This window comes from Cupressus sempervirens, chromosome 8 (assembly GCF_028749045.1).
Source record: "Cupressus sempervirens isolate cs-2001-9-10 chromosome 8, ASM2874904v1, whole genome shotgun sequence".
NCBI lineage: Eukaryota > Viridiplantae > Streptophyta > Pinopsida > Cupressales > Cupressaceae > Cupressus > Cupressus sempervirens.
The window spans coordinates 80,685,322-80,757,410 of NC_143125.1; the positions used below are offsets into that span (position 1 = coordinate 80,685,322).

At 33.4% G+C, this 72,089-nt stretch overlaps 1 protein-coding gene across 2 annotated transcripts; it reads left to right on the top strand.

The window, feature by feature from the left end:
* The first annotated feature begins 29,720 nt into the window (after nt 1-29,720).
* LOC149541722 (small ribosomal subunit protein eS17-like) lies at nt 29,721-41,891 on the top strand. 2 transcript variants are annotated; one of them, XM_089796844.1, is made up of 7 exons: nt 29,721-29,761; nt 35,104-35,132; nt 35,275-35,353; nt 35,458-35,619; nt 35,753-35,878; nt 41,374-41,442; nt 41,590-41,891. In XM_089796844.1, exons 3-7 carry the CDS (start codon nt 35,351-35,353, stop codon nt 41,665-41,667), a joined length of 438 nt encoding a protein of 145 aa, XP_089652970.1. In that variant the 5' UTR covers nt 29,721-29,761; nt 35,104-35,132; nt 35,275-35,350; the 3' UTR covers nt 41,668-41,891. The 2 variants fall into 2 exon arrangements, with proteins under 2 accessions (XP_089652970.1, XP_089652969.1); XM_089796843.1 differs by lacking the exon at nt 35,104-35,132.
* The last annotated feature ends 30,198 nt before the right edge of the window (nt 41,892-72,089 follow it).

Sequence of the window (72,089 nt, forward strand, 5' to 3'; positions counted from 1 at the left end):
TTTCAATTTTGTTCCTGTTGATGCATCACTAAAACTATATTTTAGTGAGCTTCAGATAGGGGAATGACCCCTAACTTACCTCTTAGATATGTACAAGAATGCATCCTTAGGTAAAGGCTTTGTGAATGTGTCAGCAATTTGTTCCTTTGTATGCACATATTCCAATCTTATTTCTTTTTCTTGCACCAATTCTCTAATAAAGTGATATTTTATGGCAATATGCTTGGTTTTTGAATGTATCACTGGATTCTTGGAGATGTTAATTGCACTTGTGTTATCACAAAACATAACAACTGGTTCTGTGATTTCTTGCTTCATACCTTTCAATAATTGTTTAAACCACACAATGTTTGAGCAATTTATTGCTGCTACAACATATTCAACCTCTGCTGTGGATTGGATGTACAATTCTACTTTTTGCTTGTCCAAGAAACCAACCTTTTTCTGAGAAACTCCTCCACTTGTGCTCTTTCTGTTATTAATATTTCCTGCCCAATCTGCATCAGTGAACACCTTTAAATCCAGTTTTTCTCCAAGTTTATACCATAATCCATAATCTTTGGTTCCTTTTAAGTATTTCATGATCTTTTTTATTGCCACCGTGTGATTTTCTTTTGGTTTTGCTAAGAATCTTGCTACAATTCCTACTGCAAGGGCAATGTTTGGTCTTGTGTGCACTACATATTGCAACTTTCCAATCATAGATCTATATAATGTCTGATCCAGTTCCTTTGATTCATCATCCTTGGTCAGTTTTAATCCAGCACACATAAGAGTCCCAATTGGTTTGCAATCTTCCATACCAAAAATTTTTAGTATCTCCTTGATGTATTTAGATTGAGTGATGTAGATGCCATTCTTATTCTGTTGAATTTGAAGACCAACAAAGGATTTGATTTCACCAAACATTGACATTTCAAATTTTTTGTTCATTTGTTCTAAAAATTCTTTGCAAAGATCATCATTTCCTGTGAACAAAGTATCATCTACAAATATTTCTGCCAAAATAATCTTATTATCTGGTCCTTCCTTTATGTACAAACTGTTGTTGTCATTAGTTCTTTGAAAACCAATCTGAATAAGATAGTTATGCAATCTTTCATACCATGCTCTAGGGGCTTGTTTCAGACCATATAATGCTTTATGCAATTTGCAGACCATGTCCTTCTTGTCTAGATCAAAAAAACCTTCAGGCTACTCAATGTAAACCCCTTCCTCCAATATGCCATTGAGAAATGTTGACTTGACATCCATCTGATAAACTTTGTATCCTTTGAATGCAGCATATGTAAGTAAGGTTTTGACACCTTCCAATCTTGCAACAAGAGAAAAAGTTTCTCCATAGTCTACACCTTCTTCTTGAGAGTATCCCTTGCATACTAGTCTAGCTTTGTTCCTTGATACCTTACCATCTTCATTTAGTTTGTTTCTGAATACCCACTTTGTTCTAATCACATTCTTGTTTTTGGGTCTAGGTACAAGAGTCCATGTTTTGTTTTTCTCTATCTGTTCTATTTCTTCATTCATAGCTTCAATCCAACTTTCATTGTCTAGTGCATCTTTGACATTTCTAGGTTCAAAATCAGCAAGCAAACAAGTGCCTTTCAACTTACTTCTTGTCATTGTTCCTTCTGATTTATCACCAATGATATGATCTGGTGCATGATGCTTTTTGACATACTTGGCTAACATAGGCTCCTTGCCTTTTGAATGACTTGCATTGTTATCCTTCTGTGTCTCAACTTCTAGTTCTAATTCTGGTTGCTCAGGTTTGGTAGATGCTAACTCGGTAGCTTATGTTTGTAACTCAGGTTCTTGCAGCTTGGGAGGCATTAGCTCGGTTTGAACTTCCTGTGACTCAGTAACTGAAGACTCTAGAGTTGAGGATTCCTAAATAATAGGTATACTTGGCACTGTATTAAGTTCAATGTAAACAAATCTTCTGTAGTCTTCAGGTTCCTTTTTGCTTTATTCTTCTGTTCTTTCTGCAAACTCATCAACTTTCACATGTGCACTTTCTATAACTTTGTGAGTAGATAAGTTCAAACATCTATATGCTTTTCTTTTGCAAGAGTATCCCAAAAATATTCCTTCATCACTTTTTACATCAAATTTACTTTTTATAGATTCTTTCAAAATGCAACATTTGCTTCCAAATACTTTTAGATAACTTACATTGGGTTTGTAGCCATACCACAACTCATAGGGTGTTTTGAATGAGTCATTTTTCAACTGTACTCGGTTCAAGGTATGAATTGCAATGTGAATAGCTTCCTTCCAGTATTTGATAGCAATGCCTTTCTCAATCATTAAGGTTCTTGCACAATCCATTATAGATCTATTCCTTCTTTCTACTATTCCATTTTGTTCAGGTTTTCCAAGTGTTGAAACATGTCTTTTGATTCCCCTTTCAATGCAAAAGTTATTGAACTCATGTGAAATGAATTCACCACCTTTGTCAGACCTTAAGCATTTCAGTCTTTTGCCTGTTTCCTTTTCTACTCTGGCCAAATACCATTTGAACTTTTCAAATGCTTCTGATTTCTCTCTTAGGTACATGACAGTCATCATTCTTGAATAATCATCAACAAACAAAATGAAAAATTTTTCACTAGTATAACTTTCAATGCCAATAGGTCCACACAAATTAGTATGCACAATTTCTACAACTTCTTCAGTTTGATAGTTCTCGCTTTTAAAACTAGTCTTTCCCATTTTACCAATTTGACGATTCTTGCATAGACCAACCTCAGGTTTCTTTATGTATGGAATACTTCTTACTTTTCTGAATTTACTAATTTTTATTAAGTTGTCAAAGTTTACATGACACAACCTCCTATGCCATAACCAACTTTCTTCAATTTGAGCAATGAAACATGAACATTCACCAAGTTCAAGATAAAATAAGTTACCTTTTGTTTGAGTGCCTGATCCAATCAGCTTTCCTTTGCCATCCAGCAATCTTTCTTTTTCATGCATAAATTCTATTTTGAATCCATTATTGAGTAGTTGTGCCACACTCAACAAATTATGCTTTAGTCCTTCTACCCAATATGCATTATCACATACAAGTTCCTTGGTTAGTGAGATTCTTCATTTTCCTCTTATACAACAAGGTTCATTGTTACCAAATCTTACACTGCCACCATCATAGTCTTCAAAATGTTCGAACTTAATTTTATCACCAGCCATATAATGAGAACAACCACTATCTATGATCCATGTATCATTTGTGCTCATATGTGAAATGAGTGCCATTTCCTCATCATTATCAGACTCATCTTTTACAGCAATGTAGACAATTTCATCTTCTTCTTCATAATCAGAATCATTAGAATCTTTTGCCATAAAACATGTTTTCTTACCTTTATCTTTGAATGATTTGAAGTCTTTATTGCCATTGTACTTGTGACCTTTCTTCTCATCTTTGTTTTGTTTATTTGGGCACCTAGCAGCAATATGTCCAATTTCTTCACAAGAGAAACAGATTAGAGGAACCTTACCTTTGTATTTCCTTTTGCCTCTTGAATATTTTCTTGCTAGTAGAGCTTCAACCACTTCAAGATCACTGTCTGAACTTTGTTCTGATTCTTCATCATTGTCTGATTGTGGATCCTTGATCTTTTTCCCTTTTTCTTTGAGTGAAAGCTTGGCTTCAAATGCTGATTCAATGTTCTTAGCAGCTGGAACATAATTGTCATAGTTGTCTAGCTCAAATGCAGCCAATCTTCCAACTATGGCCTCTAAATTTATTTTATGATTTGCGTCACATCTCCTTTCTTGAATTGCAGAGACTCTAATTGCATAAGTGGGAAGTAGAGTTCTAAGAACTTTACTTAAACTATCTCCTCATTGATATCTCCTCCAGATGCTTTGATTGCACTAACACATGCTTTAACTCTTTCAACATACTTTGCAGTGTTTTCATCCTCTCTCATCCTCATTTGATCAAATTGTCCTCTCAAACTTTCTGCTTTGGCTCTTCTCACATTATCATCTCCTCCATAGATTTCTTTCAGCTTGTTCCACATTTCAAAGGTAGTTTTGCAATCCTTGATGTCATCAAATTCTTCATAACTCAGAGCAGATGCTATATCTATCATCATGTTATTGTGAGTCTTCTTTTCAGCAATATCATTGACAAATAATGTACCAGAAGGTTCTTCATATTTTTCATCAAGGTACTTCAACCCTGTATCACCAATAGAAGTCAGATGAAGCTTCATCAATCCTTGCCATGCTGAGAAGTTGTCCCTGTTAAGTCTTGGAATTTCCCTTTTGTAAGACATCCTGATCTTTAGCTTAGATCCTTGAAATCTTTTCTTGTAAGCACCATATGCTCTAATACCAATTGTTGGAATTAAAGATAGAGTAATTGAGAGAGGGGGGGGGGGGGGGGGGGGGGGGGGGGGGGGGGGTGAATCAGTTACTAACAAAAATTTAATTCCAACAGATCCCTTAGATGTCTTAAAGATCTAGTTACTACTTGTACTCGGTAAACAAATGTTGTAACTTGGTAAATTAAACTATTACTATCTTTTCAAGCATTCATGCATGTAACTAAAAATAAAGTGAACACAAGAGACACTAGATTTAACATGGAAACCCAATATGGGAAAAACCACCAAGTAACTAATCACCAATTTTTCACTCTTCTGAAGTGAGCCCTGATAGGAGCCAACTCTGTTAAAGGTTACAATACACACTGTTAGGTGTGACCCTATTAGAGGATTTAATCACCCTGTTAGGAGTGGCCTTCCTAGAGGTCTTTAGAAAAATTCAACTGAACTGTCACCTTGTTAGAGGATTTACAAAATGGTTGTTAAACTAACTCTGTTAAGAGATTTGAAATCACTGCTACAATGGTTAGAAAGCAACAATGAATTGACCTGAACAAGATGCAACTGAATTTGTTGGTTACAGGTCTCTGTTCAGCATCATTAGATCCTCCTTGATCAAATATGGCTCTGCTGCTCCTCAATGATCTCTGATCATCCTTCAAATCTGCTTCCACAATAATCAATCTTCATATCACATTAATTCCACATTCTTTTGTACATTCATTTTAGAATTCGCAACTTGACCTCTTACTTATACCATTCAGATTGTTAAGTAAGCTCATTTACATTTTACATGTATCAATAAAACATACATCAGTCGGCTATAGATATTACTCTGAACAAATAATGTTATCTCATAAAACAATGAAACCCTTTACTAGCCAACCCTGCTCAGTAAAATACTGCTTCTAGAAATTTCCTAAGTTAACCATCTTGACTCGGTTAACATTGCAATATCCTTAAAATCCTTTGGCTGCCAAGTTTGCTCGCTAAGAACTAAATCCCTCTGTAAGAACTGCTTCTTCCAAATTACCTTTGATGACTGAGTGAGCTCGGTAAGAACTGCTTCTTCCAAATTACCATTGATAATTGAGTGAACTCGGTAAGAACTGTTTCTTCCAAATTACCTTTGATGACCGAGTGAACTCGGTAAGAACTAAATTTTTTTTGATTACCTTGAAAGCTTAGTAAACATTGTTCTTTGTCTAGCTAACCTTCTGAGCTCGGTAGACACTATCCTTTGCCTTGCTGACCTTCTGAGCTCGGTAGACACTATCCTTTGCTTTGCTGACCTTCTGAGCTCGGTAGACACTATTATTTGCCTTGCTGACCTTCTGAGCTCGGTAGACACTATCCGATGACTAATATGACATTTTTGTGACATCAAAGACAACACACAATTGAACAATTGTATCCAACAACTTGCAGATTACAAATCCCACATTCAGTCATCCATTCTACTTGGCATTATTCCTCTTCGTCTTTGATAGCTTGTTCAAACTTCAAGCATTCATCCTCTTAAACCTTCTTGCTTTGTATGCCAATTGCAGACTCTTCTATTTGGCCACCATATGAAGCAACACCCTAGACTTCTTGTCTTATTTAGGTTCTCACACATAACAACTATTTCTTCTAGCCTTCTATCTCCATAAATAGAGAATTTAGGTCTTTTACAACTTAACCACAATCATCCATTCTAGGGTTAGGTAAGATTCAATGAATCAACCCACTTTTCCATTTTAGTCCTTCTAGAATATTCCTCTACAATCCTCTTTGAATTCACCTCAAAATAATTTATTCTGAATTTTGTGCCACAAGCTCATCATAGTAATCTTTCACACACTTCACACAATTCAATAAATCAACTTTGATAGCTCATATTCATTAAATCTTTGATCTAACACATTTTCCTGGCACTCAATAATAACACTCCATTTGCTCAACAAACATTGTGTTCTAATGCTTGGCCAACACTAGGTTGTACAACATCCTTTAGGTCTTTACTGGTGCTTGACACATACTAATTGTCTTCACTTGGCACCAACTAGATTCCTCTTGCTTGGCTCATAATAACTTTCTTCACTCGGCACATACTGAACTTTACTGCTCAGCTTCAACTATTTTCTGCTCGACTTGCACTAACTTTGCTCAGCTTGCACTATTTACTCGGTCAAGCTTGACAAACACTTTTATTTACTTAGCCTTCTTCTAGTCTTTTCTCAAGTGACCTTTCATTATAGCCTCAAGTAGATAAATAATACACTATATCGTCAATTTCTTGCTTGGTCTTAGTATTCCTTTTATGCACCAAATAACTCAACCTTTCTCTAGGCTCTCTTGTTATCCTTTCTTTTCAAATCCTCTTCATCAATCAAACAAATGATAGCATTCATACCAAAGTAAGCAATTGTCTCACCAAGAAGTAGTAGGTTTAACATCAATGACAAAATAATGATTGTTCCATGATAGGTTTCATCAATCTTCTTCACTTCAACAATCTCATTTCAACGGAAAAATATTATTAAAATCTAGAAGTGCTAAAATAAGTTGTTCTATAACTTTATATTTCAACAATTGAAAACTCTTATCTTCTCTTGCAATACACTTAAACTCCTTCCTATCCCATCTCATTATTTCATTCGTGGGTCTATAGACACTGGTAAAACTCTTAATAAACTTTCTATAAAACCATGAAAGATCTTACCTCACTTAGACTTTTTGGAGTAGGCCATTTGAGGATAGTCTTCACCTTCTCTGGATCCATTTTTAGACCTTTTATTGAAACCAAAAATCCATATTCTACAAACTCCTTCAAAAAATGCACCTCTTTAGATTAATCAATAATTTCTCTTCCCCAAGCCTCTTCAAGACCATATAGATATGCAATATATGCTCTTCCAATGTCTTACTAAAGATCAAAATATCATTTAGGAAAACAACGATAAACTCACCCAAAATTTATTTCAATACTTTATTCATGAGTTGCATGAATGTGCACTGGTTAGGCAAAAAGGAATGACTAACCACTCATACAATCCCTCCTTTTTCTTGAAGCTTGTCTTCCATTCACCTGCTTCCTTGATCTAGATTTTATGATATTTTCTCTTTAAATCTATCTTTGTGAAATACATAGATCCAATCAAATAGTCCATATTATCATCCATCCTTGGCAAGGGAAATCTGTACTTGATATTGATCTTGTTGATGGATTCAAAATCTATACACATCCTCCATTATTCATTTTTCTTTGGTGTTAATGCCTATGGTACAACACGTGGACTCAAAATCTCTCAAATAAACCCCTTATACAATAATTCTTGTACTTATGTATTCGATTCTTCATTTTATCTTAGAGTCCTTCTATGATCTGCCTTATTTGACAATCTGGCTTGTGGAATCAAACCCATCTAATGACTAATCTTTCTCATAGATGGAAACCCATTAGGTATAATATTAGATATGATATCCTTAAACTCATTCAAAAAATCTGTAACTTCTATATTTCCTACTTTCTCTTTACCGTGTTTTGGAATTAAAGCAAAACACATGTGCTCATGTCTCATACCTTCTAGATTTTTTTTCCATCAACTAAACAAATTCTGACATTACTACATATCTTTTCTTTGGTCACCCTTAAACATCATGCACTAAGGTGAAAATTAACCTTGGAAAAAATAAGTCAACTTTGACTATTTAACACTTTTAGTGTTACAATGAAGCTTAGTGTGTGGCGTTTAAGCTGTCCACTTTTCTTCTATTTCCTTTTATGGATTCACTTATGTCAAACTCCATCCTTTTTAGGGAATAATTATTTGTACAACCATCATGTATATCATGCTAATCGAACTACCATGACCTCCCCTATAACATATGACATGCATCTATGGATATGAGGTCATGTAGTACCTCATTACAGTAGCTCCCAATCTTGAACTTTACCAAGCACTGTTTGTTGGCCATGACCATATGGTCATCCTATACCTAGGAAATCTAGTATGGATGTGGCTCTCTCTCTCTCTCTCTCTCTCTCTCTCTCTCTCTCTCTCTCTCTCTCTCTCTCTCTCTCTCTCTCTCTCTCTCTCTCTCACACACACACACACACACACACACACACACACACACACACACACACACACACATTTTGCTACCATCTCTTCTAACACCAAATTGTTAGTGCTCCTACTATTGATAATAACATCACAACACTTATCCTCACTCTTGCACCTAATGAAAAACAAACTCTTCCTCTTATCCAACTCCTTCTATTCATTTTTTAGGGTTCTCCTAATAATGAGGGTTTCTCCCCTCTAAGCATTATTTGATTACTCAAACTAGGATTCTTCTTTTGCATGCAAAACTCTTGCTTGCCCTTCAACTCTCCTATTTGTCCTTCCCTAGAATTAGGTGTAATCTTAGACTCAATGCCCTTCTTCACCACAATGGAAAAAAGTTCCATGAAAACCTCCTCTTCTTGGTCCTTACCCTTTTCCTCTTCCTCTTTGATCCTAATTATTTTAATTACATAAATGATTGAAATTATTTCTCCTTTAATTATAATTGTTGCTTGCCTCAACATTCTTTTTCTAGTCAGCCTCCATAAGATCATCCACTGGATCTTCCACGATAACCTCTTCCACCTTGCTTACTTTCAAACTTCTTGTTCATTTTTTCTTGCACCCTTAGGGAAAACTAGTATGTCTCTTTAATATTGGTGATTATAGCTAGACTAAACTCATCCAAATTACTTAGCCTTGATCCATTAAGGTAATAGACAATTTTCTCCTTTTCTGCTTTCACGTGACCTATTCTAACGAGAACTCTTTTATATACTCCTCAACTAATCTCCTTGTTTACTTCAACCCTTGAATTTTCTTTTGTAGATCAAGCTCATAATTGATAGGAATAAAATGTCACTTCAATTTCTCCAACATTTGATCCCACCTTGTGATTTTCTCCTTTCCTTGCCACCAAATTTTTGTATGCCTTTTAGTTTGGGCTTCACAAATCTAACCCTCTTAGGATCTTTGATTTCTACGTACTCCTCTAGGTTAAAATTTCTAAAAAATGTAGAGACTTCAATCTTGGGTCATTTTCCAGTCTTGGAAATGGCTCTAAAAAATATATCCTCCTTACAATCCCTAGCTAATTCTACTCCTTCATGTTCAACAAGCTCTTATTCTTTGAATTCATCCTCACTTTCATCTCTTGTTACTATATGTGTCCCTCTATGAATATCCTCTCACAATGCTTGCACTTGTTTATGGAGGGCTTTAAAACCCTCTTATATCACACCTCCAACTCTTCTACCATGGTTCCTTCATGGAGGCATTTTCTCACTTATCGCTCAAACTCACAACTATGATCCTAGTGCAAAATGCCTTACAACCAACGATCTATCTTCACACTTAGGAAAACTTTCTCTCATACCACTTTGTAGTGCCTGCCCTAGTTTGCATTTTGCTATTGTTGCCAAACTCTTTTAGGAAAATTTTATGTTGATGATTATTAGTGACATTATTTTGAGATTATCAAATATTGTTTCAAATTCGTACTCTATATTTCATGTATGCGTGATGATTATTCAATGATTTCAATTATTGATGATGATTAGTTAGATGGTTTATTATCATATGTGTTTTCTTGTGGATACTTACCCCATACTACATGTGTATTGTGTGCGCATTTGTTTTCTTTATGTATGGCATTTCTGATGTGGTTAAGGGAGTCATAGTCACCTACTAGTCGGGATCTACACAATGTACCACTTCCTCCCATTGCCTATTTAGTTTAGTATATATTGTGTATGTACATGCATAAATTTTATGCAGGTTATAGGTACCAGGTATCGACTTCCCTGAATTTCCAAGATGAGCATACCCTATCACATTATCTCAATGGTAAGAGAGGGGAGATAAATTCTTGAGTCCAAATCATAAACCTTTAAGCCATTTGTCTTGATTGAAAATGAGGACAAGCATCTGAGTAGAGTATCCTCTGGATTCATTGAATGATGTTGATTCCTGATTATAACCCTTTAGTTTGATTTTGTATGTGGTTTTCTATCATGGGTTTTCGTATTTTATTTTATGAGTCTTTGGTTTATTTTCTATTAATTAAGTCTAATTAAAAATATTTAATTAATGATTTAAATTAATGAAAAATTATTATGATATTTTAATATTTAATTTTATTTAATTAATTGAGAAATTAATTAAATAAAAAGAATTAAATTTGAAGATAAAAGTTATAAATTTAAATTTGGAATGTGATAATATTTATTTAATTTAATAATAATATATTTAGATTTTATTTTATTAAAAGATGCTAAATAATATTATTATTTAAGTTAATAAATATTCTATCAATTAATGTTTGGAAATAAATTAGAAGTGGAAAAGAAATTAATTTATTAAAAATTTCATGATCTAAGATTTAAAATTAATAAATTAATTAAAGGGGTCAAGTGAATATTAGATAAAGTAATGTGCATTATTTTAATACTTATTCACATAGGAGTATGTGAACTCTTGTGAGTTGTCATGTTGACAACATAGGAGTTTGCACTCTAATTATGCACATGTTGTCTACACTTAGGAGTTAGCACATTATTTGAGCACATGGTGTCTACAACATTCTAGACACCTCATCATGTTTATCTTCTTATTTTGGAAGATATGTGCTTAGTTGTCATGCTTATCTCCTAGTTCTTTCTAGACACATTCTAGATGCATCTTAGAGGCCTTTATATACAAGCTCTCCTATTGTGTATGGACATGCTCGTATGCTTCTACAAGCTCATATGCTTCTACATGCTCATATGCTTCTACAGGCTCATATGCTTCTACATGCTCATATGCGTCTACATGCTTCTATATGCTTCTACATGCTTCTACATGCTTTTACATGCTTCGGATAATAGTGAGCATTCATATTGATCATACTCTTTGGCCTGCTGTGTGCTTGTGCTACGGATTTTGGAGAAGGAAGGAATTTTCAGAAAGGAGGAGGTTCTGAGAGGAAGAATTTTCTCTACAATTTTCTAAGGCGTAGCAAATTAGCATCAGTGTCCTGGTGGCACTCATGATTATTTCGCATATTCTATTACGCTCTCTCTCTCCCTGTCTTCATCGTGTCTGCTAAATGATTGTTTGGATAATTCTTGTGATGAATGTTTTATATTGTGGAATTTTGGTATACATTTTGATTCTTTCTATGTGTGAAGAAATCAAGGAAAAACTCAAGTAGAAAACCCTCGTTCCATAGACGAAAGAAATTAGAATTCAAAATGGGAAGGGTTTGAGATTTAAAAGAAAAATTAATTTAGAAATTCAGAAATTAAATCGAGATTTGGGTTGAATCAATATGGAATTAAGAAATCATATTTGGGGAGGGTTTGAATGAAATGAGAATTTTATATTGAAAATAATTAATTATAATATGTGGGGAGAATAGTCATTAAAAAAGGTTATTATTAAACGTATATGATAGAACGTTTTGGATAAAAATTCATATTCAAAAACTTTGTTTTTAGGAGGGGGATTTCGCTGTTATATTTTATAAATAAAACAAATTAAATTTTTTATAACAAAATGTATTGGGGAGGGGTGGGTTTACCCACCCCCTAGCCCCACCTTCACTGTCCATGGCTTACCAATCGTGGTATTGTGCGCGTGGGGGACAATCTCCATTAAACTGCCACACGGCTATGACAAGCCACACGATTATCATACGCCGATGGCTATATAATAAGCCAGTGACATTAAACATAGATCGCAGGGACAAATTTGCTTTTAGGTTTTAAATTATATTGAATTCAATTTAATTTAAGTTTTTAAATATATTTATTATAATTTATTTTAATATTATTTCAATAATAAAGTTATTAAAAGTTTTTATTTCATAAGTGACATTTAGTATAGTTAATGGGTTATTTAGAGTAAGTTTATAAATATTAATTAATATTATTAACCTTAGCAAATGTTATTTAATATATTAAATAACATTTAATATATTAAATAAGTTTTATTTTATAAAATGTTGATAGATGATTAACAGTTATTATATTAATTAAACTAATAGTTGTTGATGATAATTTGGGTTATATTTAAATAAACAAAATATTATGCAATAGTTTTATATGATTTATTAACTAGTCTAATTGAATTAAATTTAATTAAGATTAGGTAAAAATTGAAGGAGTGTAATTAATTATTAGTCAATTTAAGTAAATGGAATTTAAATGAGGGCGACTTAAAAGTGTTTATTAGATATTCATTAATTAATTTAGTTAAAATTAGTTTGACTAAATTTAATTAATGATGAATATGGTTGTAGATTTATTAGTTATATCTTTGTTAATTAATTTAATTAAATACAATTTAATTAAGATTAATTAATTAGTAGAATTATATAATTATTGAATTATTAATGAGATTGATTTTAATCAATGAAGATTATTTTAAATAAATGATTGCCTTGGAGTGTTTTAAGGAAATTGTAAATTAATTATTTAAAAGATAATAAGTATTATTCTAAAGATTTGAATAATGGTAGATGCTTCTTGGAATTATTAGTAACATTGATTTTAGTAAAACAATGCAAATAATTTTATTAAAAGTCAATGGGAATGAGTTTAATGTTTTAAATAAGTAAATGATTATTTTTAAAAATTGTTTTAAAATAATGGAGGGATAATTTCATGTTTTATTTGAAGAGATAAGTGGGTTGACTTGGAGTTTAAACGAAGATTCTTATACACTTGAAGTATACTTGAAACGAAAACTAAAACCTCGTATTTGGCTTAACCATGTGATTTCAAAGGCAAACCAAAACGTGTGTTTATATCTTGTTTCTCTATGCTATATGTGTTTTGGGGTTGACTAGATTGTTGACCAGTTATAGGATGTCTACCAGAGGCTCGAGGGTTATGAGATGTGATGTAATGTTGATGTTATTTGATCTTGATCTTTTAAAAAACCCAAACATGGTAATGCAACGACATGCTCTATGATGTGTGTGGTTTATTGATTGTTATTGCTTTCTAGTCTTCCTGTGTGAAGCTGAGGTGTATGTATATGAGATACTTGACTTAACCATTTTTGAGTCATCAATTAATTATACTTGGGTTACTTTCCAGTCACCTTGATGGAACTGAAGTGTTTGCTTTGATCTTGATGATGTCATGTTGTGACATGTTTGACTTGACCATTTTGGGGTCTTCGATCAGTATTACTTTGAGATACTTTTCGGTTGCTCGTTGAGAATTGAGGGGTATTGTGATTTATTATCAGATACTTTCTGGTTGCTCGTTAAGAACTGATGGACATTGTGATTTATTGCGGTTGCTCATTGAGAACCGTTGGATATTTGTGATTTATCATTGATGCCTTCAGTTACTCGTGGAGAACTGATGTGTTTATTGTGGATTATCTTTTGATGCTTTTCAATCACTTGTATAGGACTGAGGTGATTTTTGATTTCATGAGCCTAGGGTAGGCTATCTATATGTAGTGTCGGGAAGTGGCTTGCAATGGGGGTCAGGGCCCTAAGAGGCTGCCAGGGTAACTCATTGTAAGTTGTATTAATAAGTGAAAACATTACACTAAATGGGGATTAAAATGAACCTAATAAGATAATTGTATGTTCTTGCCCATGCCTCGAGTGCTAGTACAGACTAGGATGGGAGTAGATAGAATGCTTGGTTACAACCTTGCATTCCGTAGTATGCCTCATCAATACGAGAGGATACTATTGGCCGCAGGGATCACTAGGAACCCGAGATTCCTAAGGGATTGCTCGAGTAACTCCAAACATGATTCGTGCGATGACACTTTCCTGCTTACATAGTAGATTCCTACATGTCTTTGTTGTGCCTCTCGGTGTAGATGTCGATTTGTGTGTTGGAACTTTTGAGTTAGTATACTTTTAGGATTCCTGGACTTAGAGAGTATTTGTGTTATGTGATTTGATATCCCGTTTGGGACTTGAGATTATCTCCTTAGTGCGGTGGGAGTGGGCCATTTAGGTCCCATGTGGTTGGGTGGTAGTGCTTTTTCACTCTTACCTTTGAGATCCATCCGTAGACACCATGGTTGGAGCATTCTTTGCCAGCATTTACCTTCATTTTGTTCTTGGATCATTATGGTGGATGTTATTTACTGACACATTTCTTTATATTGATGATTAGCATGTGATAGATGATGTTATCTACTTTGTAGGATCATCTTATACTTTATTCTTGCATGTTAGATTTCTTTATGCGTATGTTGTAGCATGTTAGATTTCTTTATGCATATGTTGTAGCATGTTTTAGGAGTGACATCCCTATTACTATAGTACCGATGATCTCTTCAGTGGCCTGGGATGTTATGCGTTGGGGATGGCTAGGGCCCATGATGGTCTAATGTTACTATTGACAATTGGAAGGAACCATGCACTTAGTTAGATGTGTTTTATGATGGATGGGTGTATCATGTATGTTAATAGTTTCATTTACTTTATTGCACTTGTATCATGGATTTGACGAGGATGATGTATCTTTATTTTTACATTTGTTTAATCTTTTAAGCCTTTCATACCCTGTGACATTTACAATGGATGATTGAGCATTCCGAATTTAATTGCCAAGAGGCATTCGAAAAAAATGTATATTATGGACTGTGGACCTTTAATTATTCTTTCATGTGGATGTGGTAGATGTTTGACTTAGTATTAATTAATTTAAATGTGACTCAGCATCTTGGGATCCCTAAGGAATGTAACATTTTATGTATGCTTTCAGTTGAATGTATGTTATTGCTTCTACTACTATGTGTTTGATATGAATGGTTTATCTTTCATGATTAAAAAAAAATTGTTTGGCAAACTTAGTAAAACTTTAGGTTAATTCTTTTGGATCCCTTGGCAGGGCGTTACACACTTGATGAAGGGCACTTCCCTTAACAACATAAACACATGACAAAAATAAAGAAACAATAACAAGTTGCAAGAACAAAAAATTGGCTTACTATTATCCCCAAAAGTATGGAATTATAAATTTCAGAAATAAAACATGCAAAGCCAAATGGGTGTTTTCTTTACAATATTATGTAAGCTAGAACTACCACCAACATTCCACAATTATTATAGAAAACCTTATGGGTCTTCTTTATATAAGAAAATTTTCACCATCCAAGAAGTAACTATAAATGTGACCCTAGGCCCTAAGGCTAAACAACCCTAAATTATTATTATTTTTCATATCTTATTACATTAGAGTAGGTCCTAGAAGAACTTTCAGAACTTAAAATAAATTTTTTTTAAATAAAAATTGTTTTACCCATTTCAGGTGGCGCGACTTTGGAAGACCGTAACTCATTGCTAGTTGCTTCGATTGATTACTATGACCCCATTTAAGAAATGTTGTAACCTAATCTAGAATGCATGGCTTGTGCAAGCTCTAGCCAAGTGATGTTTGACCCCTTTTTAGAGCCTCCAAAGCCTTCAAAAATGAGTTCAATGTTTTTATACCCTACAACCAATACCAATTTTTTTCAATAACTTCAAAAATGGACTTGATATTGTAATGAAGCTTTACTGGAAAGATGATATATCTAAAATGAACCTCTAGGGATGAAATAAAAATATTATGTAACACCCTACCATGTGACCCAAAATAAGCTAACCTAAAGTTTTACTAAGTTTGTTAAACATTTTTTTTTAAAGTTAATAACTTAACAACATAGTTATAACATAGCGAAAGCAATTAACATTCACATAAACACATACCATAAAACAAATTGCAATTCTTAAGGGTCCCATGACATTAAATCACATTTAAGTTTAATTAATACTAAGTAAAATATATAACACATCCACATGAAAGAATAACTACAAGTCCAATCCATTTAAATAATATACATTTGTTATGAATGCCACTTGTCAATAAAATTCAGAATGCACAATCATCCACTATACATGTCATAGGGTATGAAAGGCTAAAATAATATACATTTATAAAAATAGATTACATCATCCCTTTCAGATCCATGAAGCAAAGTATAATACAATAAGTGAAATCATCCATCATAATATACCAAGAACAGATAGAAAGGAATATCTACACAAACACATCCAGCAACAACATTTGATGGTTGGATTTCAATGGTATAAGAAAAAGCACTACCACCCGACCTCGTGTAACCCAAAAAGGTCCACTCTCACTACACTGAGGAGATAGTCTCAAGTCCCAAATAGGATAACAAACTCAACAATCAAATCCAACTCTGGGTTCAAGGAATCACCTAAAAGCAATCTAACTCAAAGGTACCAAGACACTAGTATCAACTGATCCCAGAGGCAACACAAACATGTAGGAAATCTACTATGCAAATGGGCAAGTGTCATTGCACGAATCAACGCTAGAGTTACCTTGGCAATCCAACTTGATCTCAACCCCCTACTAACTCTACGGGCACCAGTATCCTTTCGTACTGACAAGACATACTAACGATGCATGGTCGCAACCAAGCATCCTCTCTACTCCCATCCTAGTCTGTACTAGCACTCGAGGCATGGGTGAGGAAATACACAGACTCTTATTAGCTTTTTTTGATTCCTATTTAGTGTAATGCTTTCACTTATTAAACAACTTTTAATGGGTTACCCTGGCAGCTACTTTGGGCCTTGGCCTCCATTGCAAGCCACTTCTCAACATAACATATAGATAACCTACCTTGAACTCAGTAAAAGCAAAAGATCACAAAAGACCACATACCATACATCAGTTCTTAAACAAGCAACTGACAAGTATTGAAGAAAACACTTATCATAATCATGGATTCCACCAATACGATCATCCTAACAGGATTGATCCCAAAATCAAGTATACATAAACCAATCCATGTCATAACATGACATCACCAAGAAAAAATCATACAAACACCTCAATCCTATGCAAGCAACTGAAAAGCAATCCAAATACAACTGATCGAAGACTCAAAGATTATATCAGATAGGTCACACCATTCACCTTAGTTTCACACAAGAACACTAAAAAGCAAAATAATCAATAGATCAAAACACCTTATAGAGCATACAAGACACATTACCATGGTTGAGTATAAAAGATCGTATACAAACATCATCATGACATCACAAAACAAACCCCCAAGCTTCTAGTAAACATCCTAACTGGCCAAAGCTAAGACAAACCCAAAAACCCCAACACTAGTAAATCACATGTCACATAAAGTGCATACAAAAGTGAATTCCATACTTCATTAGGTTTTGAAACCCTAAAGTTCAATATTTAATAAAGGTTTTTAGATTAAATTATAGACAATTCTATAATGGAAATCAATTTTCTCAATCAAGGGTTTCAACCTAGAGAAATTCAGAAAACAAAAACACAACAGACACGAAGAAGACATGAATTTGAAGAACGAGCAACTACTACACAAACCAACAAGATCCTACCTAAATCTGATGCTAAAACAATGAATGCACAAAAACGCAAGAATCTTCCTTTTCCTTCAAAAACCTTCTTTTCAAAAATTGGCTCCTCCAAACTTGTGTATTTAGAAGTGAACTCTAATTTTCTTAATAAAGAGTTTTTCCCCCAAATCAAGGCTTTGATCATGCAATCATGCGAAAACTCTTTGTCTTTAATTACTATATTTTAATTTTCATGCACACACTTTATGCAATTTAAATTACAATATCTTTATTAAATTAGTTTTCTTTCTCACTTTAATTAATCATGAGATGTTTTTAATATCATATTCATTAATTTAACTAATAATATTATTTAGAGTTTATTAATTAAAATAAAACTCCTAAATAAATAATTATTAAATTAAATAATTATAAATATGCCAAAATTAGAACTATAACTTATTCTTTTATTTAAGTAATTCATGAGACATTTTTAATAATATATTTATCAACTTAATTAATAACATTATTTAGAATTTATTATTAAAATAAAACTCCTAAATAATTATCATTAAATTAAATAAATATAAATATGCCAAAAATAGAACTTTAGTACAATCTTTAAATTTAAATCTTTTATTTAATTAATTTCTCAATTAATTAAATATAATTAAATATCAAATTTCTTTATAAAATTTCCATTATATTAAATTATTAAATTATTTTTTAATTTATTTAATTATAATAGAAAATACCACATACCCTCAAAACCAAAAATGACAACTCAACTAAAGGCAAAGAACATAATCAAACTTCAAGGTCAAAATCACAAATTCATGAAACTTGACAAATTTGGATGGGTAAACTAACTCAGATACTTGTCCTATTTTCTAGGACAATTGGATTAGGGTTTGGGATTTAGACTCAAGAGTTATCTCCCCACTTATACCATTGAAATACTGCGATAGGGTACACTCATCCTAGCAATTCAGGGAAGTCGATACCTGGTACTTGCAATCTACATAAAATCCACGTATGTACAAACACAATATTCTAAACTAAATAGGCAATGGTGGGAAGTGGTTCATCGTGTAGATCCTGACTAGTAGGTGACTACGACTCCCTTCAACAACCACATCAGAAACGTCAAACATAAAGAAAACATACACACACACCATACACATGCAAGTATGGGGTAAGTATCCCTAGAAATTGCACAAAAATCATTCATCTGACTAACATCATTCAATAACTGAAATAATTGGCACTAAGTACCTCAACACACACACACACACACACACACACACACACACACACACACACACACACACACACACACACACACACACACACACACACACACACACACACACACACACATCAACTGAATATGAAATACAACTAATCAATTTTGGTAATCTAGTATAGCTAATCATAAAACATAATAATAGAATAGGCATAAAATAATCCAGTCAAAACAAATCAAAAAAGTCAAGTAGGGGTAGGCATTACACATTATGAGCTCAAATGACCAACTTGCTAGAAATAGTAACCCTCTAGAAATAGTAACTTAGCACTAAGATAACCCTTATTGAAAGACAAAATATTTCTAGGTGATGCAGGATTACCATTAAACTCAGGATGCTCTTGCATCACTATTTAACTATAAATGTATGTTCAAATGCAGTCCTATCAGTTCAATGCTTTTTTATATCCATTTTGATAAGTGCAGTTGGCCTGACCAATTATGAGCTCTATTGTATATGTAGGGAGCCATTTGACACTATCAAATCTTAATTTATTATTGTAATTATTTAAGCGTAAATTGACAGAGAAAACTTTTGTAACCTTGTATGGGATTAACTAATTGACCCCCTCTCATTTATTTGTCTTGTTAAATAGTTAATTCCTCCAAATTTGTAACTATTGTAGGGTGTTGATCCAATATTTACATTGGACTTGTCACTAGTAGAATTATGACAAATAAATGACTACACAACTAAAACTTTTAGTCGCAAGACTAAGAAATGTAGTTACTTTACCAAAAGTGATCAAATTATACTAATGTTTTACAATTTATAAGTATAAGAAACTAGATAAATGACTAATTTGGTCATTGAGAAAAATCACAAGGTCAGACAAAGATGAGTGACTAAATAAATGACTAAATAACTGGTCTCTAATAATCAGTCAGCCAAATAAGGGCGAGTGTGTAGCTAAGTTGGTGTGAAGGTGAGTTGCGAAAATTAGTTACTGTTCACCTTAAAAATAATTTTATGCCTTTGTTTTATGATTTTTTTCTCATGTACTCTCCCTTTCCCTTTGAAAAGAAAGCTCGAATGTATCTCTATCATATGTTGTAAGAATTATGTGGGTTGTTTATCTATCGACAATAGATAGAGTGGCCAACAAAAACCTACAATCTCTTCTACATGTAAAAAATAAATTAAAAAATGAATAATGTAATTATATTTAAATGTTATATACTTGACACACTAACTTAATAATATAAAATATTATAAAAAATAGAATTATATATTACCATTGTATGAGGATATATTTAACAAATTATAAAAAATATTATACATTTAAAGTACATTATAACAATAATGAAATATATATAAAATAATAAAATATAAATATAAATATAGCACAGTTTTTGTAAATGTGGTTGTAAACAAAGTGAGTTTAATCATGGAGAAAAATCTATAATTAAGCACAATCAAGCTATAAGAAAACTCACAAAAGTCCAATGCTCAACCTTCATGAGTATTACTTAAATGCAATGAGTTTGAAGTATTTTATTTCAGCTTAATTCTAATAGTAATATTATAAAAAATATATTAAATATAATAATATAAATAACATAATTCATAAAAATAAATAAATTTTAAACATTAAGTAAAAATTGAATTGTTGCAATTATTTTTAAATTTGAAGTTTAAAAAACTATTGTTTATATTTGCCAAAATTTATATTGTATTTAAATAATATGAGCATTTTCTTAAACTTAATTTATAATGAAAATTAGAAGTATTTTTAAAATAAAATATTTGTGAGGGTGTTACATATTTTAATACTTTTATATTGCAATGTTAAATAAATTATAAAATAAAATAAAAGTGAATGTACTTTAAGATGAAAACATATAAAGTTTAAATATTAGTATGTGAAAAAAAATTGTAACATTTGTATTGAAATTTATAATTTGAAAACTAAATATTTATATTGATTAAATTTTCAATTTTACTATAGCAAAAACAGTTAATAATAGATGATATTTTTAAAAGTATAAAGATATCTAAGTATTGATATCTAAGTAGTTGTGAGTGAAAATAACTACATTTCTATCTTTCTAAAGTGTAAAAAGAATCTCCATCCTAAAAGCATGCCAAATTGGGGAGAACTTGTGAGGAAGTTTGGGAGGATCCGCTGGCAAATCTATATGCTAGAAAAAAGACTATGGTCTGAAAGCCTAAAAAATCACGAACCTAGCTCCAAAAATGTTGAGTTTTTCAACAAAACTAGAAGAGGTGCATAAAGCTCTCAAGATGACCACAAAAAGAGCATTTGAGGTCAAGAACCCGAAAATGTTTGAGTCTCAACACCAAGGGCAAGCCCCGATAAAGCACACACCAAGTAAAATGAGCAATTTTAGGTTATATCTTACGAGATCACACAACAAGGAACATATGATGCCATGCCTTTTGGGAAGACTACAATTGCTAATGCTTATTGAGAATAAGGACCATGGGAAAGTTGGGAACCAACCAATGATAACCCATATTGGGCTTGTAATTGGAAATAGGAGAACAATGATATCATTTCTAGTCCTTTCACCATGGCTTATGGTGCAGGAGCACTTAGGTTTTTGATTTATCCCTATTCAAATTTTGGATTGTAAATGGTCTTAGCCAAACCATTGAAGAATAAAGGACTTTGTTAAGTCCCTAATGTGTTTCTAAATAGATTAGGAGGGGTTAGCAAGAGTTGTTGAGTTGTTTTTGCCGATTGGACTCAAATAAGACTTAGATGAGCAAATGTTGCTTAAGGGTAAAAACTTGGTCAAAGGGGTTGAACATGACTATGAATATTTGAAACAAAGAAAAATGTCCTTAATTAGTCCTAAAGGATCAAATTGGACACATTTGGGGTCGCAGGAAGAATTGGAAAGCAAAAAGCAGAAAGTTGCTCATGTCAACTTTACAATTTTGTAAAGTTGTCATGACAACTTTGACAACTTTTGTGCAACTTTACACATTGTCATTGTTGGGTAGGTTTTACAACTACCACACATGAAGGAGGCCTATATAAGGCCATGCCATGCCTAGTACAAGGGTTGGATTGATATTGTATTGAGGCATAGTGTGTTTCAAGTTAATTTTTATGTAATTTTACCATAGTGCGATTGAGAACTACTGTTCCAAATTCCTATGGATTGAACTAGTGGTTTTTTCTATGTGGATAGTTAGTTCTTGTTGTTTCCTTGCTTAATCCATTCTTGTTTAAGAAATTTAGTTGGTTTTGTTAGGAGTTAGAAATTGTTTTCATTTGGGCAAGTCTGCTGGTTTATACAAAGTGCATTGTGAAAAAATGGCTCTAACTTGACTTCCAATGGTTGAATCCTCATGAACACTTGGAATAAAGTAGAGCATTGTATATATATATATATATATATATATATATATATATATATATATATATATATATATATATTGTAAATATGCAATTTTTTTCTTTAAAGAGTTGGATAGCTAATTTTTCCACCAAGCCTTGGTGGGCCCGACAAGGTGACTCAGTGATTGTTAAAGCAAAAAGGTGAACAAGGTGGATTGGCTTGTGCCAATAAATTGATGATTTGTGTAGTCCATAGGGTGAAGGAACCTAGGACTGAATGTAGGTAAGATTTGAATCCCTTTGATTAGTTCAAAATACTAGAAACCAAACCGACTACAATAAACTCTTAAACCCTTAAAAATAGGGTCATTATAGCATGGAGGTGTACGAATGAGTTGAGGGTTCTATACTAGTTGAATCTTGGAGATTTCCCAAAAGGGTATTAGGATACCAAGTTGGTTTATGAGCTTGTTAAAGATTTTTTGGAGTGAAGAGTCAGATTCCCTATTAGGAGGCCTAATTGGGGGCAAAAAGGCTACACGACAAAATCATGAGTTTTGAAGAGATCATTAAGGAGTAGAAACAAATAGCCACCAAGAAACCTTCGAGCGACATGGAAGGGTCAGTGCTGAAGTCTTAAAAAACTCACTTGGTCAGAGAGGGTTTTGATTACTTAGAATAGTAAGTTGGCTAACCATAAGGCAAGGGTGTGTTTGTAAGGGCAGAAGAGTACTTTGAGTTGATTTTTGAGGATCCAAGAGTAAGAGGGATGGGAGAGTGATTATCCCTTAGATTAGGGTGAAGAAAGAGACCCTAAGAAGCTAGGAGAGAGAGTGGGCCCAGTGTGGAGCTAAAGAAAGAGTGCCTTTAGGTCTTGGTAATTAGATTCTCCCCATTAGCTTAACAAAAGCAATGCCCAACTTGTGAAGTAACTAAGGTGGTAAGGAAAATACTAGTAAGTCAAAAGTATGTTGATCTAGACGAGACAAACAAAACTAGACCTACATATCCTCCCAAGAATAAAGATTTGTAGTGGTTCTTGAAAATAAATATTTGGGAGTCTGGATGCATTTGTGAAAACAAAAAGCATTGACCCCTTGAATTTTGGTAAGAGTAAAGCCACTAGGTACATAGAGGTAGACCTTGCTTCTAGGTAGACAAGAGGCCAAACCTCCAAAATCCTTGCGAAGATAACAAAATTTCCAGACAACTCTATGGAAGCCGTGATGGTCTCTAGAAGACTAGAAAAAACTATCTGAGGAAACATTCCAATTTCCTATATAAGGCTTTAGAAGGGGTCCAATATGAAGAATAGTTGACATGAGTGACAACAAAAAATTTGGAGCAAATCTAAAATTTTCCAGCCAGAGAGAGAGGCTTGGTAATCCAATGATCAAGTTTTTTCCAAATTTAGCAAGGACTACATTTCAAAGTTCCACTAGGGAAGCTTGAAAGGAAAAGGGAATGCCTAGGAAGTGAGAATGTTCCCCATGTTGGATCTATTTCCACCCAGATTATAGGTAAGCCATGGTGGAGTTGAGAGAAAGGATTGTCGATAGCAAAGAGTTTTGTACTACTGAATAGTTGATCCATAAGTGAGGAAAACAGTGTCTAGACACTCAAGAGATGCTTTAACATTATCTTCATCTTCTATGATCATGAGGAAAGAGTCATCTGCAAAATGACCATTGATAAGATTAGCATGTGACTTGGGTAAGGAAATTCCTCTAACATTACCAAGAGAGACAACATTAGCAAGTACATAACCAAACCCTTCGACTGTAAGAACATATAAGGTAGGAGGTAAGGGACATCCTTAGCAAATGGACCTGAAAAGACCAAAAACTCAAGACTGACAAACATTAATTGCAATGCAAAATAGGCATCCCCAAAGAATATCTAAATTGATTGAATAAAGTTGGAACCAAAGTCAAGAGCTTGAAGCATTACTAAAATGAAAGGCCACTCAACTTTATCATATACTTTAGAAAAATCAATCATAAAAAAAGAGAGTAGATTGTTTCGAATTTTTGGCCCATTCCATGCCTTCCCAAACCATAATGATATTATCCAAGAAATAGCAAGATTTGATAAATCCAATCTGCTATAGGATAATTAGTAAAGGCAAGATTTGATGAAATTTAAAGGCAAGAGTCTTGGCAATGATCTTATAAGAGACATTAAGAAAATTTATGGGTCTCTAAGATGCATTTTTGAATTTGCGAACTATAGTGGTCCATTTATCTTTTCTAACTACTTCTATGGAGCAAGAATCAAACTCTTTTGGAGGATATTTTGTCCATGGTGTAACCAACAAACAATATTTAATCTTGTGCTCAACAGATTGACACCAATAATAGGTGTTGGGAAGATTCAAATACAACACCTTTTGAGTAAAGGTGTTATTACCCACCTATATATCGATAATTTCTTTGAGGTCACGAGAAATGTTGCCCTCAACGCAAACCCTTCTTTGTGGGTGGGTGTTAAGAAAATGGTTAGGTTCAAGACAAACCACCTTGCCCAGGGTCCGCACAATGGTTTACATGAAAGGCCAACAAGGCAAAGGGAGACTAGGGAACTCAACCCACAAAAGAACCCTTAGTTTCTTTTTTCCTGAGACAATAAAGTCTTGAGACCATTGCTAGAAAAATAGTAAGGAGGAGTAGATAGACCACAACCCATTACTTAAAATAGCCTCAACATGAGAGGGGTTAGATAAATGAAATAAGAAAAAGCCTTCTATTAGGCTTTGGATAACCTCAAGACGAATGCCATGAGGGCACCAAGCCTTGACAACCCATTCCCACAATGTTCTTTCAAGAGGAATCTGACCCACGAAATATCCTATTAAAGTCCAATCCCACACATTGTCAAAATTCTAAATGGAAAACACAACATCAGGTGAGGACAACCTCGTGAAATCCTTTTGAATAAACTTGTGGGGATGCTTGTTTATGTTAGATTGTGGTGATTGATCAGGGAAGTACTATACATACTCCGTAATTCCTCAATGGGGTTTGGGGGTGGCAGCCCCCAATACAACTGGGGTCGTTAGGCCGCGACTGTTTGTGGGTTTGGGGGTGGAGCCCTTGAGAAAAATTTTTTGGGCCCTATTTTATTGGGATTTTGGGTCAACATGTAATTATTAATTATAACCCTAAAGTGGTAAAAATACTTGTATAAAAGGGCTTAGGGTTAGGGATTGTTTCATTGTGGGGTGATGCAAAAATTGGTTCTTGCGACGATATTGAGCTGTAAGGGATTACAGATTGTAATCAGGTTGTAATCACTGGATCATAATAATATTGGACTTGCTGTTTGGTGGACGTAGCCTAGGGATTGGGTGAACCACGTTAAATCATGGTGTCTCGTGTTCTTTTCTATGTGATATATTATTTTCTAATATTGTTTATATTTGTATGTAATTGTTATTTTTGTCCATGGTTTAATCCTAATAGTTTAATGGTGACACCACAAGCTTCTATCGTGACAACTCTAACACTAGTATCAATTAGTGGGCTAAAGTTGACTAGAGCCATTAAATATCCTAAAAGCTCCCGCAATAAATGTGGTATGACAAAGACATATATGCAAGACTTTTGCAGCAGGACAAGACTGACTCAACAAACCCTAATAGAGCTCATGTATCTTATTCAACAGGTGATATATATCTTTAAATTAGTTTCACTTCATAACTACTTGCCTATTTCTAGTTTTTAGTTGTCTAATTAATTATATAGTGGATGCCATTTTTCATTTCCATGCTACTTGCTTATTTCTAGTTTTTAATTGGTGGATGAGAGGATGTCAAAGTCAAATGAGCATAGAAGGAATGAGAGGAATCATATAAGCATATAAGGTGTGAAAGGAATATTTGATCACACCAATCATGTTTTCCACACATTTCTTTATTTTAAATGCATTATGTAACTTTACAAATCAACAATTCACAACAATGCAAGATGACCAAGCAATTTTTGGCCATTGCATTTTTCCAATCACACATTTTCAACATTCTTCTTGTTTGTTTTATTTTCACAGGTCTTCACCCTCTTTCCATTCATGCATTTGTAGTTGGTCTCATTCTATTACATATTCAATCTCTCTAGCTAGCATTATTATTAGAGAATATGCATCAGTACTCCTCTTGAGATAATGATTTGAGCAACTTATTACTTATTCTTTTTGCCACTTTTACTTGGTAGGATATAGTCTTATCTATTGTTTTTTTGGATAGGTAATCGGTCGAAGCCTAGATTGTTTATTATTATTGTTAAGATTAATTATTATTATGTGTTAATCCTTAGTAGATTCAAACCCAAGACCTCCCTAATGAGAGACTTGCAATTTACCTATGCATTGTAGGCTCTTGCCTATAGTATGCTTTATTGTTGTCACAAACCCAAACCTCTGATTATTTATTTATTCATTTTAAATAATAGGTTTAGAGTGAAAAATTAATTATTAATAGTGATTAATGGAAATACTAATCAAATTCTTTTCATTAACTATTAATAAAAAGTAAACAAATATAATTTTATGATAATTAAAAGAGTTGAAGTGGTTCATTTGTGTGGCATTTAATAAGCTGATAGGCTTCTTCTCCTGGGAATATGTTGTCTGGATTGTTTAGACAATTCAAAAGTCTTACGTTGCTAGACAAAAAATTGGTACTGGGAAATAAGAATGGTGTACATAGTCTACTATGGATGAAAATGACAATGGTTACTTGACACATGTGACAACTCCATCTACCATGCTTTTCTTTGCCTTAAAAGTCCTGCGGTACCTGCTACTCACTTGCACAGTTAAGTTGGTGAAGATTAGATGACAATAACAATACATAGTGCTCCAATATAATTTTTTTTTATAATTTTAAAAGTTAGATCTAAATAAACATCATAATGATTTGATCAGATCAACATTCCCTATACTCGAACACTCAGGCCAATATTAAATGTCATGTATTGTATCATGTGAAATTTGGTTTTTGTCATCCCACAATTCATCTCTAACTAGATATACAATAAAACTTTATCTAAGAACTACATTTATTTTTTATTTGGGACAATTTTAGAGGGTCTAAATACATCGAGGAGAATTGAAAAATTTAGCTAAGCATTTTACACTACGATTTTATTAAGAAATACCATAGTCACTCACAAATTCATTATCAAATAAATGACAATAAAACAAGTTGCTTTAATATGCTAACTTTTAAATGATACACTCAAATTATTTGGAGGAGCACAACTGGAGGCTAAGTTTTAAACAACTTACTTCACATTGCTAAGTCACTATGTAATCCAGGCCAACTTACCCAAATAATTCTATTTCCACAACTCTATACAATAGACTATGAGATCTTTTGAAGATCTGGTAAAATAACCAAAAGTATGTGAGCAACATCACATGCTTAAATTCATTGAAATTCACTTTCCCATCATGCCAACTTTACTTATCATGCTCTTACAAATTAAAATATTTCTTCCTTCCTTTAGTCCTAAACAATGTAGAATTTGTTGTAGTTGAAAAGCACATATATACCCAACTCCATCTTTGTCAAATACATCAAAAGCCTCCATCATCTCATCACTACCCTCATCCTCCCCAACACCTTTGTGATATTCATTCCACAGGCAATTATAGAGGCCCAAAAACTCATCAAACCCTAAAAAATCTAGTGTAATTTCCACATATTTTGAGTTGACAATTAATCCAAGATCCTCCCATATGCATCTAATATCCTCACTGCTGATCAACCCATCAACATCCCTAGATCAAACATACTAAACACTCTCTACAAGTATTCCTTGGGGAGCACCAATGCATGCCTCACCTTTGATTGAAAACTAATAAATTTGCCTTCAATAAAATGCTCATCTTCCTTGTGGGCATTGTAATTTGTGCTATCTAAGACCTTACTATAGTGGAATTTCAGTAGAGAATGGAGCTAAGGGCGATGCATAAACCACACTAAGAACCCAATTCATGACCTCAACCTTTGATTGCTCGATGGAAGAGACTATAACTTGCGCTCAAACAATTAATCTCTTTAAACTTTGGATGAGACAAAATCAAATCTAAAAAAGAAATTGTTCATAAGGACAATCTAATAAAGAGACTTTTTACACCTGATTGCCATACACCAATCTGAACCAGGTCTCCTAACCCTAAAATCAATGTATATAACATTACATTGAGCCATCTCTAGCTACAAATATGTATATATATAGAATGTAAATATACAAGCTCTATTATTTTGCTTATTATAAATAATATTTATGAGACCACATAAATTATTCCACGAAAATGTAAAATATGAGTTAGAGTTAACATCAAAGTAATTTATAAATATCTTTAAGTATACTTAGGAAAAATATTTTTAAAAAAGAAAAAATACAATAGATTATTCATAACATTTTAAAGTAATTATTTGTCATCTTGTTAGAATTAATTATTTTTCATATGACTTTATATAAATATTTTTAGATAACATTACAATTCATTATTGTTACATTACAAATAGATTTTTCAATGGAATAATTCTTTGAAAGATAAATACTTAAGATCACTAGGACAGAGAGGCAATTATTGTGAGTTCATTATAAGTAGTTAGTTTTCTCTAAAATTATCTTTTTGTCCAACTTGAAAAATTTTAATTTTAAAAAATTTACTTTAATTCGTTTTATGTTCCTCATTTTTTTAATTGTTGGCAGCCCTTGAATTTTGCTAATAGATTAAAAAGACTATTTAATATGCAATATGCTATAAAAAATGACTTAGATTATTTTATATAAAATATTCTATAAAATATGAGTTATAAGTTGTAATAGGAGAAGTTTAAATTTTAAACCTAAAAATAAATTTAGTTAAGATAGACAATATTCAATGAATATTTTTTTTAACATGCATAACTTCATTTTCACTTTGAAAATCTTCATTATTTTTTGTTAAAATTTGGATTCACTTGTATATGTTGTTGAGAAATGTAACTAATGACGAATAATTAGGAAAACAAGTACTTCTTCACAAAATATAATACATTAGATACAATAATATCATCATTCTATATACGTTTCACTACGAGCTAGTTACTAATAACCGCATCGTAGGAGGAATTGACGGGGGAAAATGGTTGAGAAAGGAGTGGATGATTAACAATTAGAAATATGAGTCAGTAAATCTCGAAATAATTCCGAACCTCAAAATATAGTCAATTAGAAAAACGGGACACGTTGCGTAAATCGGACCGTTCGATGAGGATGATAGGAGCCGTCCGATCTAGGGCAGCGTTTTGGATCATTTTATCCAATACAAATTCTAAGTTGATCGATTAGAGATGTTATTGGCGGGGTCGAGTTTGCAGGGTTTTGCGTCTGCTTCAGGTAAATTCGTCTACTTTTCTTTTCTATTTTTTTGCGCTGCTAGAGATTCACAGGTACTAGACGGGCCTTCTCAGATCATTGAAAGAATTTATAGTTATTACATTAATACAAATAAATTTTTTAAAGTTTCTCCGGATGATTCCACGTAGCGTTTTTCTATTAGAGACATGCTTAAGTTTTTGTTTCCTGTTTAAGAACAAATTAAAAAAGTTCAAGTTTTCTTCGATTTGTTCTCGTAATGATGTAAGACTCAGATGGCCATTGTAGATTTGTTTTCTTCTTCTGTTACTCCATTGTATGGATGGCCTGTATTGATGCGCATATATATCATAGAAAATAAATGTAGCCTATAGAGCTTTTTCTTTGCTGGATAAAGTCTATCAGATCTGGGTCTAAGCTAAGCAAGGCAATAACGTGTGTTCGTGCATTTTGTGGTTTAATTTTTTAATTTGATTGTGTAAACAGTAAAACATAGTAGGATTGCTTTACTCCCCAATCACACACGAGAACCTGTTTTTTTCTATAATTTTTGACATATATGAAGTTGTTAATTTGATTTTTAAATACGATTTCTTATTTCGATAGATTTTCTAGTCCGTCTTGGATGGGAAAATTAGAAAAGTAGCTTGGCATTAGCCCCAGGGATACAAAGTTAGATGTTTTAGGCCTCCATAGTGTCTGCTTCCGTAATGCACTCTTCGAACCTTAATTAGTTTCGCTCTCTCATTTGTTTTTTGGGTTAAATTTCGGTTGAGTAGGAGAGGCGTCGAAAACATTTTAAAAAATTTGAGCACCGGGCCGCTAAATAATTAATCCCATGTATTTATAAGCCATGTTGCTGTGTCTTCGTGGATATGAACCCGGGTTAGCTTCTTTGAGTGAGTCTATTACCGCCACACCTTATCAAGCTTGAGATCAGATGGTTGAAGTAAATAGAGTATAAGGGAAGCTGTATAAAGCATACTAATGATTCACTTTGGCAAATTTGTGGCCCATTGATTGAAGTACATAGTAAAAGGGGGAAAAAAAGCTAAATAAACTCAGCTCAGTTTGTTTAATTCATCACGGACCGTTTGGCATTTTTTGGCATCTCTTTATATATGAAAAAGACAATTCATGGAAAAATAAAGGTGTAGAGCGGGCCATAACTCCATCAAGTCTTCTGTGCCTCGTTCCAGTGTAGTTCTCATTACTTGTTATCTTAGTAGCTGATGTGAGCTTGCTGCCTCTGGAAGTGGAAATGGATATGTCTAGATGTCGATCCGGATGGAAGCTGTGTGGGTGCCATCCCAATGTGACCTCCAGGCATCCGAAACTGTGGGGGAGACATCCACAGCCTTCTGGATGCCTAGAGGATGCATGTGGATGGCACGCACAGGGCACCTAGGAGCTTTTGGAAGCCTCTGCGCCTAGGATGCAAAAAAGATGCCTAAAGAGGTCATTTTTTTGCATAATTCAGCCTTGTATACCATTTGTTTTGTGCAACTCTATCCATAACATGAATGTGCTGGCAAGTCATCTACAGTATTGTCTTGTAAGGTGCTCACAGATCACCATTCTCATTGATGTTGTTAGTTGTACAAACGCCAATTCATTTGCATGTAGGCATTCCATATGGATTATCCATATTGGACAATCCGCCCAGCTACAGTTTGGTCATAAGTTTCCATATTGTCTGGATTTCTACAACTTCCCAGCTACAATTTGACCATAAGTATCTTCTCACTGCATCAATTTGTCAATAAGCAGGTTATCCTTCAAGTAGCTTTAGTAGTAGTATACAACATACTGGCAACCACTTGTCTGATACAGTTCATGTAGCTGCCAGACTCTTTAGAAAAGTTCACACTTCAGGAGCTCAAAATTTGTGAAATAATATTAATCCTGAATCATATATATATATACATATACTGGCATCCACTTGTCCGATACAGTTCATGTAGCTGCCAGACTATATATATATACTGGCAACCACTTGCCCTATACAGTTCATGTAGCTGCCAGACTCTTTAAAAAAGTTCACTTCAGGAGCTCGAAATTTGTGAAATCATATTAATCCTGAATCATATATATGTGCGTATATATGTATGTGTGTATATATATGTATATGTGTGTGTGTGCATATATATATATATATGCATGCATCCATGCGCATCTGTATCCCCCAATTTTTCTGGCATATCCACCCACCTGATTCTTGCGTTCACATCCAAATCAGTAACCAAGCTTGTTATTTGTTGGAGGACATCCATGCAAATGCCTATATATATATATATATATATATATATATATATATATTCATCCGCATCTGTATTCCCCCAATTTTTTTGCATCTCTGCCCACCTGATTCTTGCGTTCACATCCAAGTCAGTAACTAAGCTTGTTATTTGTTGGAGGATATCTATGCAAATGCCCACTAGCTTACAAAGGCAACTGTAACATGTGCTGCCTCGTAGGCCACTTGGTTTCTTGCTTGTAATTAAATTCATATCATTGTGTTTCATTCAGCATGATCCCATAGCCAATGTTAAAGTGTAGTTCCTGAAATTACTACCAGACATATCATGAGTCTTGTTAAATTGGGAAGGTGTAACATGATTATTGTTGCAATGAATGTTTTTAAATAAGGGCCCAATGATATTCTAATTTATAAATTCTAATAATTTTTAAATAAAGAAATATACTGCCATTTATGCTACTTATGATATCTCTTGAGATAAGTGTATAACAATTTGAAAAGTGTGGAAAATCTCATTGTTTTTCTGTTGTATGCAGGCATTTAAATATCTGCTTATAATTCTTAAAATGAACACACAATAATTAAATATCTAAATATTGATGTAAATATTTTTTTTGAACCCAGGAAAAGGACTGCAAGTAGGAATAAGCTGTTCTACCTCTGTATAATATGCAAGATTTTTATGTCGTCCAAACTCCAAACAATATATTGGACTATTTAGTTTATAAGTAGGATGAAGCTGGCATTATAACTTGTAACCTAAGTTACCAGATCCACCAGCATCCAGGGCAGTACCTGGGCTAAACAGATTTGGGTATATTCATTCAAGTTATGGATCAGGTTTTTGGAAGTCTTTGGCATGTGCAAGGTGCATCCCAGATGCTCTGAGTTCATTTGTGTTTATGTCTCTGACATGCGTGTTAGGTTCTTTGGCATGGGGCATGCATAAAATAATACCAGGCATTCCTGTAAAAATGTGTCTGCTTCATTTGACTATTATCTTTAGCTGTTGGGTGCCATATTACCGTGGGATCTCAGATGTTTGTTTAATATTTTCATAAAAGTTTAGAAACAGTGGGGAGTGGGCAAGCCTTGAGCTAGAAACACTTTTTATGTCTGAATGGTGTGGAATGGGATTTACTGGAGTTATGGACTGTTCCTGTGCATTCCTTTGAATGTCTCAATTCTTTCACACTTCTTTCTTCTGACTTCTTACGGGGCTGATTATCCAGCTTTGGTAGGTTGAGAGAGTGCAGTTGACCTGTCAATTACAGTCATTGTTAGGGCCCAATGCAAAGAAACTGTTTCTAGAATCTTCTGCATTTGTATTAAGAATCATTTGATGTGTATGATACTAAGTTGCTGATTCGGGTTTGGGTTCGTGGGTTTGGGCAAATTTTTTTTTCCCCATTTGGGTTCGTGGGTGGGTTCGTCAGTATATATATATATATATATATAGACACACACACAAAAGAGAAACATGCATAGTGCATAGTTGCAAAACAAAGTTATTTCACAATATGAACAATTGTTGCTTGATCATTGATCAATGCCAAATGCCAAAGGGTTTTGGGTCCCTTCAAAACCTGCTTTTACCTGAATCTAAAAACATTAAATACTCGCTCATTAATCTATCTTCATGATTGTAAAGAAAATTATACATTGAATTACTAAATTGCAAAACATAGACTAGTTCATCAAATAATACATTGAATTATTAAATTGCAAAGCAAAGACTAGCTCATCAAATAATAAAGTTTGAAACACGATGATAGATGACAAATGTTTAGTAGTTTATCAATAATCATAGTATCAAATGCCCTTCAAGGGTCAAATGGATCATCATAAAATGAGGGATCAATGGCTTCATCCCCAACTGCAACTATATCTAGATCTTCATCATTGGAACCCAAACTGGTTCCACTAGACCCATATGCTGCTATATCATGGTCCTCCTCCTTGACATAAGGGATTAGATGAGTGAAATGTTTTTTATTAAGTTCCTTTGAGAGTTACATAAGAAAGCAATAAAAACACACACCCTTTAAAGTTGTTTTAGCCCTGGGTTCGCTGTGGGTTCATCTGGGTTCACTCCAGCAAGGACCCGGACGAATCCACAGTCAAAACTAAGGACCCTGCCCGGACCCGCAGTGAACCCAGGGACGAATCCGGACCCGTGGGGACCCGGACCCGAATCCGAATCCGGGCAGCAGGGGACGAATCCGGCAACATAGGTGTGATATGGTGTTCTATTTAAGCAGATATTTCACATTAGTTTGTGAGCTGGAATTGCCTGGACTCTTCATGTATGCAATAGTGAATCATTAGGTAGTATCTAATTTGTGTATTTTTATTTAATGAATTATAAGTCTATATTATGATATGTTCATTTAGTGTTTAGTATCTATATATAATCTCCAAACCCAGTTGCACTAAATGTGGGGAAGAAAACATATGTTACCATGCTAGGGAACCTATATCAACAACTTAAGCTATAGCAAATTTGTTTCTATTATTGTAGCATATCCAGATTTGAGTGTTTATCCTGAATGGGGAGAGCTTTTAGCAATTAATACAGAAACCTCTTCTGCCAGTTCATACTTGAAGTTGGTATTGATGTATGAATTAAAGCCTGACATGAACCTCTCCTCTGTCAAAAGCTTTTTGCCATATGAATTTCTGATGTATCTTCCACAAGAAGGCCCGTGAATATCATATTTGTTCCTAATTTATGTCATGCATGTTGAAGCTGTCTGTAACTAGGCTGTCAAATAAAAGCATACTTGATAAATAATCCTTTGCAAGTATTTGATACTAATTTGGATCCTTGTTAGGTTCCTTTTGAATTTTTCTTTTAATTGCCAGGGCCTGACTGTTGCAATTTCAATTTTAAAATGAAAATAAATGTATCTTATAAGGAACTTGTGTACTGGTTAAAATCCATTTTCGCCTTTGAAGATTCCTTTCTTCATGTTGTTTTGTGCAATCTTAACAGTTTTAACTTTTATATTGGTATATTCTGCCATGAAGGTTTGTTTTTATTTGATACTAGTAATTGCTTCTGAGATTGTGGTTTATCTTTCTTTCTTGTATTTTGCTGTAGGGGCTACTTACCATGTAGCTAGCAAGAAGGTGGTGTTTTCTGCATTGTCTCAAATTATGTGATAACTGTTTAGGATTTAACTGCTTGGTGTATTATTGCATTCTTTCCTTTTTCTCGTCTTTTGTTTTGATTGCAATTGATTAACATTTGTCATTTGTTGGAAACTTGCAGAGTAGTGTCTGCAAACTGTGGAGGGAGAGCTTTAAAAGTAGTTTGAAGCAGGACAACTACATTACTTCACATCAAAATGGTAATGCATCAATTACCTCTGTGCTGCCTTTGAAGCCAAAACTGTGGCAAGAGTGAATGACTTAGCCATGATAACTGATGTCTGTATTATGATGGCATTTTCAGGGACGTGTTAGAACAAAGACTGTCAAAAAATCCTCTCGTCAGGTGATAGAGAGGTACTATTCCCGAATGACACTTGACTTTCATACGAACAAGAAGATTGTTGAAGAAGTTGCCATTATTCCCTCCAAGCGTTTGAGGAATAAGATTGCTGGATTTTCAACAGTATGTTGTTTTATCTTGCTCTCTCGCTCCACATATTTTAAATCATTCATGTTTTTAGCTGTACGTGCACGACTGTGTTTGCAAATATAGATGTATTTATTCTGATTTATGTGGTTTCTTGTTCATACGTCAGCATTTGATGAAGCGCATTCAAAGAGGTCCAGTCAGAGGAATTTCACTAAAACTTCAAGAGGAGGAACGTGAAAGGCGCATGGATTTTGTCCCTGAAGAGTCTGCTATCAAGACAGATGTGATTGAGGTACATTCTTTTTATCGTCATTTGGCATGCAATTGTACTGCTTGGAAACTGCAAATGGTTAGTTGCACAGTTGGAAAACTCGCCAAAGCCAAAAACTGACCAAGGCTTAAAAATAAAATTTGGGAAAAACTTGTCCATTTAAAAAAAATAAAATCAGATACTTGAATAAATGCTGAAATTAATTATAAACGCTTGTTTTTTGCAAAATTCAATGAGAAGATGCATCCAGTGAGTCAATAAATGAGAACACAAAAGAAACAAACTTAGTCTACTATATTTAAACATAAAGCGTGTACAAAGTTACATTCTTGCGAGGACTGCTGATGGCTGGCAGCAAAATAGTAAATAATTTATGTAAAACTCCCATCTTTAGCAAAAACTAAGGGAGAGGTAGAACTAGATGATATAGTTCTAGAAGTCTGCACTAGCATGACTGTGCCTCCTCGCTCGGTATGTCTGACTTAGTCTGTGGCCTGTCATCCATCCTAGATGTAGCTCTGCCTCTAGCTTCTCCTAGCACTAGCATTAACTACTCATTCAATTCAATGTCATCTAGTATGAAACCAAATCCATTCCCCTCCTCTATAGCCTGCCTCTACAAATCATTGATGTTATCCTTTTCAAAAAGCACCTCAAATCCGCTTCAAATCGATAAAAATCAGTTTGTAAATTGTTGAGAAGACTAATTTCCCCCCCTTCGCAAAACACAAGTTAAGAAATTAAAAAGGAAATTAATTTGGGCTGTTTTTTGCCTTTGTCCGTTTGGTTCCTGGAAGATGACAGGAATTGGCTTTTTCAAAATTTGGATTTGAAATTTTTTCTGTTTGTTTCAAAATTGGCAAAATGGAATTAGCATACCAGACTTCCAATTTTGCCTCAAAACCATGTTTTCCAACTCTAGTAGGAATTGAAAATCAAAACCTGGTTATGTTTTTTAAGGAGTGTAAAAACAATAGATTGGACTACTTTTTGAAATTTGCCATCAACTCCAAGTTTACGCATAAAAATGTGTCTTCACATGCATCTTCCGAGTGAAACAAACGGGTCCGTTTGGTTTGTGGAATTTAAAAAACCCAGATTTCTACAAACCTTGGTTTAGCCAAATCAAGGCTTTGCAAATCTTCATTCCGATTTTTGAGATTTTACTTGAACCGTTTGTTTCACTCGGAAGATGCATGTGAAGACACATTTTTATGTGTAAGCTTGGAATTGAAGGCAAATTTCAAAAAGTAGTCAAATCTATTGTTTTTACACTCCTTAAAAAACATAATCAGGTTTTGATTTTCAATTCCTCCTTGCTAGTAGGAAGTTGGAAAACCTGGTTTTGAGGCAAAATTGGAAGTCCGGTATGCTAATTCCACTTTGCCAATTTTGAAACAAACACAAAAATTTCCAAATCTGAATTTTGAAAATGCCAATTAATGTCATCTTTGAGGAACCAAATGGTATAAAACTATGGCCAAGTTTTAAACTAAAACTTACAGAACTTTTGGCAAAAACATGACAAAGTTTTGCTTGCAAAAAAGTCAGCGAGTTTTTGGTGCCAGTAAAGTTGTTAAAACTCACGAAGCCAGATAACTTGGCTGTGGTTGGTTGCGTAATTAGCATCAATCAAACTTTTATTTGTTGTTTACCATATTGGATTAAATACTCAGGCATAGCAAAAGCTTAGCTTGAAGTACCAGAGCTGGTTTGTAAGAGATGAAATTTGCGTTAAACCTGAAATATGATATAAGTTCACAATGCATGCGATGTTACCTCTAGTTGTGTAGTCCATCTGTGAACATGAGCAATTATTTTGAAGCTTTCTTTGATTCACTTACTGAGTCGGGGGCATTCAACAAAGGGTAGGTGAGTTCTATGGGCACTCTCTGTTTGCATCATAGGAGTGGGTAACATAAATCATATGAGCTGGCCAATTATCATCATTTTCAAGGTCAACTCAAAAGTTTATTTGTGTGCAACTATTGAGGACATGAAGCAAAATAAAAAAGCAAATTATTGCTGTACAATTCTGGCTATCTGCTATGCTTGAATTCAAGCTACCACTTTAAAGTGATTGGAATTTTTCCTTTTGCATTGTAGAAGAAGCAGGTAACAAGAATTGAATTGGCAAGCCTAGTATCCTTATTTTCAGAAGTCTGCACTGCTAAAGTATCTGGAGTATATGATTGCAGAAAAGAAAATCGCTGCTGTATAATTCTAGTTGTCGCCTTAGCTTAAATTTTCAGTTAGCTTTAGTTAATTGCTTTGGATGTTTCTCCAAGAAATAAATCAGAATTGTTTTCGGATGACCAGAAATAGTTGGATTTTGTTGTCATCTGGAAATGATTCTAACACATGGATGTATTCAAGAGCTGAAGGCATTGTCAACACTAAGAAGCATTACTCTGCAAAAATTCAAGGTTATACCCGGTCAGTCATGATCCTAGTGCTAAAAATCTTGATATGTGGAAAAGTTGTTGACCCAATTTTTATTGATTTCTTGCATTTAAAGTGCATTAACATCATGTTAGATACAAGAAATGGGAAGAAATGTGAGAAAATTGTTCAGAAACTTGCTAAACACTAGAAAAACTCCTGAAATTGCTGAATTACTTAGAAAAAGGATAAATTCCAGGTTAGAATCGAAGTCAATGGGAAAACCCTAAACAGAGGAATGGGAGGAGTAATGGCGACTGCTGGCCATTTTTATTGATTTCTTGCATTTAAAGTGCATTAACATCATGTTAGATACAAAAAATGGGAAAAAATGTAAGAAAATTGTTCAGAAACTTGCTAAACACTAGAAAAATTCCTGAAATTGCTGAATTACTTAGGAAAAGGATAAATTCCAGGTTAGAATCAAAGTCAATGGGAAAACTCTAAATAGAGGAGTGGGAGGAGTAATGGTGACTGTTGGCCGTTTTTATTGATTTCTTGCATTTAAAGTGCATTAACATCATGTTAGATACAAAAAATGGGAAAAAATGGGAGAAAATTGCTGAATTACTTTGAAAAAGGATAAATTCCAGGTAAGAATCAAAGTCAATGGGAAAACCCTAAACAGAGGAGTGGGAGGAGTAATGGTGGCTGTTGGCCATTTTTAAAAGGCTTCCAGCATCCTAAATTGTTGGGGCATGTGAGAATAGTGGCCAAGCAATTGATAAATCTGCGCTAAATTGCAGCTTGGATATGACCTGAGCTTTTTGCATGCTTTGCCCAATGGACATATTCTTAATATTATACACTAATTGTCGTATTATTTTAGTTATGCACTATTTTGGACAGGGAAGGAGTGAACTCCTGTAGTTTATAAATTATAATTAATATTATAAACTATAAAGTAGTTTTGACATTTAAAGTTATTGACTGCAAATGTATTTTTTGGTTGGTGAAATATTTGTATTTTTTTTAATTCTCAGAAAGCTTTACACACTTCTCATTGTTGTGGCTTTAACCACAGAGATATGCATTTTGCATCTGCTGTTTTTAATAGGCTTCAAGCATATCCTAGATTATGGGGGCATGTGAGAATAGTGCCCAGCAATTGATAGATCTGCTCTAAATTGCACAGCTTGGATATGACCTGTGCGCTTTTTGCAGGCTTTGCCTAATGGATTCTGATGTGAACAGGCATATTTTTAATATTATAATAGTAATGCAATATTATAGACAGGGAAGGAGTGAACCCCTATAGTGTATAAATTATAATTAATATTATAGAGTCTAGACTACAAAGTAGTTTCAACATTTAAAGTTATTGACTGTTAATGTATTTTTTGATTGGTGAAATATTTGGATTTGTGTTGATTCTCAAAAAGCTTTACACACTTCTCAATGTTGTGGCTTTAACCACAGAGATACGCATTTTGCATCCAAACCTTGTGACTGCTACACAAAATCTGATGACATTGTATGCTATGCTATTGCTATACGAAAAAAAGCCAGTCATTACAAAATTCACGTGTAGCCCAGATTTACCTAAAATTATCAAAATGAAACAAAAATCTCCTAATACACAAAATGATGCACTTCCAGTCGCATATTACACGTCCTGCACCTGGTGGCCCTGGATTGCCTTTAGATGCCTCATCAAAACTGGCTTTGATCCATCTTTCTTCTGGAGCATTTCTCTGCATATTCTTGTACCTTAGATGTTGGATGAGCCCAAGAAAGCCCATTAATGGCAGACTATTTAATTATTAATTAATAGTTTTATTAGAGGGACTTTATAATTATAAATAGTTATATAATAAAATTATAAAATATTAATAATGTTGAGTTTTCAATGAATAATTTAAATTTAATGTGTGTATATATATTGATATTTGTGATTTATATTTTATAGTAAGGTGCATAATTTTATTACTAACATTTTTCTCTCCCCGAAATTGTAGCTGCAAGTTAGGTATTTGCCAAAACCATTGGCTTGACATATTTTACTTTAAGCTAATCATATTTTTTGTTAAATTGCTATTGTAGAATATAAAGCATTGCAATTGTTTAACATGATTTGACGAGCTTTCTCAAACAGTGAACTCTGCACATAATCCTTGCCTCAATCCCAATGAAAATTATGGATCACTTAAAAATGGTATCCACTTTATTAAATTCCTAACAGTCACAAGATCAGTCTGATATGTTGTGATCTCATCTACTTTACTTAAATTTGATCTCAGACTTGAACAACTATTTGGTGACAGCTCTCTTAGAAAGTGGTAAGTTTTGATATCAGTTACTTCATAATTCATATACGTGGTTAATATTTGATCCGATGGCAACTATTCGATGACTGCCCTCTTAAAAATTTCAATTGAATATAGCTCATGTAATCAGAAATATGAATATAGCAATCAGAATATATTTTCTACAATTCATGGGTGTATGCTCTATATCATTTGTTCTCTAATTTTTTTTATGACAAATTTTTAATGTTTTTCCTTTTTTCTTTCAAAAACCTGATTTATGTTATTTTTTTTCAAGAAATCTTTATACTTTTGGTTTGCTGCTATAAAAAATATGATAGTTATTAAAAGGATGCTTTTCCATTCAATTGCTTTGTTCTGTAGCACTGTACACTGCATTTAGAGAATTGTATGGAAGTCTGTAGCTAGAGATCCGGTGAGGCCTATTTTTGCTTACGAGGAACTTTTTGTCTTGGTAACTTGAAAAATTATCACATTGACATATTATTTGACCTATATGATTGCACAGATCCATTCTGATTTTACATTTATATCAGTTTGTTTTGTATATATATATTTTTAAAGAATTTCAGCTTTTCCTGCGGCATTTCCATTTACCTTTGGTATCACGCTTAAAATACTAATTTTCGTGAAATAAAAACAATCACGTATATCACATGTATAATATATATATTTTAAAAGAATTTCAGCTTTTCCTGCAGCATTTCCATTTACCTTTGGTATCACACTTAAAATACTAATTTTCGTGAAATAAAAACAATCATGTATATAACATGTAATTTGTTTGCATGCATATATTTCATGCAGGTTGATAAAGAAACTATTGACATGCTTGCTTCATTGGGTATGTCTGATTTACCGGGAGTCGTGAAACAGGTGTGCCTTTCTATTTCAAATTTTGTAGATTTGTCCATTCCCTTTGATTAAACTGCATTGAGTGGTGTTTGTTTTCAACTAATATGAGCTCACTAGCATGGATGTTCTGTTATAATCTTGTCAACTAATTTTATGAACTTTATTCAGGCGGATCCCCCAGTTGGTGGTGGTGGTTTCAGGCCAGGTGGTTTTCAGGCAGGAGGTGCTCCGGGCAGGAGACTTTAAGAAACGACTTGAGCTTTATAATATCTTGCAGGTGGATACCTATGTGGGTTGGTGTAATCTTATGTTGGGCAGACTCCTTTGGGGGTTGTCTAGGTGGGATACTTTTACTAGTTATTTTTAATGTTTGTGCAGAGTTTTGAGGCATTGAGATCGGGAACGTCATTTTTCATAAAATTATATCTTGAGTTATTTAAATGATATTTGGCTATTAGCCTTTATTTTAACGAGGGCTGAATATTTAATGCCCAGGCTCAGTGATTTTATACTTGGATCGATTTCCTTTATATTCATAACATGCATAATTTTGCTTTAATGGGGGAGGAGTAAAGATTAAATGTACGAAAGAGGTAGTTGCGAAACAAAACAATTTTTTTTTACCAGAGTTGCTATTCTTCCCGCTCTAAATTAGAGAGGGATATTGCGCAAGCCCAAGCAGATGGATATTTACAGAGTTTCAGGTTGACAACAGTTGAATACGTAGAGGGTCTTACCCAAAGTCTGAACAGAGTGAACGATGAGTGTTTAAATATGACACTGCTGCACGAGACTTCCTTTTCTTTAATTTCTAATGCGAAGAATTAGAAGTTTAAATACTGTTTTTTCTAAGGAGAGGAATTGAATGTTCAAATATAAAGGGAAAACAAGTCATGGTGCTTCAGTTCCACATTTCATGGAAGGTTGCTATTGTTTGATTCTTCCTTTATATATAGTTCCTGTTAAGGAGAGGAATTAAAAGTTTAAACACGGGGATTTCAAGTAGAAGATTTTTGAAGTTTACATAGGAAGGAGTTTTTAAAGGATAGGAATTGAAAGTTTAAATAGAAAGGGAAGAAATCTTGATACATAAAAAGCACCATTTTTCAACACGAAAATCTAACGAAACTTTATATTTGGTCTGGCTTTGTTTGTGTTACCTTAACAGCAACCAAAGGCGTGCGGACAGCAGACAATCATAAGATTAACTAACATTACCTATAACTGGATCTGGAGATGTTTTACTTATAATACCTTGTCAAAACTTCACTTTCTTGTAATATACAAAATCTATACTGTCAATTTTTATATATAATACAACACAAATATTAATATATTTTTAAAATGATAGCCAACTTTTAGAAATTATATTATTTATTTATTTGTTATGTTCAATTTTTTTTTTTTAATTAGAAATATCTTCCATGAAGTATATGACATTTATATATAGAAATGTCTAACTATATTTTTAACTTTTTACTTCAATTATAAATTATATATTTATTATTTTTTATAAATAAAGTAGTTATAGAAATTAATAAAGATTAAAAAATAGAAATAGAAATAAATTTTGTACCCTCTTATAAATACATGCAAAAAAAACTATATGCAAAATATTTTTATTAAATAAAACTGATCTTCTATAAACACATTAAAATAACATTTGAATTCTTAGTTTTGAAAAAAAATGAATGATTAATGTAAATTGTAAAATAATGAATTATTTTTCTTTAAAATAAGAATACAAATGAAACTTTCTAATATTCAAGACAATTCAAATTTATTTTCCATAAAGAAATGACATTATATAGAAAAGTTTGCATAAATGTACATCAACATACAATTATTATAAAAATAATATTATATTATTAAAATACAATTATTAAATTTTATAGAAAATAAAAAATATATCATATATACAAAAATGAATTTAATTTAAATTACATTTATAAGACAGTTATAATAAAATTAAAACTTGTAAACATCTACTATTGTTATACATCATAATATTTTAAAAATATGTATGTAATAATATATATTCAATATCTTATAATTTTTGTAAATTAGATTTTTTTATTTTAATAAAAAAAACTAGATTGAAACCAAATATAAAATTGAAGAGCGCCTTACTGATAATTGAAATGATGTTAATGACGTAACTATATTTATGTTTATGTTGTATTAGAATGTCATTTACAACTAACATTTTTCATGCACACATTACAAGTGGCTCCATTAATTAATTTTACAAGTGGCTCCATTAATTAATTTTAAAAAATTAAATAAATGTTCTGCCACACAACTAATGGCTTGCTTTCCCACTAAAATAAGAGGAACCTACACAGATTCTGGAATACCTGTCCATTTTGACATAATAAGAAACCCACTAATGGCCTGCTTTCACATTTAATACGAAAGATCTGTCTAGTTTACTATAGGTCATTTTCACATTTAATAGGAAAACACATATGTTCGTCACAATTAATACAAGATTTGTTTTTAATTTCTTTGTAATTTTAGCTTTAACATTGGGTTTTTTCATTGTCTTTATTGGAGTTAGACAATACAATTTTAGATAAATAACTTTTTATAAATTTGAAAAATAGATTAAAATAGTCAACTATGTAAAAAACTTTATAGGTAGATTACTTTTTAAATCCTATTGGTGAAAACTAATTAGCTTGAGCACCTAATAATGTTTTTAATGTTTTCAACTTTTTCAAAACTGAATTAGTTAAATTATCTGGGGTCCATATGCTAAACATAAAATTATGATATTGTAATAATTATGATGAGGTAATTACACTTTTACTTGTGGTAGGGTTTTTTCAATATTCTAAATTTCTCATTTAAAAAACTAAAAGTTTAATTGTTAGAGGTCATGCTAATTTTAACCACTATTTTGGGCTCTTGTCATTTTTGACACTTTCTTGTTGTACTTCTATTTTAGCACTTGGTTTTGATATATTAGATTGTGATGCCATTTTTGTGTTGTAAGGAATTTGATCTTATGAGCTTTGTGGAGGGTTAAACTGTGACTTGAGTCCTCAAGGTTTGTTTTTCCTAGGGATTTTGAATAGACGACCATCATCAAAGCTTCACCGCAATTGCAAAATTTGTGATGTGATATACATCAATAAGTTTTATAAAATATTGTCTATCCAAAGATTATCAAATAATGCTGTGATATGTAGTTTCAATGTTAGCCTAGATTTTACTTAAGTTGACATTGGGGAGCACTAAATGTTTGTCAAAATAAGTTTCTATAATAGCCCATCAAAATTAGAAGTATATCGAGTTCTAGAGGTTGTAAATGAAATAATAATACATATTGTTCTATGCATCTTATACGAAGCCTTATTTTGTTGTCGCAACGAGGCAATTTGATACTAGTTTATTAAATGTAAGCTTTGCCAATCCTACTCCCCACTAGCCCTCCCTCCGAGGCCTAGAATTTGATGGCCGTAATGGCCGTTTTTGCACTTCTGAACTGTATATGGCAGTCTACATTTTTTGTAGATTGTATAGAATGACATGCTATATTTTTATAAAATCGTCAATATGACACTTCAAATTAACAGTAAACCGTAAAATTTATTATAGAGTATATACTATTAACTTTATAATGTAATTACATACTATTAATTTATATAGTTTTAAGTGATAGATATGAATATTTCTAAACTTAAAAATATTTTAATATGAATTTAGAAACTTGATATTATTAATAACTATTATATTAGTATATAATATATATTGTTTTTGACACATTACTAATTTATAATATTAGTAATGTTTCTATTTTGTTTGTCATATATCTATGTTAATTTAAAATCTTTCTAAAATAAAGCATACAAATCTAAAATTTGTGTAATTAATTTGATTTTTTTTTGCATGTATTCTAAATTTGTAATTATTTTCTAATTACATTTGTCTATTTGGAAAAAAAAGTTTATATATAATTTACTATGTATTATTACTTTATAAAATTTTAAACCTAAAAATATATAATATTGATTATTAAAAAATTAAAAAAATGACAATTAAAATATTTCATTAAACCTAAAATTAAAGGTATCAAAATGACCAAACCATTTCTAATTGCATTGATACAAGCCATAACTTATTTATTTGGGTAAATGCTATGATCATCTAATAGGTAATAATTGACAGGCAGTTTGTGCATGCATTTATATGTGAATGTAAATGCTATGATCATCTAATAGGTAATAATTGATAGGCAGTTTGTGTATGCATTTATGTGTGAATGAACTAGATACATAACATCTCTGTGAATTCAGATGTGAGGAAGCAAAAAATTGTATACATTTGCATAACATGAGAAATGTATAAAACACCAACAATGTGATTGCATCCAGTACACTTACCAAGAGATTTCTATATTGCCTTGCTCCTTGAAAGGGATAAATATGATATCAAGCACTCTTTTTTTCATAACACAAACGTAGAAGTGCTTCGTATTGAACAAATTCATCTCAAGATAGAAGTTGTCAATAAATTCTTCCAACCTCCATTTGAACTTAAATCTTACCTTGGCATTTTATATATCACAATATTCTCTAGTAGCTTCCCTAATTCTTCCAACCTCCAATTGAGTTTAAATCTTACCTTGACATGTATATGTCACAATATTCTCCAACAATCAATTTATACACCCCAAGTAGCTACTCTAATTTTTATATCAAAACATTGATTTCATTTTGCTTATCGTACTCTTTATGTTATTATTATCATATGATTGATGTTAAGAGATGTTTTTATTTAATGCTATGATAATTTTGTGCTAGAGTATTGAGTATTGATGGTGACATTCCTTAGTTTCATCTAGTTTTGTACGAAGTGCATTTAACATTCCCTCGTTTTATCTAGGCTTGATTCCTAGGCTATAAGTGTTAACTAGTCAAAGTAGACTTTTTTGAAGCTTAAGTTTTTCCTTGATGTCTGATGTTTAAGGTTGGCACTTTCTGTCAATAGTTGTCTCTCCTCGTATGCTCTTTTGTGTATTATCGCCACCCACCACCTCGTAGTCCAATCATCATTCATCTGTGTAGATTGAGTTCTACCTAGAGAATTGTGCAACATTTGCTACTTGTGCACTATCTCGTTGATCATCGTGATTCTACTGTGTCATCCTCTGCTCTGTTCATAGGATTTTACTATGCTACCTATCTCCAAGTCACAAGTTGTCTCATTGGGCTTGCCTCACAACATGGTTAGCTAGATACAATCATCTTTCACACTTATTATCTCTTTAATTCTCACACACCAACTATTAATTTTCTACCACATCTACCTATATCCGTGTTGTTTGCATTCCTCGCCAACCATCTCCAACTCCCATGCACACCAACCTCTGAAATGCATGCCATCCACTTTTACACCCTCTATGGAGTCGAACATAGAATCCCCAATTTAGAAGGGTTTGCTACTAATCGTTGCATTATGAGCTCATGCTCCTTGCATTATATATTTTGTAAAAAATCAAATCCAATATTTCGTATAATATTTTAATTAAAAAATCAAGTGATTATTCTAAAAGAATGAAGTTTAATAACTCTCGAAGCTAGCTTGACCCTAATCCCAAATTTCCAATTTCACTTCTTCCCACTCAACAAAATTGGATTTTTCTTTACATAATTATCAAACTAATATATCCTTGAAACCAAATTAGCTATTAACAATTATAATTGTGAATACAAAGAGGTCCGTACACTAGACAACCATCAAATTACCTAGGAAACAGACCATATGCCATTACCACTATTCTTCCTACATAGAGAGAGGAGCACAACGACAAAAACCATAGACCGGAGACATACCCACCACCACCTAAAAGCTTACACAAACCTTACCTCCAACTCAACTCAAGCCTTCTTTCATTGCTGTCGAATTGCAAAAGCATTCGTCCTCCCTTTAGGCCAAAAAAGCTCTACTAGATTTATGTTTATGATTCATTGGGAGAGGAATAGTCCCCATTACACTTTGTCGATTTCTTGTTTCCATATACTTTGGCACAAGCACCAATTGGAGCACCCATGCAAACACAACAGAGGATATATCAACATTGATCTGATACCTAGCTCATCATGTGTGTAAAGACCACCAACACCATCATCAATCTGCGTGGGTCTCTTTAAGACCTTTCAAAATAATTTTATGGTCAAAACTCCTCCCTAGCCATTGGCCAAATTATATACTTTGCTAAGAATTATATCTTTACACTTTTACAAGCCACATCAGCTTCCCATTTGAACCAATCTCCATTAATGTTCCTCAAGTCTTCCATGAGTTTTGTGTTCCCATTTCTAATAGTCTTAACTCCCTGTTTTGATAGCACATAAGCTTCCGAATTATCTCCTCTTCTAATATGAAAGCTTTTCTCTAATTAATTTGACATATTTCGTCAAGCTCCAGGAATAAGAGTCCCCATTTGTGACAACCATTACAACCAGCATAGAGTCTCCCTCTAAATGGATCTGTTTCGTTATTAGTACCATCCTTCAATCCTCTAGCTCATATGATTAAGATGTTGTGCCTTTCCAGGCCGTACTTATGTAGCTAGCCATAGTCGGGCTTGGATTTGCCCTTCAAGGTGCCATTAAAATTAACTTCATGACCCTCATTCTCTAAACACTTGCAATCTTTTGTTGTCTCCATCCTCACAGAAGATAATTCCCTTGATGCCCTCGAATGAACCGAATCTTATATTTTTGTTTACTTTGCAAGCATGTAAAGAATAGATAACATGTAAAATTGTGTTTTTTGAATTTAGGATTTGAATATACCTATTCTATTTACCACTGAGATCTATTCTCCTTTCGAGCAATTCAAATTTTTGATAATTTTATCAATCATTCTTTAGAAGGGGAATTGAATACTTCTAAAATAAGGATGTCAAGCAGATGTAGGAGTGCTTGCATGAATTTATCTCTAGAATTCTATGCCTTGTATTTTGTAACACTAGTTGGTTGGTTTTGAATAAAAATACTATTGGATATTTCTTTGTTGAATTTTTCCTTAAAGGAGGCTTCATACAAATATAGTGCTTACTTGAGCATTCTATCTTCCTTTACTGAAATTTCACTTACAGAACTAGTGTGATTTAGTTAATATTATTTGACTTAGTAATAGAGATATAGGAATAGGAGAAAAATCACTTGGAAAACTCCTCAAGAATGTCATAGAAACAAAGTTATATCTACATTAGACTCATAAACTAGGTTTAAATCTACACATAGGTCTCAATTGTGTACTTGTGAAGATAGGTTTCATAGTTATACTAGAGAATTAAAGCAACAAACAAAAAACGTTTTTAAGTCTTAGAGTGTTCATTTCAAATGTCTTACTTTATTGACATATTGATGGATCATCTAACATATCAATATTGAAATCAAGCCTAATTACCTTTATTTTGCTTGATCAGTAAAATGTATATTGTATTACATTGATATTCAAAAAAATGTTCAATTATTGTGAGTGGCCCATCCATTGATAATTACATCATCTTTCTACATCGTATATCACTTACAAATAATTCCCCTCCAAGATTTCAAAGACAACTACATACAAAATTTACATCCATTTCATCACTTGAAAGTCTACTTTCTACGTAATATTTTAATGAAATTGAACAAAATAAAATTCACCAAAAAAACCTACTAATTCATTTGTTCTTTTTTGCTTCATCCTCTTGTTGTAGTGATTTGACTGATGTTCTTTAATTTACCTTTTGTTGTCTCCATACAAAAGTGGAGTATTTTTTTTTTTGTATTTTTGTGTCTAATCTATGTTAAAATTCAGTTGAAATTTCTCTTGATTAGATTTCATCAAATCTTCTTTTATGATTATCCATTATTGTTATTTGTCAATTTGTATATTACAAATCAATGATTACATATTTTGAAAAGGTTTCATAAAGATATGAACCTTTGTGGTGAGATAAAAATATTATCTTAGTCATATATTCAAATGATTTTGAATTTTTAAACTCTTTGTATTCTCCTAATGCTAGTTTTATGGTGATAGATGAGTATTAGCCACTTTTTCTACTTTTGGGTCAAAAGTTAATCATAACTGAGAGCTTTACAACACAATAATTCAAAGGGAAACAAGTTTTGTTATTTATCCAACTATTGGCAAGTTTGCATCTTTTGGGTGCACAAAGTTAAATTTTCTTGCTTGGGATCTTCTAGGAGCAATCTTTCTACTTTTAATTTGATTGCGAAGTTTACAAAAAGCAAAGTTGCCTTCACCTTTATTGTATTATTCATTCACCCTTCCAATTTTGAACTCCCAATGCTAGAGTTCCATTCTTATCTCTTGCCACACATCTAGCTCTAAATGACCCTAAATTTTCTTTAGAAGCTCTATCAATGTTTACTTTATCAATCCTTCATTTGGTTTAAACTGATTCTACTATTCTCACAAAGGTTGGAGATATAACCCATGAACACCTATTAGCGGGTACTTAGTACCCTTATTTTATTCATTTAATTTTCATGCATTAATTTTAGTTCTATTATTGGTCCTAGTTATATATCCTAAGACAAGCTATCATTCTTAGCAAAATAGTTAGTTCAACAAAGGATATTTGTGTGAGATGCATCATTTTTCCTTACAAGTTCCAATGAACATGTCAATTCAAGTTTTGGATTTTTATTGTAGGTTGAGTATATTATGGGTACATGCATACTTGTTCACTATCATATTGCAATTTACCTTAATTTTATGTCCATCGATAAAATAATATGCATTTTATTTTATTAGACAAGTGACTTTATTATTTAGATAGAATTTATGTGTTTACAAAGGTTATTTTTTATTATCTATTCTCATTTTTATTATATTTTGGACCTACTTTTAATAGAGTATCACAAATAAAATAACAGCTTACAAATGTCATAGTCATGCATACAATTAATTCATGATATTCCCCATCCCAAACCTATCCATAATTGACCCTTAAACCTTTTTTTAATGTAGGAGCATCTTGGGTTCTTGCCAATTTTGCATCAACCAAACTAATTTTGTTCCCCATTTCTTTTAGTTTGTGTGTTACTCAATTTTTCTCATTGTTCATTCAATTTGGATAATTTATTTGTGTACCACATGGACTATTTGTAGCTTTTTGTTGTACCTCCACTTATGTTTGCACCTTCATTGGTTACTTCATGTTTGAGATATATTGGATTTTTGGTGGGGCATCACTATTCTTCACATTTCATGACCAATTTGTATAGAAAGATAACCTCTTGAGGGTTCATGAAAGAAGGCTTGTATTCCAAAATGTAAGACTACATGTTGCAGATCCATTGTACTCAACTATTGGGTAATTGGAAGGTTGACCTTGAATATCACTCAATCTTTTTCTTTTCTTCTATTATTTGACTTGTATTGCAAGGGTTGGATTGACTTCTCTAAGTCCCCTCTTGGTTGGACCCACATTAGTGGGTTACGTTTTTATTTCTTGAACAGACACTAAAATGTGCATTCTAAAAAAGAGCTTCACATCCATACGCATATTGCCACTATACCTTTACAAATTGGAAGATGAAGTAAATTGGAGTGTTTTAGGGTTTTTTTTGTTATTCTCTAGATTCCAAATATAGTGTTTAATTATTTTTCATGTTGATCTGAATCCTTTTTATTTCTATCTCCCACTAAAACTAGTATGTTGTTGAAAACAAAACTTTTAAAGACACACACTCGCTATATAGAGCATAACATTTTTTTTTTCTAAAATGGATATCAAGTTGACTCTTTCAAAAATAGTTTTATAACATCTATAGCTTCATGCCATCCATTCTCTAGATGCTTCTAATCCTTTGTTGTCTCTGTCCCCATAGAAGATCACCCTCTCAATACCCCTGAATGAGATGAATCTTATATTTTCATTTTTTTTTGAAAGCATGTAAAGAATAAAAAACATGCTAATTTGTATTATTTGAAGGTATTCAATCTACCAGGAGAGGCATTCTCCTTTTATTCAATTCAAATTTTTAATAATTTTACCAATCATACTTTTTTAGAAGGGGAATTCAATGCTTCAAAAATAGGGATGCCAAACAAATGTAGGAGAGCTTGCATGAATTTATTTCTAGAATTCTATGGATACTTTTGAATATTTCTTTGTAGATTTTTTCTTTAAGGAAGCTTCATACAAATATATTGCTTGTTTGAGCATTCTATCCTCCAACACTAAAATTTCACTAGCGATATTAGTACTATTTAGTTAATATTATTTGACTTATTAACAAAGGTTAGGCAATATGAGAAAAATCATAACCTGATAAGCGCCTAAACAATATCATAAAAATAAAGGTATATCTACATAAGGTAAGTTTAGATTCATAAACTAGGTTTTGATCTACACACAAGGCTTAATTGTGTACTTAGAAAGATAGGTTTCATAATTGTACTAGAAATTTTAAGAAATAAATAATAAAGGTTTTATTCTTAGGGTGTTCATTTCAAATGTCTTACTTTATTGGCATATTGAATTGTTATCTAACATAGCAAGATTGACATTGAACCTAAGTATATTTATTTTGTTTGATTAGTAAAATATATATTGTATTATATTGATATTAAAAAAAAATACAATTCTTTTGAATGACCTATCCATTGATAATTACATCTAAATCGTATATCAATTGCTTATAAAAAATTCTCCCCCAAGATTTCAAATGTAACTATATACAAAATTTAATTTCATATCATAATTTGAAAGTCTAATTTATACTCAATATTTTAAGAAAAATTAACAAAACAAAGTTCACCAAAAATGCCAACTAATTCATTTGTTCTTTTTGCTTCCTTCTCTTGTTGTTGCTATAGTGATATGACTGGTGTTCTCTAATTTACTTTTTGATATCTTTGTGCAAAGTGGAGTATTTCTTTATAAGTGTCAAATCTATGCTAAAATTTATTTGGAATTTCTCCTCATTAGATTTTGTTAAATCTTCATTTACGATTATCCATTCTTGTTTTTTTGTCAATTTGTGTATTAAAAATAAATGATAACATCTTTTGAAAAGGTTTCAAAAAAGATATCAACCTTTGTATTGAGAGAAAAATATTATCTTGGTCATTTATTCAAATAGTTTTGAAATTTCTTATTCTTTGTATTTTCTCCATGCTTGTTTAATGGTGATAGATGAGTATTAGCTACCTTTTACGCTTTTGTGTCAAAAGTTTAATCATAAGTGGGAGATGTATTGCACAATAATTTAAAGGGAAACAAGTTTTGTTGTTTAACCAACTATTGGCAACTTTTTCATTTTTTTGGGTGCATAGAGTGAAAATTTCTTGCTTGAGATCTTCTAGGTGCAATATTTCTTCTTTCAATTTGATTGCCAAGTTCACAACAAGAAAAGTTGCCTTCATCTTTGGTGTATTATTCATTCACTCTTCCAATTTTTGATCTCCCAATGCCAAAGTCCCATTCTCATCACTCTCCACACATCTAGCTTTGAATGGCCCCATATTTCCTTTAGAGGCTCCATCAGGGTTTACCTTTATCCATCCTTCATATGGTTTAACTAATTCTACTATTCTCTCAAAGGTTAGAGATACAATTGATGAATGCATAGTAGTGGGAGCTAAGTGTCCTTATTTTACTCAATTAAATTCCATGCATTTATTTTAGTTCTATTATCGGTCCTAGTTATTCAACCTAAGATAAGTTGTTATTCCTAGAAAAATAGTTAGTTCAACAAAGTATATAAATGTGAGATGCATAGCTTTTCATTACAAGCTATAATCAAAGTGTATAAGTAGGGACATTAGTTTGAGTTTTGAATTTTTATTGTATGGTTGAGTAAAATATGAGTGCATTTCATCTTATTAAACAAGTGATTTCATTCTAATGGTTAACTAGCATTTAGATGAAATTTATGTGTTTACAAAGGCAAATTTTTCTTATATATTCTAATTTTTATTTTATTTTGGACCTACTTTTTAAAAAGTATCATAAATACAATAACATCTTGCAAATGCCATAGTCATGCATAAAATTAATTCACGACTCTCCCTATCCCAATCCTATCCATAATTGACCCCTAAACCTATTTTTAATGCAAGATGTAATGTCCCCACTAGCTAGGGTTAGTTTGGGACAAGTAATACCTATAAAATAAATGTTAGAATTCAAACAAATAATAAATCTAACTACACTATTCTACCCTATATCTAAAACCCCAACCTTAGAGGTGTCTCCAGATTGGGTTTCCTAACCCTTTGTTATTCCACCATATTCCCTGATGCACAAACCACAAGATTCTTCTTGGACAAAACATCCTCTATCCAAGGCCAATCACATGCATATGTTGACATCATTAGGATATTATGGCACATGAGGATTATGTATTAATTCTCGGCCATGGTAGTCAAATAGAGATCTTGACATCTCACATACCCCATGCTTCGAGTCCCATTAGTCTCCATGGTGTCATTCCATTGGATTGATACAATATTATCCATTCCACATCTAGCCATTCATACAAGGTTACTCATTTCTCGCATTGGCACGATAGCCATTTATACGAGGATCTCACTTCATGTAATAATACTATGAGATCCATTTATTATAACATATATCAAATGAATCACAAAATATTATTCTTTAAATTTTCTTTATTAAATCAACATAAAATCGTTAAATATTATTTCTATACTATTGCCAAATTTCAGTCCTTCCCTTTTAAAGTTCTAGCTTGGTCAGTTTTCATTGCATATATGTTTGAGTCCTTGTATAGGTATCCCCTAGGTGGTTCCCTTCTTATCAAGCATCCTCAAAGCTTGCCTTTGGGTATTTCTAAGTTTTCCATGCTTTGCTTCCCCGAACACCTCTATGCGAGATTCTTGCTTTTTCTTTGTATAAATGTTTTAGGTGATCTAGGTTTGGGTGGGTTTTTATCTAAGTGTCTTCCCAATGAGAAGGAAACCTATTCTTATTTCTTCAATTAGATCCTAATGCTATAATGGTGTTCCTTTCGGATTCTAGCTTGTGCTATCAAATTCTCGTTGTTGGCGCACTTCATTTGTTAACATCCTAAAAAGAAAAGTATATTGACATCTCCAAATGTATTTAAAGGTTGATTCATGATGAGAGGATCAGAAGATCAAGGATCTACAATCATGGAACTCTCAGAGTACCAATATGAAGTCAGAATCCATTTTTTGTGCAAAGGAACAAAGTTCCATCAATCTAAGTGCTTTCCCCTTGGAAGCGAATGTCTTCGAGTTTATTTCCAAAGCAATGTTGGGAAAAGAAATTAAATATTTCTAGTTGTTTGAATCTTCAGAAAGCATATGCCTCTACAATACTTTCTATCTAAAAGAAAATATGGAGTTTCTATTTTAGAAGATATAAAAATGTGGAAATACTAAATTCGGATGCGAAGACATTCTTTACAAATACCAAAAAGTTGTTTTCGATGGAGTATTTTGTGAAGTGTGAACTTGATTAAAGAAGATAATAGTCCAATCCCTCAAGATAGAAAGTTCATTGTGTGACTTCTCCAAGGAATGAGATAAATACAAAGGAAACCTTTGTCCAGAAAAGAAAGCAATAGGGCATCCAGGGCACCAAAGGAGTATTGCTCATGATGCAATCCCAAATCAAAGGAAAAGGAAAGCTTACAGAAAGATAGGTTTATGTTTCCTTCCCTGCACATAAAGAATTGTGGTACAAACCCTTATTCCATATTCTAAAGTTAAAAGGGTAGCTTCCGTTAAAGCTTGAGCCAATTGATTTCTTTAAGTAAATAATCTCTCTACTACATGAGATTTAAGTTAATTTTATATTTGTCAAATTTATGAATCATTATATGGGAAGAAGTAAAATGATTTAAAGAGCTGTTAATCTACCCAATTTATTTCAAATTTGACCATTATGATCTTTAATTGTGAATTAATTCATTCGTGTGCCACCAATATTTTTGATTAAGGAAAACATGTTTTAATGGGGCCCTAAAATCTTACACTTCTAAAAGTGAAACAAAGATAAAATGCTTAAATTATTAGTCAAATGAAAAACAATAATTTGAAACAACTCCCCTTAGGGAAAAGATATAAACCAAACAAAAAATAGGGGAGTAGAACAAAAAACCAGGAGAGGCCCAAAAGTCAGGAAAGTTGCTCAGGTTATTTCTCTGAGTATTTCCACAACACAAATTTCTAGCTCAAACATTCTTCCAGCCGCCTCTTTCATGTCAAACAGATCTTTATCAGGTTCCTGGATATCCTTCTTCTTTGTGCTGGATTTGGTTCTCTTGCTTGAGCCATCCTTAGGAGACCTATCTTTGGCATTGTTAGGAGAAAGATCATCCTCTTTGCTGATCCTGTGTTCTTCAATTTTGTTGATGAGCACCTTTATGTTCTCATTAGCCTCTTTGAGTATGTTGTAGCTTTGCTCAACAATATTTTTCATAGAGCCCTCCATAGTTTGGACCCTACTCTTCACTTCCTCCACTCTATTATCCATGTCCTTTTCCTCCTCTGTTTTCCTATTCTACAAGCTGTAATTCTCCCTCTCCAAACTGATCACTCTGTATTTGAGCTCTTTAATTTTGTGGAAAATCCATTTAGTGGTTTGATAGCTATCCACCACACTATTTTTTGTGTTGTTGAGCACATCCATTTGAGGGTTTTCCTTTGTGATATCACTTAAAATCACAAGGATCAGGTCGATCAGCTCCTCCATTTGAATTTTCTCTCTTTATTCTCCTTGACCATAGTTCTAATCATTTCTCTATAGATCCTCATTCTTGTAGAAATAATATCAAAATTCCTCCATACTACATTCCTATCTTTACCCATAATCATGCATTTGTAATGGCTGGATCCCAATTCCTCATAATCTTGCTTGTGCTCTTCCCCACATCCTTATTTCTTAACATCCTCATCACTATCCTTCCCCAACTCCTGGTTTTCCTCATTGAATTCAAAATCTCTCCTTCTTGTCCCACCCCTGAAATTCTTGTCCTCATAGTCCTCCTCTCTGTTAGCCAACATTTTTATGGTAATGTTTCTCTTACCACCCGTCCTCTTTTTGTCCTCCCTTTCTTCCAAACAGAGTTCTTCATGTCTATATGATTGAATTTCTTCCAAAAAATGTTCTTCATGTCATAATGACTATTTTATCAAAGTAATTTATCTTCTTGGTGTGAAAATATAAGCTAATGGAAATCAAAGCAACATGAAATGATAGCTTGATTAGATTGGAGAGTGAGTTGAAGCACTTTTTTGACACTTCCTTCAAATTTTATGACCCAGGTGATCTACAAAGAAGATTAAATACCCAACCCATACATCCAATTACTCAGAAATTGAAAGAGAGAAGACTAGTTAAGGCTATCATGTTCCCATGGCCGTGCAAGTGCCATAATTGGTAAAGGAATGCATCAAAAAATACAATCTAGAGACAACGCAAATATTGCTTCCTAATCAATCTATTCTACTATCTGTGAATAAAGAATTGATGCAATCTACATTTAGAATCCCAATAAAGGAAGAGTATTGCGACATCAAATTTTCTTCCTTTGCATCGATGTTCAATGAGAAAAAGACTCCGAGGAGAGAGGACATGCAAAGAACATGGTTCCAAAATCCTTGTAGAAAAAAGAGTAAGATGCCAAAGAATCTTTTTGGAAGCAATTTAAAGAGAGAAATTATGGATATCTTTGCACTATTGCTTAGATTAAAAGAAAAGGAAGAGATTCTAGATTTTATTGAGCATCACTTCTGCTTGGTCCAAGCCATTTGTGCTAAGGGATTACAGATTGACTAGGCTCAGATTATATGTGAAGAGCTTGCCTCTTGGCTAAATTTAGCTAAGGCATTAGGGCAATTTTACATGTTTTCATATATGACTTATGCTTTAGACACACATCATCCCTAACCTGGTCTACTTAGTATTGAGGAATTTGATGAAAACACAAAGGTATATGAATTCTATTGTCATCCCTGACTGCAAAGGTGTTTTGAAGAATATGTAAGGGTAAATGATGCCTTCACAATGAGGTTGTGCCAGGAATTACAAGGGTGCCCCGAGAGGAGGTTCTCACTAGAAGCCATATCAGTGGTCACCAGTTCAGATGTTGTTTCATCCAATTTCCATCTTTTTCCTACCTAAGGATTGGCACACTCGATGGTTTCCCATAGAGACACCCCAAATATCCTGAAGATAAGGTAGTTCTTATTGAGTTGTGTAGACAAATACTAGAAGTGAATTCCTTATGTTCCAATGTGAAGAAAATAGTCAAGATCCCTTTTTTAATATTGGTCAGATCTTATTCTTGTGCCTCAAGATCTGATGCACAAAATTTAATTAAAGCCTTTGATAGAAGAATTAAATTGATTGATTATTAGGTGGTAAGACCCTAGTATGACCTTGTCAAATTTGTAAAAGATTATATGAAGCTAGGGTATGCTCATAGGCATGTTCTAGACATTAAAGACTATTGGGCTAGGTGTTATGGTGAATACAAAACCAAAGAAAGCTACTAGTCTAGATTGACAATAGATGAAATTAAGTTGTATAATGACACTGTTGATATTAGTGATCTTATATATGATGGCTCTTATGTGCATCCCTCAACTTATGAGCAAATCAAGAACACTCCTATAGTGTCAACTCTGCCTAAAGGCCCTGCTATTGACATGATGGAAGTCCCAATGCATGGCATCATCAAGAGGATAGACAAATGGGTGGAGTGGACTAGAGAAAGGAAGAAGAGAACCGAAAGTACAAGTTTTTCTAGTGGAGTAGCTTTTGGGAGAACCCAATCTATTGCTACTAAATCCACTACTACTGCTACATCAACATCAACTGGACGAACATAGTTTGTCAGCAAAGGAGGTGACCAACCTCCTGAGAAGAATGTTCAAATTAATCCAACTTGTAGAGGAGGATCTCTACCAAATACAGGAAAATTTGGAGATGATGAGAAAGAAAATGGAAAAAAGAAGGAGAAGGAGAAACTAGTAGCAAAGTCCTCCTCCCCTATGCCACTCATCAACCTCAATGGTGACAATAACCCTTTGGATGGCCAAGACCAGGAGGCATCTTAGCAAGGTGGTAATCTAGCCCTCTCTACTACTAAGGAAACATAATTTCCTTTTGCCAACCAAAGCAAGACAACACCTCTAGTTGCGAGGAAGCTTTTTGATCCTATAACTCTAAAGTCAGCATTCAATGTTTTATTAACTAAATCTTGGTTGGAAGAGACTATTGATAGGAAGAAGAGAAGATGTGAGGAAAGTTATCCATCTGAGGATATTATTGTACAAGCAAATTTAGCTCAACCAACATCAAAGAAGGTGAAGAAGTAGAAGACTATAGCTGCCTTGGCAACAAATTCTTCTACTGGTCACATGTTGATGGAAACTAAAGAACCTCAAAAGGAAGGAAAATTTCATGAGCTAACTCCTAATGATTTCAGATTAGAATGGTTGACATAGGCATTCTAGTGCATGATTCTATGGTCAACATCTAGAAATCAACAAATGTGAAGATTGAGGATAGATTGGAGGAGTTAAGGTTAGAAAAAGAGGTACTCAAAGCCTCAAGGAAGGAGTTGATGAACTACATCAAAGCTAGACTTGGAAGTACCACTACAAGCACATTTGACCCAACTATAGAGGAGAATAAGACTTGCAACTTAAGCTACAGTAGGAGAGGCAATTTGGTCAAATTGGCCATGCCTGGATTGATGAAATAAAGGTCCAAGGTCCCCCTCTCATTGATAACCTTGGGAATCTATTGTTAGGCACTTCCAAATTGAGAGAAATAGTGTTAAGCCACCAAAATTTGATGCACAAAGCATCAGAGAGCTTAATAGAGCAATTGACCTTGTTGCAAGAGGTGATTGACATGAAGACTAATGTTATTGTAGCCCCCGAGATACTCAAGATAGGCCAAGAATCATTGCTTCATTGTAAGCAATCATTGGAATTCCAAATTGAGAGATCAATAAAGTCTAAGCATGAGCTGAAGGATGTATATGATTTAGTGAAGAAAGTAATGGACAAGATATCCGAACATTTAAAGGTTCTGTACACTGAATCACATGTCACCAATAATGGCCAGTTGGTAGACATCAAAGAAATGAAAGCTAAGTTTCTAGCATTCATTGAAGAGGCTACTAACCCGTCAAATTTCGGTGTGGAAAAGATTTCAGAACTCTTAGCAGTGAATTGTGTTTTGAAGCGTGAAATGAAGAAGCTCTAATCAAAGATCTCTAGAGTTGAAGAATTGACAAATCCATGATTGTTGGATGATTAGAGCTAACAAAATTCTCATTCCAAGTGTCCATTAGATGAAGAGTGTAATTGATGCAATGAAGGAATATAGAGCCAAGGCCATAACTCCAAACAAAAATTGATGCTTTGAGAAAGGGTTATACTCTTCCTGTAAACATATGACAAGTGTCACCTCTTCTCTCTCTCTCTCTCTCAATTGCTGATATTGTATCCATATTTTTCATTCTCCTCGTAGGCTAAAGTTTTGTAACAAATGACATATCCAGTCAATCCTATTTTTAGAATGTTCAAAGATGCTCTGTTGAGTAATCATGAAATGTAATCGGTTAATTCCAAAAGGGCCTATAAATGTAATTTTTTGAGAAGTAAACAAGATCAACAAAATTTTGATGTGGGTAAACCCCTGTAGTTGGGACTACTACATGAGACTCTGTGTCCACGTTTTTTTTGTACATGTTAGTATAGTTCTAGTTCTTGTATGATGGTTGGAATGAAATGTGTTGTTGATGAAAACTAGGGGATTGCAAATGAACTGAGTTTTGTTTTTTTTCTTTTCAATGGTTATAACCTTTATTTCCCTTATTTGTAGTATTATCTCATTTCCTCCATTCTATACAAGTTAGTTCATGTGCATCTTCATGGCTACATAAAAAAGTTTAGGATTTGGTTGATGTAAACTACTAAGTAGGAAACAAGTAGTTATTGTGAAGTCTCGATAATTTGAGCAATCTGGGTATTTCTTAGTTGAGCATACTTTCTCTCCTTATGCAATATGTATTGTTAGATAGTCTTGCATTATTACATCTTGCATTCAATAGATTGGATAGACTGCATTTAGGTGTTAGAAGAACCTAAAGTGACTCATGTGCATTCATAGCTATTGATCTTTGTGAGCCATCATCTAAAATTTGCATGGATTGTTTAAAGTTTTGGGCAATCTGTTCATACCTCTTTTGCTCTCTTGTGAAGAGCATACCCCTAAACCTTGTTGATCTACTAAAAACACTATTCGTTGCAAATCTTTGTATACAAGGGAGCTATACCTTTTTAAATCAAGGGTTCTTGATAGAACACCTACATTGACCCATTCTGTTGTTAACTACTTTGTCTTTCACCAAATTGGGCACATTAAGAAGCAAGGTATAAAACCAAATCAAGGAACACAAACTGTTAACCAATAATTTTTGGCAACTCTATAGAGGAGATTTCTAGAATCTCTAAATTTCATCTTTCCCAATATTAAAAGTTACATGAAAGATAAAATCCTGTGCCTATTTCTCATTGCATAAAGTATTCTCAGTAAGTTTGTCTTTGGCTTCACTGGAATAACTCTAAATTTGACACTCACATATTTGTTTGATTTGTGTCTATTAACTCATGAGGAAAAATGGTGTTACCTCATGAAGGCCAATCCCTAGTAATTCAGCCCAACCTTAGCTTTCAAGATGAACAACAAGACAAAATCAACTAGTTGAATACACTTGCCTAGAGAAGTAGAAAATCCCTAAATGAGTATAGAAGAGTCAATTTTATACTTAAACAAGAAGAAGCAAACATTGAGTACTGGGAAGTGTGTTCTTTAGCAAGAAGGTTGAGGTAAACCTAAAGTCATACCTTTGTCAACAACAAACTTCATCCTAGATCCTACGTATACTAGGAGCGTACTTGATCGTGGTAAAATTGATCCAATTTTTTAAGAGCTTAGGAAAGCTAATTTTACCATATTAGAAGACCCCATAAGGAGAGGAAGAGCTTGCTCAAGAGACCTAGTGTTATAAGGTATTTGTGGGGTTTTATTTCCTCCACCTCATCTTGCTTCCCAAAGACATAGTCAGTCCTCTTTACCACCTATTTTTTGAACACAAACTCCATCATTATGTAATGCTCTCACCTTACATAGAGTTGTAGCCCCAAATACTATTTCTTTCCAGCCAATCTTAGTCATTCTTCCTACATCAATGGTAGTACCTTGGGGTAATGCTGTTGGAACCTTATGCCTTGCTGCTAACAATGATTTAACAAGAGCTTCTCAGAAGAATTTTTCCAAGTACAATGGTGATGGGAAGGTTTCTATAGATGAACATACTACTGATTTCTTTGCAACCTATAGTGTTGTCTCCCCTCAATAGGAAGACATAGCCGTAAGGATGTTTGTTGTAACACTAGTTAAAAGTGCAACTGATTGGTTCCAATATCTTCCTGTTGGATGCATCACAACTTGGGATGACATGTGGAATTGGTTTAAGGCTTGCTATAAAAGCACAAAAGATGAACATACCTTGTTGTCTCATCTCACTCAAATTAAGAAGGAACCAAATATTCCCATGAGGGATTTTGTTGCAGGGTTCAACAAATCGCTTAACCAAATTCCTAATGTAAGTAGGACAACTGCGGATAATCAAAATATTTTCTTCATTAGTTCCATACTTCTAGATAGTAGTTTTCAAATCAAAAGAGTTCATGTGGAAAACCTCCAAGCTGCTAAGATTCTAGCCATAGAACTAGAATACGATTTGATAGTAGCTGGGAAATGAAAGAGATACATTTATAGTGGAGCTTCTGCAAGCTCTACTACTAGCACTACTAACAACATGGAAGCAATGATTCAAAAGTTGTCAAATGAGATTATTTCCATGAAAATTAAAATGGGTAAGCCAACTTCTTGATTCCAACAACCCTATCAATATATATCTAGAAAGCAACATGAAGGAAAGGCATTATAGTTACCACCTGCTCAAAAAAGGCTTGCCATTGAGGAAACTCCCAAGAAACAAAGCATGTGCATATTCCACTTAAGATTAGATCATGATGGTGACTCTTTCCTTGAAATGATTAGATATAGGAATATGAATGCAAGCAACGAACTAAAAGTGGAATATCCAAAAAGTAAAGATAATTCTGCTCCTGGCTACTCTTGGAACATTTTATTTGGAGTATGAATCAGATTCAAATAGAGGAGGTGACTATTTTTCCACTTTAGATGGAGTACAAATGACTATAACCACAAGAAGCCAGAAGAAAAAATATTCGATGAGCTCAATTCCTATCCAGGACATTGCTCCTTCTACTTCACTAGCTATGACTAGTACTTCTACCCCCCCTACTTCAAAGAAATATCTATCAAGATTAGAGCCAAGTAGCAAGTCCAATTCTTCATTTGATATTATTCAATATTGTAAAGATGCTCATAATCAAGTTTCTCCTCTAGAATACTTGAAATCTAATCCTACTGAATTGCAAAAGCTAGTTGACTATTGTAGAAGTGAGATTAGTAATAAAACTCAACCAAATATCAATACTACCAATAATAAAAGACCTAAAACTAGTGCATGTCTCCCTATTGATGAAGAAATAATCCTACTAGTAATATTCATTGAAGAAGGATATTCAGTCCTAGCTACCTCCCTGGCCAAAAACCTGATCCTTTTTATGTGTCTCTATATGGAAATGGTCACAAGATAAGTAATTGCATAATTGACTCGAGTGCATAAGATAACGTCATACCTTCTACTATTTCTCATGCCTTAGTCTTACCCTTAACCAAGACCTTTGGGTGTTGTTATAATATGGATGCAAAACATGTTCCCCTAATAGGTCAAGTAAAGGATGCCCAAGTAGCCTTAGCTATACATTCAACAAAAAAATGAATTAACTATCCTTGTGGCTAACATCCCTACTAGTTATGACATTCTACTGAGTGGGAGTTTTTTTTAGGGATATGGGAGGTGAAATAAAACTTGAGTGGTCTCATGCTATCATTATTGTTGGCAATAAAAGGATCATGCTTGAGCCTGAGGAAAAAACTAAATTCACTGAAATAAAATCTGATGATCCCAAGGCTTAAATCTTGTATCGAGAAATGGAGTGCAGGAATTATATGATGTTCACTAATTTTAGTACTCTTGAAGAGGAATCAAATCCTTTCGATGATCAAGGAATTTGGACCTTAGAATTTGATGGTAGTTATGCAACTGCTGGATCAGGAGCAGGTATGGTGCTCATTTCCCCTAAGGGAGAATTGACACAACTAGCATATAAGATGCAGTTCAAAAATACAAACAATAATGTAGAATATGAAGTGTTACTCTTAGGTAGTACTGCTGCAAAGCAAAGAGGGGTTAAAATTCTAAAAGCCCAAGGTGATGCAAAGATGATAGTAAAAAAAGTCCAAAGTCAATACATTGTGAAAAACCCAATACTTAGGAATTATGAGAACAAAGTTTGGGATGAAATAGAAGACCTTGATGCCTTTTATATACAAGTTGTTCCAAGGGAACAAAATGTAAGGGCTGACATGTTAGCTTCCTCTTCATCCCTTATGTTACCTCATCTAGAATTCAAAGACAAGGAATACAAGATTGAAGTCCTCTTTAGACCTAATGTGCCTAAAAATGTTGAATCATGGCAAGTCTTTAATAATAATAAGAAAATATAGTGCTTTATAGAAGGAACCAAGCCCTTCACTGACCTATACTTTGAAGGAAGTGTTAGTCCCTACAAAGAGTTTTCTCTTGACAATAAGAAAGACTTAGAGTTAGGTGCTGAACACTAAAAAGTAACAAAATTCCTAGACACCTAATCTCTTTAGAAGTATTGTTCAATAGACATGATGCATATATTAGAAGAGAAAGAGGTAAGAAAGGTCGAACCTCAGATGATTATGAGGGAATCAATGTAGGCACTGAATTGAAGCCTAAAATGATCAACATTGGTGGTTTTTGTTCAACCAAAGAAAGAATAAGAGCTAAATCACTACTTCCTCACTAGTAGAATTGGCCCCTTTTTTTTGACAAAAATTGGTTGAATGTTCTACCCAGATTGGTCGAACTTTCTACCAATGGTCTTGTGGCTATTTTCCTCATTAAATTTTTGACACATCCTTGTAGAGGTTGAAATTTCTACCCCAATCTTGGTCAAAATTGGCATCTAATTTTGGTTATTGCATCCATCAATAATTCAACCAATGTTTAGAAATCTTTGGCCCATTCGACCAGTATGCCAAACCTATGATGCCAGCTATGTCGATGCTTCGATAAAAAAATTGACAAAGAATGGTCGAAAGTTTGATCAGTCTTGGTGAGGGTTTTGATCAAGTTGCATCAAAAGTTCGACCAATATGGAATTTTCAAAAAAATAACACCTGAAGATAAATATCTAGAGTAATAAACAACAACATCCTGGTCAGTGATTAGTCTGGATATTTATCTTTAGGTGTTACTTTGCATTAATATATATGGTTGTGCATTTTTTAATTTTACTTTACTATTAGCATAATGATTTATTATGAACTTATTTGATGTTGGTTACAAGTATGTGTGTGTGTGTGTGTGTGTGTGTGTGTGTGTGTGTGTGTGTGTGTGTGTGTGTGTGTGTTTGTTTGTTTGTATAGATGAACCCAAAGCTAGAAAATACAACAAATTGGAAAATATTAATATAAGTTACCGATAAAGAAAAGATAAAAGTATTGAAGTACCCTTACTAAAACAAGCATCTTATTTTATTCAAACTAGATGATGGTTGCATGCTTTAAGTCATATGTTTAGGTTCTAGTAAAGTATGTTGCACATGGGGCATGCCATCTAAGTTTGAAGTATGGATGCAATGTTGTGGATGAGAAGGATGGGATAAGTGAGATGCCTACTGGATCTAAAGGGATTGGTGTTGGGATTGATGTAGTTGCTGGTGTTGAACCTGATGTGGTATACATTACAATGGCTAGGGTTGGTGTTGCATTTGAGGTTAAGTCTTTTATATACAATAAAATCAATAAATAAAGATTATATCTTATGACAATTGTGCTCACATACCTAGTATAATGATCCAAATTATTGAGGAGTGAATCATGTATAATAGTTGTAGATGTAAATAATGTGGGAGTAATCAAAATAGGCATGAAAAACATAAATAATCATATGCAACTTTCCCAAGAAAGCATGTAAGAAATGTCCAAGCAAGATAATAAATTTTGGCACCACAGAAAAAAAGGCATACAAACATAAAAAAATACTAGTAAAATTCACAAATTAAACCCCTAGATTTGACTTTGAAAATGTATAAGATCAAAAACATGCATTCCCATCTACTCTAGAAACCATTCAAAGCATAAACCTTAAACACCAATTGTACAAATCTTATTGATAAATACATAAATATGCACATCATTGACTTCAACCGTAGCAAGCATACAAAGCATAGGTCAAAAAGCCAAAGTGCATGTGTTTTCCATGAATGAAAAAGATTATATATGCATACCCTCCAACTCCAGCAAATTTGACATTTACAGGAGACAAGACATGCATGTATTGTTTGATACTTATTTGTTTTTATGTTTCCAAACCTAGACCTTTGAGATATCAATGAATTTGTCTTTCAACACCCTATAAATTTTTAAATATGATCTTGTTTTCCAAATCTTAAGAAGGCAACTGCATCTTCTTAATTAAGGAGTCATTAAAGAAGGTAATCACATTTGACTTGTTTTGCACAACAGATAGTAAGAGTTGAATGGTAAAAAGTCGCAGTCAACAATAGTCAAGCCAAATGCTAAAAAGTTGGTAATGGTAATAATTAGGTGGATCAATAATTAGGACCTACTTAGGATACACAACCCAAGAGCAAGTTAAGCCTTCAAACTTTGAATCACACCTCATAAAAAGTAGAGAATAAAAAATAGTTGATGATGTCAGGTTGAAACTAGAAATCATCTACTTGATCTTAGTCACTATTATTAATACATGTGTTTCCAATCCCAAAATATGTATGACAACATTAGAATGAAAATTGACAATCAAAGCAACTAGATTTAAAGATATCAAAATGAAAAAGTTAAGAATCCACAATGAAGAGAGTTGTAAAACGCATAATATTCTAGTTGAATCTCACAAGCTCTCGCATCTTGTTAGAGTTGTGAGCATCTCAATTTAGACAATGAACTTATCTTGTTGTGTTGGATTCTTTTAAGGTTCAATGAAAATGAACTTAATCATGTGAATGGTGCATATCTCAAGTTTCAAGGTAATATTTTTCTTCTTTCCTTCCCATGCTCTAATAAAAAAAGTTTGAAGAATTCATTCTAAATTAAATTTCCATATAAATAGTCCTCTTAAGCAAGGAAACAATCATATATGCCCTTAGACTATATTTTATTTAGAAAACATTGAATGTTGCCCCATCTCATCACAATGAGTCTATCAATGTTAACAATTATGTTGAATGTAAAAGGTGGATAGTCAATAGCAATGGCTATCTAGTAATTAAAATGTAAAATATATAAAGACAATTGGAAAATGTACTAATGTAAAATATATAAAGATAGCTAGAAAATTTACTAAGTGTTCCTCTTGATAAGCTATTCATTGTACTTTTCTATTTATATGTTGCGACAATCAATCTAATATTGGATGTATTGACTGACATTGCAGGTCATAGGTTGCGTTCCACATGGTTTCCTCAAGAATATGTCACAAATATTAATATGACATACATGAATATGAGACCCAATATTAGAACAAAATATCCTGGTCAGACTTTATAGATTTTATACAGGATATGTTGTATATAATTTTGGATATGTACTAAGTTATACCACTCTTGATCTTTCTCTCATATTTGCATCAATCATTCTCACACTGTCTCTAGACAAAATACCACTTCTATCATGCTTTGAAGTTTGCACAATTGCTAGGGGTCTTGGAACCAAGTTTAATGACTTCCTTTTTAATGAGGAAACTAAAGTTGATGACACATCTTGTGAAGACTTAAATTTTGAATTAGTTGTGCAAGTAAGTGTTAGAGTAAAGCATTAATTTAATTTAATTTATTAAATTCACTTTATTCCCTTCTTAAGATTTCACTTTATGCACCTTTTACATTCATATTTAATAATTAATTAGTAATTATTAAATAAAATTTACCTTTTAGGTTACCTTTTTTGGGTTTCGATCTCCTTTTATTAGGATTGATCTTTTCTAATTATCTTATATTCTTTTCATTTATGAGAATACAATTTGCATATTTTCAGAGAAAAACCCTTGCCTCCTCTCGTCTTTTTCTTCTATGACAGGTTTTTTACATGCAGGTATTCAAGGGCTTTGTGGATTTGTATTGATCAAATCCTTCATAGAATTAGAGTTAGATCTGTTGTAGCTTGTTCGTTATTTGGAGAAAAAGGAGAACGAGGGTTTGATAGAACAAATTTGGAGTTTTTTGGGTATTTCTTGTGAAAATAGGGGGGCCTTTGATTTTTGGAGCACTTTGAGGCCAAATAGACCTCATGGTTGGATTTAGAAGGTGTTAAAACCCCCATTTTCATATAAAGTTTGTCAATTTTGGACAATGTTGATCCAGGAGACAATTTTTTTTGCACAGCAGGGCCGTATGACCTCTACATGCAATCTGAGGCAAAAAAAATTTAAAAAAAAGAAAAAAACATGATTTTTGAAAGTGTGGTAGTTTAATTCTAATCATAGTAGTTTATTAATCGCAGGCGATTTCAGCACCACCAGTGGTTATCGCAAGCAGTCACACTGTCCATTGCGGCTTTCACTAGCGACACCTCTCACTTGCCACTGTGGCCCTGCTCTGCTAGCAGCACCTCCACCACGTGCCACCCTACTTTGCTCCACTAAAGTACCACCCTTCTACCACCAAGAAGCCATCACTGCTCTTCTTAGGGTGGTGATTTTTTTATTAAAAAAGAAAAAAATTCCTTTTTGATGCATTTCCAGGGGTCTTGTCAATTTTTTTGAGATATCTTGAGCATGTGGGAGTCTTTTTTCAATCCAAAAGAAGCACCAGAAAGCTAGTTCTAAGATAGAGATGATGGATCAATTATTTTTGAGATTTTTTTCTAGTTTGGTTCGTATTTTGGTGCTTGAAGGTTTTTGATGACTTCTATCTTTTGGGAGGCGTAACTTCTTTATTATAGATCTATTTTTCGTTCCAAAAAAAAGTGCCAAAAATCTGTTATTGAGAACTTTCCAAATTCTTTGTCATTTCACTAGTGTTTTTTACTAAGTATTTGTGATTCATATTTGAATATATTTTTCTCTTTTCTCATTTACATTTTCCTTTTATAAGCTGGGGTTCAGTTATTTGCATTGTGGTAGGTGTTTTTATATTACTTTCTATTATTATATCAACATATCAGAAACATTCAAAAAACCCCTTCTAAAATAATGATCGAGACCTCTTCTAGTCTACTACTTCTAACCCCACATAACTATCATACATGGAAATCCTATATGCAATGACTTCTCTGTTCAAAGGGTTTGTGGTCTTGTCTAGACATAGTGCAGCTAGTTTTTTAGAGTCAATACCAAAATTTGTAACACAGGAATAAGATGGATGAAGCCATGGTTCTGATTTCTTTGAATTTTTTAGACATCTTATAGTTTCATCTTGAAGAGTCTTCCACTCCCCAAGAAATGTGGGACAAGTTTAAAGACTTGTTTGGCACCATCAACAAGTTTAGAGTACTTCAAATAGAGGCAGAGCTTACTTCTCTTGTACCTGATGCTTTCCCCTCTATTGAGGACTTTATTATGAGGTTCAAATAGCAAAGGAATTTGTTATAGGGATGCAGGAAAGAGAAGATAGTTAAGGAGTGCATCTACTTGATTCTCTCAAAGCTTTGAGGAAACTTTCAGATTTTCTCTTCTACCTTCCATTCCATTATGGATACCTTGGGTCACAAATTTATCATACCCACTTTTGAGGTCTTTTGTGATTGATTGACTAGAGAGAAATCCAAGCTTACACAATTGGATACTATCACCGGTTCAAAAACCTAGGCATTAGTTGCTCAAACATCTACAAGGAAATAAAAGAAGAAACTGAAGCCGAAGACATATTCAAAAGGCAATGAGAGTTCCTTAAAGCCTACTCCTAAATTAGATGCTCATAAACCCTCTCAGAAGGGCAAATCTTCTAAGTCTGGCAAGTCTTCTTCCAAGACTAAGAAGTTCCCAGGTGATCCTTGCAGTTTTTGTGGCAAGGACATCTAATTTCTAGGTGTTGGAAATGTCTTGAGGATTTAGAAGAGGGCATGAAATAGCACAGTATTGCTTCTCTGAAGCCACCACCTCCTCCCTTAGGGAAAGTACATGCTCTTTCTACATGACCATTATCCTCTACAACTACTTGAATTCTTGATTTTGAAGCTTCACATCATATAACACACTCACCTGATTTGGTTACCTCACTTAGAGTGTTACTACACAGATTGTAGTTGGTGATTCTTCTCAACTTCCAGTCATAGGTTTAGGAACTATCTCTTTAGAAGGTCATTCACTACAAGATGTTCTCTTGGCTTTGACCACTTCTATGAACCTCTTTTTTGTCTTTCAGATTTGTCATTCAGGCTCTAGAAAGATAGTTGAGTTCTCAACACATGATGTGGTTATTCGAGATCTCCATGATCCTAATTTGGTTATTGCTATAGGGAATGTTGATATTTAGTCTCACTTATCTCAGGTTGATGGATTTGAGAGCTCTAATTCTATAGCTTTTTCTCTCATTTCTCATGCAGACATAATGAGAAAGCTTTGGCATGAGTGTTTTGTCCATGTCAACTACAAATATCTACAATATATGAGTACACATGAGCTAGTGATTGGGTTACCTCAGATCTCTTGTATTGGTGATGTGTATCAAGGTTGTGCACTTGGAAAACATCACAGAGATCCTTTTTCAGTAGGTAGATCCACACATGCAAAGGCACCATTGGAGTTGATACACAGTGATCTTATGTCATTTCCCACTCCATCTTTTTCAAGTGCTTGATATGTGCTCACCTTCATTGATGACTTCTCTAGATGCACATGGGTTTTGAAGTACAAGTGTGATGTCTTTGATTTATTTTGAATCTTTAAGACATTTGTGGAGAAGTAGTCTAGTCTTTTAGTTAGGCATATACACACTAACAATGGGGAGGAATATGTGAATCAGTCTTTCAGAGATTTTTGTACTAAGCATGGTTTACAACATCAATTCATAGTTCCCCATACTCCACAATAGAATGGGGTTGCAGAGAGAAATAAAAAGATATTACGAGAGATGGCCAATTGTATGATACAGTCTTGAGCTATGAGTTCTTCATTTTGGGCTGAGACTATCAATTGTGCCAACTATATTTAGAATTGGATGCCTCGCAAGGCATTGTGACACTTGACTCCTGAGGAGGCTTGGACTCATGTCAAGCCTAATGTTTCTACTTTCTATATTTTTGGTAGTGAGGCTTTGGCATTTATTCTAGATGCTCAGTAGAAAGCCATGGAGAAGAAGAGCTAACCACTCATATTTGTTGGATACTATAAGGATGTGAAGGTATACAGGTTGTTTGATCCTAATTCCATAAATGTCTTGTTTTGGTGAGATGTTTAGTTTGATGAGCATTATCCTCCATCTCTAGCTTCCTCTTCACTACCCAATACTTCCTCTACTCCTCCACCAAATTATGCAACCTCTAATGAATATCTTGATATTGATCCTTATTCAACACCTCTACTAGATGTTCCATGAGTTCCCAAGTGGGCTTGTGATACTATTGATGTAGCTGGATCTTTGGTAGATGATCCTATAGATCCTTGTCACACTTGTGCTCAGACTGCTGGTAGTGGCCTTTTGAGTCATGCCATTTCAGATGATCCTTAGAGTTTTTCATAGGTGATACGACACTTAGAGTGGGATAGGGATATAGATGAGGAGTACTCTTCTTTAATGAAGAACCACACATGGGATCTTTGTCTTCTTCTAAAAGGAAAAAAGGTGGTTCGATGTTGTTGGGTGTACATACCAAGTATGCTACAGATGGTTCTATTGATAGGTACAAGGCACATCTTATTGCAAAGGGTTTTTCATAGGTTGAGGGTATTGATTACTCTGAGACCTTTCCCTTGTTGCCAAGATGAATTCTATTTGCCTTGTACTCTCTCTAGCAACTTCACAGGGATGGACAATTTTTCAGATGAATATGAAGAGTGCCTTTTTGCATGGAGACCTTCATGAGGATATCTATATGGAGTAGCCTCATGGTTTTGTGTAGGAATCTTCATTGGCATGCCAACTTTAGAGCTCTTTATATGGTCTCAAACAGGCCTCTAGGGCTTAGTATGAGAAGATGGATTTTTTCTTGCTTACTTCACAGTTCACTCGGTGTCATTTTGATCCTATAGTTTACATTCAACATCATGGAGCTGACTTATTGATACTTGTGCTTTATGTTGATGAACTCATCATCATAAGAAGCTTAGTCTCCATGATATAGGGTGTACAACAAGCATTGGGAGACCAGTTTGAGATGACAGATCTTGGACTTCTGCATTATTTTTTGGGCCTATAGGTTGTTTAGTCTTCAATTGGGATAGCCATACTCTAGTAGAAGT

Excerpts from the sequence above, each read along its gene's own strand:
- LOC149541722 (XM_089796844.1), top strand. Across the intron at positions 35,620-35,752 it reads AGATTGCTGGATTTTCAACA|CATTTGATGAAGCGCATTCA; the intron begins GTATGTTGTTTT and ends TTCATACGTCAG. Across the intron at positions 35,879-41,373 it reads TCAAGACAGATGTGATTGAG|GTTGATAAAGAAACTATTGA; the intron begins GTACATTCTTTT and ends TATTTCATGCAG.